At 31.7% G+C, this 72,089-nt stretch overlaps 6 protein-coding genes and 1 pseudogene across 15 annotated transcripts in view; 3 read left to right on the forward strand and 4 right to left on the reverse strand.

Annotated features, from left to right (window-relative positions):
- The window catches only part of LOC142548384 (putative pentatricopeptide repeat-containing protein At2g01510), a 5,339-nt pseudogene extending 3,416 nt beyond the window's left edge, over positions 1-1,923 (forward strand).
- Positions 1,924-11,802: 9,879 nt separating this feature from the next.
- LOC142548869 (wall-associated receptor kinase-like 21) lies at positions 11,803-15,193 on the forward strand. The gene is made up of 8 exons (XM_075657480.1): positions 11,803-12,273; positions 12,471-13,034; positions 13,231-13,257; positions 13,360-13,806; positions 13,893-14,008; positions 14,154-14,414; positions 14,724-14,924; positions 15,041-15,193. The coding sequence occupies exons 1-8, from the start codon at positions 12,177-12,179 to the stop codon at positions 15,107-15,109; spliced, it is 1,782 nt and encodes a 593-aa protein (XP_075513595.1). The 5' UTR covers positions 11,803-12,176; the 3' UTR covers positions 15,110-15,193.
- Positions 15,194-28,332: 13,139 nt separating this feature from the next.
- Positions 28,333-31,308, forward strand: LOC142548871 (putative UDP-arabinopyranose mutase 5). 2 transcript variants are annotated; one of them, XM_075657490.1, is made up of 3 exons: positions 28,333-28,548; positions 29,705-29,838; positions 30,054-31,308. In XM_075657490.1, the coding sequence occupies exons 1-3, from the start codon at positions 28,435-28,437 to the stop codon at positions 31,102-31,104; spliced, it is 1,299 nt and encodes a 432-aa protein (XP_075513605.1). In that variant the 5' UTR covers positions 28,333-28,434; the 3' UTR covers positions 31,105-31,308. The 2 variants fall into 2 exon arrangements, with proteins under 2 accessions (XP_075513605.1, XP_075513604.1); XM_075657489.1 differs by lacking the exon at positions 28,333-28,548 and having other exon boundaries at positions 29,705-29,834; positions 29,909-31,308.
- Positions 31,309-31,752: 444 nt separating this feature from the next.
- LOC142548870 (sterol 3-beta-glucosyltransferase UGT80A2-like) lies at positions 31,753-38,133 on the reverse strand. 7 transcript variants are annotated; one of them, XM_075657488.1, is made up of 15 exons: positions 37,871-38,133; positions 37,601-37,741; positions 36,008-36,183; positions 35,618-35,860; positions 35,281-35,392; positions 34,462-34,632; positions 34,319-34,382; positions 34,075-34,132; positions 33,797-33,974; positions 33,377-33,507; positions 33,055-33,099; positions 32,864-32,940; positions 32,614-32,661; positions 32,374-32,523; positions 31,753-32,104 (listed from the first exon to the last, which is right to left on the reverse strand). In XM_075657488.1, exons 1-15 carry the CDS (start codon positions 37,878-37,880, stop codon positions 32,101-32,103), a joined length of 1,608 nt encoding a protein of 535 aa, XP_075513603.1. In that variant the 5' UTR covers positions 37,881-38,133; the 3' UTR covers positions 31,753-32,100. The 7 variants fall into 7 exon arrangements, with proteins under 7 accessions (XP_075513603.1, XP_075513596.1, XP_075513598.1 ...); XM_075657481.1 differs by having other exon boundaries at positions 33,055-33,157; positions 37,871-38,132; XM_075657483.1 differs by having other exon boundaries at positions 33,055-33,157; positions 37,821-38,132.
- Positions 38,134-42,986: 4,853 nt separating this feature from the next.
- On the reverse strand, positions 42,987-47,145 carry LOC142548872 (beta-hexosaminidase 3-like). 2 transcript variants are annotated; one of them, XM_075657492.1, is made up of 15 exons: positions 46,797-47,145; positions 45,940-46,284; positions 45,763-45,837; positions 45,619-45,654; positions 45,395-45,506; positions 45,238-45,308; positions 44,807-44,937; positions 44,641-44,706; positions 44,452-44,552; positions 44,313-44,372; positions 44,188-44,221; positions 43,871-43,969; positions 43,734-43,793; positions 43,395-43,645; positions 42,987-43,296 (listed from the first exon to the last, which is right to left on the reverse strand). In XM_075657492.1, the coding sequence occupies exons 2-15, from the start codon at positions 46,273-46,275 to the stop codon at positions 43,130-43,132; spliced, it is 1,599 nt and encodes a 532-aa protein (XP_075513607.1). In that variant the 5' UTR covers positions 46,276-46,284; positions 46,797-47,145; the 3' UTR covers positions 42,987-43,129. The 2 variants fall into 2 exon arrangements, with proteins under 2 accessions (XP_075513607.1, XP_075513606.1); XM_075657491.1 differs by having other exon boundaries at positions 46,838-47,144.
- A 13,686-nt stretch (positions 47,146-60,831) lies between these two features.
- LOC142548874 (leucine-rich repeat receptor protein kinase HPCA1-like) lies at positions 60,832-66,321 on the reverse strand. 2 transcript variants are annotated; one of them, XM_075657494.1, is made up of 19 exons: positions 66,036-66,321; positions 65,405-65,525; positions 65,223-65,294; positions 65,018-65,092; positions 64,842-64,913; positions 64,588-64,749; positions 64,432-64,506; positions 64,285-64,356; positions 64,103-64,174; positions 63,938-64,006; positions 63,796-63,870; positions 63,611-63,682; positions 63,388-63,522; positions 62,827-63,296; positions 62,593-62,745; positions 62,262-62,386; positions 61,971-62,190; positions 61,649-61,884; positions 60,832-61,516 (listed from the first exon to the last, which is right to left on the reverse strand). In XM_075657494.1, the coding sequence occupies exons 1-19, from the start codon at positions 66,124-66,126 to the stop codon at positions 61,034-61,036; spliced, it is 2,850 nt and encodes a 949-aa protein (XP_075513609.1). In that variant the 5' UTR covers positions 66,127-66,321; the 3' UTR covers positions 60,832-61,033. The 2 variants fall into 2 exon arrangements, with proteins under 2 accessions (XP_075513609.1, XP_075513608.1); XM_075657493.1 differs by having other exon boundaries at positions 62,262-62,401.
- Positions 66,322-72,088: 5,767 nt separating this feature from the next.
- The window catches only part of LOC142548875 (stearoyl-[acyl-carrier-protein] 9-desaturase, chloroplastic-like), a 3,178-nt gene continuing 3,177 nt past the window's right edge, over position 72,089 (reverse strand). The window contains exon 3 of the mRNA XM_075657495.1: position 72,089. This exon is cut by the window's right edge and continues 812 nt beyond it. The gene's annotated coding sequence lies outside the window, so the exon portion shown is untranslated.

The raw sequence follows: 72,089 nt of genomic DNA on the forward strand, positions 1-72,089 counted from the left end.
ACCAGCTCTCTACGGATCGTTACAAAAGTTTTCATGGGTTCTGTTGTTTGTGTTTGTGTATATTTTTATACTATCCACTTGTGGTGTGATGGTTGAAATGAGAATGATGATTGTAATATTTATGATACTGTTTGCAGGATGTCGCAACTTGCAAGACATTTTTATCTTTTGATAAATATTGATAATTTCTATTTATTAATGTTCTATTATTTGTTCATGACTTCTATGATATTCTAGGATACAAGTAAATGCAAGAAAAGGGAGGAATTAGTAGCTGAGGAAAGAGATTACAAATGCAGAAGGACGTCTTATCGCAGCAAGAAATTGAAACGAAATACTGCAGAGGTTGAAGGTTTATGTTTTGTATTCTTTGTTACATATTAAATTGTACTCCTCTCCTCTTGTTCATTGTTCCTTTTTGATGTGGACAAACTTTTGTGTGAGAGTTGGGACAATGAATTTTTTGGGGTATCTGTGTTTTTGTCCTCGATATAGTGGTACCGTCATTATGTTAAAGGAGGTTACTTTTGGAAAAAAATTTCCTTCACAAATTGGCTAGGGTGAATTCTTTGTGGCCGTGCAATGCCAGAACTAAGTGAGATATTTGAATTACACCATGTATATATTATCACCTTTTTTCTGCACAGAGGTGGGAGTGGCATAGGCGCCTGCTGTTTCACCCCCGATTTTTTATGTCGGCAATTTATTTATTTATACTATGATTTCACCTGGTATTGTAGCTCGCTTGACATTATATTTCCTGTCAATTGATGTTCTGGTCAATAAATCACTGTACTTAGAAGTTAGAACTTGAACTAATATTTTATCATCCCTCCCTCATGTTGGCCTAAAGGTCATGAGGGATATTATAGGGGAATATATGGAGGAAATCAAGCAAGCTGGAGTGATTGGTAGCATGTCAAATACAGCTGAAGAGGCAGATGTATCTGCATCTGAATATTCATGTAATCAAGCAAGCTGGAGTGATTGGGTATCATGTCAAATACAGCTGAAGAGGCAGATGTATCTGCATCTGAATATTCATGTAGGCATGAGAGTGCTACTGTTGTTTCTGGATCAAGAAATTATCAGGCAACATTATATCATGAAGGCCAGTTACATGATAGCGGAAATGAGTTTCACTCTCGTTATGGTTCAGAGGAATTCATGGATGGGGTTCGGGCTCAAAAACGAGATTCAAGTTGGCATAACGGCTTACGAGATCCTAATATAAATACTGAGAGGGTTGAGTCGTTCACAAGAACAGATGGGTAGTGGAAAAAGGACTGATAATGTGGAAATCTTCGAAGAATGTTATTCCACACGATCACGCGAAAGTAGAACGCCACATGAACGACGAAACAGTCATAGAAAAGGGAGAGGCAAGGGTCACCAAATCAGTCGTAAAAGAGAGAGACATGAAGAAAATAATGAGTATAGGGATAGAGGGAAAAACAAAACAAGCAGGGATCGTAGAGACATAGAAGAAGACAGAGATGAGTATCGGAACAGAGGGAGAAGAAAGACAAACCGGGATCGTAGAGATAGAGAGGAAGAAAATAGCAGGCATTTGGACAGAGGGAGAGACAGGGATCTCAGAGATGGAAATGAAGACATTAGTGAGCCCAACGATAATAGATGGAGAAGCAGAACAGACAGGAATTTTGAGTTTGAGGACAAATACCATCCATCCTGTGCAGAATTATGATGACGCATGACCTTCGATGTATGTTATATTCAGTGAAACTGGTTGGTCAAGTTAGTGATGACATCTCCATCTATGAAAACTTTCATTTCTGGTTCGTGCATGAGGTAAATTTTCTTCTGATGTTGTACTGATTTCTCTACTTCTATGAGATCAATATTGACAAGTCTGCCTTTTATTTGTGCCTTCATCAAGTGTTCCAGCAAGCAGTAACGCAGGTGTCGCAATTTATCCGCCATCCTTATCCTTCTCTGTATCCTTCTTGAATTATTCTCTTCGAGTTGTTTACTTCCCATTCTATGCGGTCTTTGCTGTTTCACAAAAAGAACTACTTATACATAACTATTTGCATGTGCTTTTTATTGGTTATAATTATAATTAGTGTATCAGACACTCTCGAATGCTAAAGCATACACTTTAGGTGCAGAAATACTGAAGAAATGATGTATTGTAAATGATAAGCAATAATTGAATCTTTTTGGAATATAATAAAAACATAAATTAAAAGTAATTATTATGTTATTGTTAATTGTCCTACATCGGTTGGATAAATAATCTAGGAGTTGTATATATGGACTTGGACAATCCTCCCTCCTTTAGCTAGCTTTTGACCTTGAGTTAGGTCCAAGTTACAATCTTAACAGTTATTTTATATATGAAAATGAAAATTTTGTATTATAAATGGGACATATCTTTAATTTTGTTTATTGTTTATTCCAGAAAAATGGAAAGAACCCGTCAAAATGATGACCGACATTTCCACTCAAAACGGGGAATCGCATTGTTTATATTGGCGCAGTTATTCACAGCAGAATCAACCTGTTATTTGTGCAGTTTCGATATTTAACCAAATTTCAAATGTCGACTATTTATTTTGAGATTAATTTTCTCGGTTTCTCAGACAATTTTCGACAGCATTAAAGTTGAAGATGTAGTAAAATATGTCTTCTCTGAAAACAATAAAGGCAAAATGTTAATTTAAGTCTAGTATGTGTTGATGTGTTATATTTTTTGTCTCGTATGTTTCGTTGAAGTAATTATAATTTTGTGATTATGTTCTTTTGATCAATTTTAGTCTTTTTCATCAAAATAATGTAAATGTAAATAAATGATTTTAAAATTTATGATTACGTTTTCAAACACATGTTCATCTCGGGAAATTTTAACGTAGTTACAAAAAATTAACAATAAAATTGATCATTTAATTATATTATTTTGGAGAGAAAGATTAAAATTTATCAAAAAACATAGTTATATGACTAAAATTGATTCAAAGAAATATACCGAACTAAAAATATCTTGGGAAACCTAAAAATGAAGCGAAAATTTATTCTTGGGAAAATAAATAAAAATAAAACATTTTTTAGAAATATGATCAATCATGTTGTCAAGAACTTAATAGGCACATAAAAATGCAGTAACTTATTAACATGAGTTATGTAGAAATTTTCATTTAGTATTTTAGAAGATTAGCATGATACACGTGTGTTGCACATGATATCAATTATATTATAAAATTTTAAAAAATTTGATTTTTTAAAAAACAATTTGAATCATTTTGTTGTTTATCTGAGTTTAATTTCTTATCATATTAGACGATTTATAAGAACTTATATAACTTGCTTTAAAAATTGTTTCCCAAATTAAAATTCAAGCGGTTGATTTTATGTTATATAATAAATTGTAATGAATGAATTGAAACAAATTTTTTTAAAAAATTATACATTCAAACACCACGTATAAAGCATAATAACCTAAAAATCAATCAAATTATGGATTTTATCAATGTATAAATCATAATCTACAAAAGCAAAGCATACTAAAGACAAATAATTATTAATTTAAAATCACTGTGACTAACTCATAAAAACAATATTAAAACAAATGAAATAGTAATAGTGATAGTAAAATATAACTCATAATATTTAATTTAACCAAATAAAGAATTTTTTTTTACTTTTTATTTTTACAATTTTATATCATGGATAATAAATTCTATATATGGGTCTTTCGTAGACTAACATTGATGACTATTAATTTATTGTTATATAAGTTTTAAAATAATAAATAAATCAATATATGTAAAGAAATGCACATTCAAATAAAATTATATGATAAATATCAAATAAACTCATATAATAATTATTAAATATAGATTTTAAAATATTGGTATGATTTTCACCATTACAAATTGAAATATAACAAAAGAAATAAACTTTCATATATCTTTTTGTGATTCTATAATTTATTGCTTAATTAGAAATTACACTAAAAATATAATTACAAAATTACAATAAAATCATTGGGAAAAAAAATATAGAGAGAAAATTAAAAGGATAAAACATTTAAATATAGTATAAAGATGAGTTATTTGATAAAATTAATACATTATATTCTTAAAGTGTGTATAGAAGGTTAATTTTGTCATTCCACAATTGGAAAATAATGTCCTTTATCCATACTTTTATAGGTACTAGCATAAAAGCACGTGCACCCGCACGTAAACTCATATTCTAAATAACTAAAAAATAAATTAATAATAAAAATATTTTTAATCTTTGCATAACGTGATCCAATCCATCAAACAACATGTCGTTCGAAAAATATTGATTGATTTTCTATATATTTCTTTCTCATTTTAGCAACTGTACAACAATATTTTTCTAGTATCATATCATCTGATATATGTAGATGTATGATTCATTTATCCATATTTTATAGGTACTTTTGATTCAAATTTATTAAATTTTTTATTAATATTATTTAAATTCACAATTAAATTTAAGTTTATAATATATTATATTTATTCATGCATTTAGAAATTAATAATTTGACAAAATAAATTTAAAATTTGATTAAATATAAATTTAATTTTCAATTCAAATCTTTTTATTTAATTTAAAATTAATAATGATTATTTTAACTTTTATTTTTTCATTTGTCAATATTTAATTTAGAATTTATTTGAATGACTCTTCATTCAAAGTCCTCGAATACTTTATAATGGGTTCTTCATATATATAATTTTTTGAAGTTTTTTTTTAAAATCTAATTATATTAAAGTTTATTTTTAATAATTCATTGAATGCATTCAAATGATAGTGAAATAGAACAATAAATAACGTAATTAATTTAATTTAGAATGTAAATGAAAGTCCAAAAAAACTATTAAAATGGAAAAAATAATTGATATTAATATTAAGTAAATTTAATAGTATGTTTTTTACAAAGTCGCTCAAACATTTAAGAACATGGAGATGACTTATTTGCTACATATAATAAATTAAAATATAAATATAACTCAACTTTATTTCTCACGCTTATTTAAAACAATTAGAAAATTTTTCTATAATCCACACATTTCTATGTATATATATAATGAAATAATTTTTTTAAAATGAAATATGACTTAATTAAATATTATTAGAATCAAAGAAAGACAAGGGAAGAAAGTCAAAATCACAAAATCATAACAATAAAATATAATTAAATACTATTAATTATTAATTAATATACTAAATGTGAAATTACCATATATGTTACTTAATAATGAAAATAAGAAGCATGTAAATGATAATTATGTCCGTTCACAATCGGAAAAGAAGCTATTAACATAAAATTTGAATTTGTTTTCCCTATATATTTATATTTTAATGTTTTTCTTATTATCGTTTGAAAAATAAAATCATGTACACTACTCATGAATTCTATATATATTGGACATTAAAAAGTTACTAAATTTGAATTAGAATAAAATATAATTACTTAATTATAAAAATATTTTCTAATTCAATTGATTATTATTAAAAGGTTATTAATACATTATATTCATATTATGCTTAACTTTTTCAATTTTTTCCTCTTTTTTGTTAATTAAAAACAATAAAAGAAAAGACTAATGAAAAATTTGATTGATATTAATATTAAGTAAATTTAATAGTATGTTTTTTTTTAAAATTAGTTCAAACATTTAAGAACATGGATAAGAAAGTCAAAAGCACAAAATCATAACCATAAAATGTGGTTCATTATTAATTAATAGACTAAATGTGAAATTACCACATATGATACTTAATAATGAAAATAAGTAAACATGTGAAGGTAATAATGTCCGTTCACAATGAGAAAACTTTTCTATTATCCACACTTTTATAAGTACTAGCAAGAAAGCATGTGCGATGCACGTAAATATTAATTATTTAATAAAAATTAAAATTTGATTTTTTAAAAAATAATTTGAATCATTTTTTATTTATACTGGTTTAGTCTTTTGTCATATTAGATGAATAACTTAATTAAGAACTTATATACCTTACTTTCAAAAATTTTTCTCAAATTAAAATTTAAGCCGTTGATTTTATGTTATATAATAAATTATAATGAGCATAATATATAGAACGAATTGAACTGAAACAAATTTTGAAAAAATATATATCTAAGCACCATGTAAAAGGTATAATAACCTAAAAATCAACCAAATTTTGAATTTTATAAATGCATAAATCATAATTTATATAAGTGAAGTACACTAAGGACAAATAATTATCAATTTAAATATTTGTGACTAACTCATCAAAATATTATCAAAACTAATGAAATAATAATATTGATTTCAATTTAAATATTATTTAACCTCCTACATAACTTTTTTACATTTTGCTTTAGAATTATATATCATAGATAAATTAATTTTCATATACATTAGTTAATGAATAATTTTTTAAAATGCATATAATTTATATTTTTCATTAAGCCAGCAATTACGAATTATATATATATATATATATATATATATATATATATATATATTATGTATTGTATGTGTTTAGTAATAATATATTATTGGGATCAGAAAAAAATTTAGATGAGGTGAATAAACTCTTTAAAAAATATTTGCTTTTAAAATTTATTTGTTTTCAATCGTTTTTAGACGATTGAAAGATTTTTTCAAACGGTTAGAAATATGAACTACATGAAAAGTGTGGAAGACGGTTCAATATTAGTGATAATTCATTAGCATTTGTTAGACTATTAAATATATATTATGTGGAATAATTAGGCTACTAATTAATTATATATTAGGTAGAATAAATAAAAAATTTGATATTTCATTTTTATACTTACAACAATTAAAAATTTACGAATATATCATTATTAAATATTTGGATTTGTATTGATGAGGAAGTCATTTTTATCTTTTGACAACTTGAAAACATGACCAATTATCTACATTTTTGTAGGTACATGGATAAAAAAATATATTTTTATTATCAAACATATATTCATTTTTAATGCATAGATTTCTCATAAATTGTGTAGAAAATTTTCATACAATTAATCTAACAACACACAATTGAAGGGGATAGTAGAAAGTTTACAATGAAAAATTTTGTTATTCTTTTTACACTTTTATAAGTATATATAATAGATAAATATATATTCTTTTAATAATTTTAATGATTTTTTTTAAATTAAAAAATCTATTCTTTTAATATTTTTTCTAAGAATTATGTATCAAGAAAATGTTATTTCTCTAATATATTTTTATTATCAAATATCTATTCAATTTTTATGTAACATTATTTTCAAATTTTCTTATGTTGCAATTTTTTATTAAAATGTATTTAATGATTTTGTAGAAAATTTTATGCAATTAATCTAACAACACACAATTTATGGGAATAGTAGAAAATTTACAATGAAAAACTTTGTTATTCTTTTTACACTTTTATAAGTATAATAGTTAAATATATATTATTTTAATCTTTTTAATGAAAAATATATTTTTTATTAAAAAATCTATTCTTTCAATATTTTTTATAAGAATTATATATGAAGAAAATATTATTTTTCTAATGTATTTTTTATTATTGAATATCTATTCAATTTTTATGTAATATTATTTTCAAAATTTCTTATTTTACAATTTTTTATTAAAAAATAAAAAAAACTATGATCCTCATGTGTTTAATGAGTTCAAAAAATAAATGCATCAATTAAATAAATAATCAATATATTACAAATTCAATATCCCAAATTTGTCCCTAAATTTTATATAATTTTTCCACCAATGCCAATGCAATTAATACAAACAATGTATAGTTTTTGGGCAATGTAGTAAAAATCACAATGCAAAAACTTTGCTCATCATCCATACTTTTATATGTATATAAATTTTCCACCAATGCCGTGCAATTAATACAAACAATGCATAGTTTTTAGGCAATGTAGTAAAATCACAATGCAAAAAATTTGCCCATCATTTATACTTTTATAGGTATATAGATAGATATAGATTTCTATTAAAAAAATAAAAACACTATGATCCTCATGTGTTTATTGAGTTCAAAAAAATAAATGCATCAATTAAATAAATAATAAATATATTACAAATTCAATATCCCAAATTTGTCCCTAAATTTTATATACTTTTTCCACCAATGTCAATGCAATTAATACAAACAATGCATAGTTTTTGGGCAATGTAGTAAAATCACAATGCAATAACTTTGCCAATCATACATACTTTTATAGGTATATAGATATATAGATATAGATTTTCCACCAATGCACATGCAATTAATACAAACAATGCATAGTTTTTGGGCAATGTAGTAAAATCACAATGCAAAAAATTTGCGCATCATTTATACTTTTATAACTTTTATAGGTATATAGATATAGATTTCTATTAAAAAAATAAAAACACTATGATCCTCGTGTGTTTAATGAGTTTAAAAAAATAAATGCATCAATTAAATAAATAATCAATATATTACAAATTCAATATCCCAAATTTGTCCCTAAATTTTATATACTTTTTTCACCAATGCCAATGTAATTAATACAAACAATGCATAGTTTTTGGGCAATGTACTAAAATCACAATGCAATAACTTTGCCTATCATACATACTTTTCTAGGTATATATATATATATATATATATATATATATATATATATATATAGATATAGATATAGATTTTTCACCAATGCACATGCAATTAATACAAACAATGCATAGTTTTTGGGCAATGTAGTAAAATCACAATGCAAAAAATTTGCTCATCATTTATACTTTTATAGGTATATAGATATAGATTTCTATTAAAAAAATAAAAACACTATGATCCTCGTGTGTTTAATGAGTTTAAAAAAATAAATGAATCAATTAAATAAATAATCAATATATTACAAATTCAATATCCCAAATTTGTCCCTAAATTTTATATACTTTTTTCACCAATGCCAACGTAATTAATACAAACAATGCATAGTTTTTGGGCAATGTAGTAAAATCACAATGCAATAACTTTGCCTATCATACATACTTTTATAGGTATATAGATATATAGATATAGATTTTCCACCAATGCACATCCAATTAATACAAACAATGCATAGTTTTTGGGCAATGTAGTAAAATCACAATGCAAAAAATTTGCGCATCATTTATACTTTTATAACTTTTATAGGTATATAGATATAGATTTCTATTAAAAAAATAAAAACACTATGATCCTCGTGTGTTTAATGAGTTTAAAAAAATAAATGCATCAATTAAATAAATAATCAATTTATTACAAATTCAATATCCCAAATTTGTCCCTAAATTTTATATACTTTTTTCACCAATGCTAATGTAATTAATACAAACAATGCATAGTTTTTGGGCAATGTAGTAAAATCACAATGCAATAACTTTGCCTATCATACATACTTTTATATATATATATATATATATAGATTTTCCACCAATGCACATGTAATTAATACAAACAATGCATAGTTTTTGGGCAATGTAGTAAAATCACAATGCAAAAAATTTGCTCATTATTTATACTTTTATAGGTCTATAGATTTTTATTAAAAAAATAAAACACTATGATCCTCATGTGTTTGATGAGTTGAAAAAATAAATGAATCAATTAAATAAATAATCAATATATTACAAATTCAATATCTCAAATTTGTCCCTAAATTTTATATAATTTTTCCACCAATGTCAATGCAATTAATACAAACAATGCATAGTTTTTAGGCAATGTAGTAAAATCACAATGCAAAAACTTTGTCATCATCCATACTTTTATAGGTACGTACATCCGCACGTGAACCCATATTCTAAATAACTAAAAAATAAATTAATAGTAAAAATATTTTTAATCTTTGCATAACGTGATCAAATCCATCAAACAACATTTTGTTAGGAAAAAGATAGATCAAAACAAATTATAAGAATTTGGAATAATGATATATCAGATTAAGTACTAAATTGAACTAAAATAACAATACAAATACAATGATTTGAATTGATTAAGCAATATAAGAATGTAAATAGAATTATATGAATATATTTTATTTTCAATTCAAATTGTTTTATTTAATTTAAAATTAATAATGATTATTTTAATTTTTTAATTTTTCATTTGTCAATATTTAATTTAGAATTTATTTGAATGACTCTTCGTTCAAAGCACTCACATACTTTATCAATTTTTTGAAGTTTTTTTTAAATCTAATTATATTAAAATTTATTTTTAATAATTCATTGAATGAATTCAAATGATAGTGAAATATAACAATAACTAACATTTATTATCAAAATTAGTGGGAAAAAACTAATGAAAAAATTGATTTATTTTCTACATATTTCTTTCTAATTTTAGCAATTGTACAACAATATTTTTCTAGCATCATATCATCCAATGTATGTGGATGAACGATTCATTTGTCCACACTTTTATAGGTAATTCTTATTCAATTTATTAATTTTTTATTACTATTATTCAAATTCACAATTAAATTTAGATTTACAATATATTATATTTGTTCATGCATTTAGAAATTAATAGTTTGACAAAATAAATTTAAAATTTTGATTAAATATAATTTATTTTCAATTCAAATTGTTTTATTTAATTTAAAAGTAATAATGATTATTTTAATTTTTTAATTTTTCATTTGTCAATATTTAATTTAGAATTTATTTGAATGACTCTTTGTTCAAAGCACTCATATACTTTATCATGAGTCCTTCATATATATAATTTTTTGAAGTTTTTTTAAATCTAATTATATTAAAATTTATTTTTAATAATTCATTGAATGAATTCAAATGAGGGTGAAATAGAACAATAACTAACATAATTAATTTAATTTATAATTTAAATGAAAGTCCAAGAAAGTTATTAAAATGAAAAAAATAATTGATATTAATATTAAGTAAATTTAATAGTATTTTTTTAAAAAATAGCTCAAACATTTAAAAACGTGGAGATGACTTATTTGCTACATATAAATTAAAATATGAATATAATTAAAATGAAAAAAATAATTTATATTAATATTAAGTAAATTTATTTAAAGTACGTTTATTTAAAATTAGCATAAATATTTAAGAACATGGAGAAGAAAATCAAAAGCATAAAATAATAACCATAAAATATGGTTAATTAGTATTAATTATTAATTAATGAACTAAATGTGAAATTACCACATATGTTACCTAATAATGAAAATAAATAAACATGTGAAGGGTAATAATGTCCGTTCACAATGAGAAAACTTTTTTACTATCAACACTTTTATAGGTATATAGATATAGATTTTTCACCAATGCCCATGCAATTAATACAAACAATACATAGTTTTTGGGCAATGTAGTAAAATCATCATGCAAAAAATTTGTTCATCATTTATACTTTTATATGTATATAGATTTATAGGTATAAAGATAGATATAGATTTATAGGTTTATAGATACATTACAATAAGGCTCTAAATGTCAATTAATTATTAGTAAAGATGAGATATTTATGTCCTATTATTTTTATTTTTACATTACAATAATAATAAGTTTTATTTTGTTCAAGTTTGCACGAAGGGTATTTTTGTCAATGTACAATCGGAAAACAATGTCAATTATACACATTTTTATATAGATATAGATATAGATATAATATTATATATATATATATAAAATATAGATAGATTACTTGACCACTTCTTTTGGTCCCTCAACATAGACCAACCGCAGTGTACATTAAACTGAAAGACTAAAATTTTGCATTTGCACAAACTAAAATAATGATTAATTTTAAGAAGTTATTGGCTGTCAAAAATCCATCTTTGGGCACATCACTTGATGAATTTTCTTGAACTAAACACGCATATTTTCTCCATTCACATCAAGAAAGGCTTTGTGCCAAAATCGAGGACATCCCCATGAATGTAGTCGGGTTTTCATATATTGGTCATCATGGCCAAGAAAAGTTGGGGTGACTATTGCTAAGCAAGAAAACAATAGATAAGATTATCCAACTTCGATTTTAATGAGGAAAAGGTCTTGTATAAATGTGTATCACATTTTTGCTGCCAAAGAAAGATACTGTTTTTTTAAAAGACTGCCACATACATTGAAAATCTGTGACAAACTTCTGGTGTTAAATCGAATTAGTAAAGAAGGAAAATGAAAGAAAGATTTCTGAGATTTAATCTTCTTTATGTGATGCTCACATATCTCTTTTATGTCCAATGTTTTTCATTGCCCTCTACAGGAAATCCAGGTTTATAATGTTTTTGTTCTCCTTTTATGCTATCTTTTTCACTTTTTTTGGTGTCATTTTGTACTTCAAGCTAAAAGAGCTTCCTCAATTTTCTCATTGTCGAAATAGATTTTATAAATATCATAATGAAACATGTATATTCAAGAATCGAGAATTTACCTTCAATTTTCTTGATCATATGCACTTGTGGCATGCAGTTTGCGGATTAAATTTCTCTGCATTCCCTTACCAACCGATCGGAGGATGCACTCTAGTTGAAGAACAACTCAAAGACTGGAATGGGCTCTTTCCCAAATCAACCTGCTGTCAAAACGTCCTCCTTGTTTTTCTGCACGCCTTAGCCCTTCAAGCACTTGAAAGTCCAACAGGAGATATCTTCATAGCTAAAGATCACTGGAACGACTGCTCTGGACCGTTTACTCTACAGCCAAACTTGTCGGCTCACAACTGTGGATATGATCACTTCTATAGAGGAAGTGGCCGATGCTCTACGCTTCAGTTGTCGAATATTAAAACAATTTTTACAGGAAAATGTTCACTTTTCAGCTCTTCCATGTTTGATTATGCTTGTGGCAACTGCACCTCTGCAATATCGAGAGAAACCGATTCGTTGTTAGATCACTTGAAGATTGATAAAAGTGATCACGTAGAAAAGGCTACCTGTCTAGTGGCTGTTATTGCCTCGGTGATAGCTGAGAAGATGAATGGTTCCTCTGAGACGGGTGGTTTAAATAGATGCTTGCCTGCTTTAGTCATACCAGGTGAAATGAGCATCATGTTTCAGGACTCTTGAATCTTAACTGATAAATATTTGTTTTTTGATTTTGATAATCGAGCATATGTGCATTAAGCGAAAGAACTAGAATTTTAAATTCATGGCCGGTTTCTGTTTTCTTGAATGAGTATCCCTTAGGCCTTAGTTGCCGATCTGACATTTCCTCATTTGTTTATGTGCAGAACAAGTGAATTACATCAGACTCAACTGTAAGTCAAACTTCGTTTCATAGTCACCTCACTTGCTGTAGTAAAAGATATGCACACTTGAGTTCAAAAAACTAATCTCACCCTTCCTTAAAATGTCATCAGATAATCTGGCAGAAGCTCTCTTAGCAATAATATTAGCGATGGGTGGGCTATTGACCATTATCACACTAATAAAATACGTTATACAAAATCGGAAAAAAGAGGAAAAACATCTCAAAGACAATGGCCTCACTGCCTCTTGCACAGCCCTCTACAGATTCTCAAAAACGGAAATTGATAATGCGATTAACTTTCTCCCCGAAAAGAAGTACCTAGGAAGAGGCAGTGCAGGGGAAGTTTACAAGGGCAGGATCCCGAGCGGACAACCAGTGGCAATCAAGCAGTTATATCAAACAAACACCGCAGATACTTTCTTTAGAGAAATCGAAGGCCTTTCGAGAGTCAGGCATGCAAACCTAGTCTGTCTCTTTGGTTGCTGCTTTGAAGATGGGAAACAGTATCTAGTCTATGAATATTGCTCTAATGGAAATCTTGCTGAACATCTCTTGAGTATGCATTCTTGATAATTCTTAGAATATTTCATACGAAGTTCTGTGGAAAATACAGATGTCTGATCATTTCAATATGATTAGCAGGGAAAGATAGTGTACTAACATGGGAACTAAGAGTCAAAATCTTGAGAGATTGTGCATTTGCTCTTAAACATCTGCATCACCATGTAGATGGTTGCATCGTTCACAGAGACATCAAGGTAATACACAAAATATGTAGATATCTGAGTACGAGATGCCAAGTGTATCAAGAAAATGTATCTGAATTGTTCTCTTCTCCAATGGGCTTGGTTTTTCTTTACCTAATTCTACAAAATATTTTGCACTTCTCCTTGCCATCTGCAGCTAACAAACATTCTCCTGACTCAAAAAATGGAAGCAAAGCTTTCTGATTTTGGATTGGCAAGAATAATTGGAATGGAAGAAAGTAAAGTATTTACGGACGTTCGGGGAACCATTGGTTATATGGATCCTGAATACATGAGTAATGCCAAGCTGACCTGTGCTAGTGATATATATAGTTTTGGTATAGTCATGCTCCAACTTTTATCCGGGCAACGAGTCATAGAGCTAGACCTGAATGCAAGAGATCAACTGATTAGAAAGGTAGTTTTATAAACACTCAGCTAGTTGCACATCCGTGAACCTGCACACACAAGCCTTGATTTCTTGGTGATTCATCAAACGCCCCAGTGGAAAATGCAGGGCCTTGAGTCTCTCCCTTCTTCTGGCAAAAATTTAATTATGCATCCGTTGTTTCCCATAATGTTCTCCATCTGTCCTATTAGCACATTCCACAATCCTATTTGGGACACACACAAGAGAAAATTTTGCTTATATATAGTTCATGCATCTTTCACAATATGTGTTTACTAATAAGCTTAGAAACGCAATGATCCTCGAAACTTTTTCCAGGCAAAGGATGTGAACATGATGAGACGACCGTTGACAGATTTTCAGGATCCACACATGAATGTAGATGTTAACACCATAGATTTCGAATCCATACTGCAGATAGCAGTGCTCTGTGTAGCCAGTTCAGGCTCTGGCCGTCCCACGATCAGTGTGGTTTGTGACGAGTTGGACAAAGCTTACAAAAACACCATAGCTGAAAAGGTAGGTGCAATCCTAGTACACTGCATTTTCCGGTCTATATGCGTGTATACCCGCATGCATGTACGCACCTGCATTTCATAATAACTAAATTGTTAACATGTCTGATTCACTTGCAGGAAGCAAGAGAGGACAGGAAGTTATTAGAAGCCACAGCCTCAAAATCTCCCGAAGTGATGCAAGTGTAGTTGATTGCAAATATAGGAATCTATTGATTTTCTTTAAAAGATGGATCTTACAAATATGACTTTCCTGCAGAAAGTCCTGTAAATTTTGGAGTCTAAAGGATCTGATTATAAGGACGTAATGTTACTAGAAATTTCACAAGGATATTTATATCTCAAAAAATATTTTGAAATCTATATATATCTGTAAGGCCCGAGAATTTGATTACCGTAATCGGAAATGATTTGGGGTGTATTTACCGTAACCTGAGATTATTCTGGGATGATTTCTTGATTAATCAAGGTAATTATAGACGAAAAGTATTAGACCGGAAAAGGTGAGAAAAGACGCGAAATATATGTGTAAGGAGGTGTGCTCGCGCACATGCGCGACGTAATGCGCGAGCCATGCGCGGAGTGGACAGAAGACCCCGCGCATATGCGCGGCGTGAGGACGCGCATATGCGCGAGGTGTCCAGTAGCCAAGGAAATGCTCGGCGCATATGCGCGACGTGAACGGGCGCATATGCGCGAGCAGGGCAGTGAGTTCGGCGCACATGCGCAACGGAAGGCGCGCATATGCGCGAGAGATGCCGAGACACACGCGCTGAGAAATTGTGTCTCGCGCATATGCGCCGAAAGATGTCGCGCATATGCGCGAGACGTGTTACTCGAGGGAGCAGGCCACTTGCCTTGCTGCATGCGTGGTATATATATATATATATATATATATATATATATATATATATATATATATAAACATGCATATTTCTTCAGAAGAGAGAAAGAGGAAATCGAAGGAATCTTTAAGAAAATTCTCCGTGGCATTTTAATCGCGATTTTGCGAAATCCGTCCGTTAGATTTCTAATCTGAGGACAGTACCGTGTTCCTAGCGACGACAGCTACAACTGGACGTATGTTTTACTACGTTTTGATATGTTTTGAAATTATGATGTTGTCAGAATTGAATGGGATTCATATATGATGTTCTTGACATGTTAGACATCATAGAATCGAAGTCAGAATAAGAAACGAACTGATTATGTAATTGTTATGATTTTTGGAATTGATTAACTGAGATTCGATATCAGTTTGGTGTTGTTATTGAAATTATGAATTGCACCGATATCGATTATGAGTTCTGGTATTATATCTGTGGTGTTGAAATTGACGGGGTATCGAGACTGTATTGTTATGCCGTCGAAACATCAGTCGATTGATATTGAGCAGATTCGGTATTGGGTGAGATTGTATTGTGGTATCATATGTCGATTGACATTGATCAGATTATGTTTTGATTTGAGTATTAAGCAGAACAGGTTTTGAACTGAGTTATGTACTGATATTGTATCTATTCGATTGTCATTATCAGATTGGTTATGGACAGAGTTGACTTCGATACTTCGTCTTCGTCGGACCGAGAAGATAAATGTATAAATTAATGTTGAGTTGGGATTGCACAACTCGAGTGAGGTTTGGCTCGAGTTTCCCTAAATCACATACTTTACCTTATTGTATTGATTTGATTGATGTACTTGTTCTCTTGATTTATAGACAGCAGGTATTAGACGAGTAATCTTGTGACAGAAGTGCCTGATAGTGGTGGGATCGCCACGGGCACATTGCACGATGTCACAAGATAGTGTATTGGCGATTGTGCCAAAGTCTGTCACCGGATGTTTGGCTATCGATGTGGATAGAATCATAACTTCTTCTATTACTGATGATCGATATTATATCGATGTGGATAGAATTGGAGCTTCTTCTTCTATTACTGGTGATCGGTACCGTATCGATGTGGATAGAATCATAACTTCTTCTATTACTGGTGATCGATATTATATCGATGTGGATAGAATTGGAGTTCTTTCTAGTACTGGTGATCGATACTATACCGATGTGGATAGAATACGAGCTTCTTCTATTACTGGTGATCGATACCATATCGATGTGGATAGAATTGGTATTTCTTCTATTACTGGTGATCGATACCCTATCGACGTGGATAGAACTGGAGTCTTTTCTATTACTGCTGGTCGATATGGGAATGCTAACTTCTGGAAACCGGGATCCCTAAACTAGGATTGAGTCTAGTCTTAAATTTGGAGTCATGAGTCTAATTGACAGTTGATATTGATTCATGTTGATTATGTCCCTGAATATGATACATATTGATTTATATTCCGGATGATGGTACATGTTTAGAATAGGATTTATTTTTGATATGGATTTATATTCTGATTTGAATACATGTTAGACATATCTGTTATATGCTTTTATATTGTTTTTATGATTGCATGTATACATGATTTATACTGAGAATGTAATTCTCACCGGAGTTATCCAGCTGTTGTCTTGTCTGTATGTGTGCATAGCAACAGGTGGGATAGGATCAGGGTCAAGAAGAGAACGAGGCTGGACTAGATAGCGTGGAGATCCGGGCTTCGAAGCAACTTAGGATTCAGCACTGATATATAGTTGAACCTAGTTGAATTCTTGTAGATAATACAAGATTTATATGTTTATGTTTAGTATGTAATCTGAATTGAATTACATTACGTTTCCGCTTTGTATTTTTTAAAAAAAAATTTAGACCCTGTTTATTATAATTGTTTGAATTATTCCTAAAGATGATTAAGGAATGAATTAGCGTCCGGGTCCCCACAATATCTATCTATCTATGTACTTATAAAAATATGGATAAAAATAAGGATATGTTCTTCATTCTTCATAGTATTTACTGTTTAGATTTAATGTTGTATTGTATTTTTTATTTTGAATTAATGTTATCTTGTATTTATTGTGATGCATGTATCTTTTCTCTTGAGTTATAAATAAATACAATATACATGATTTACTAATTATTAAGGTTGAATAATAATCATACAAACTTAATAATTATATCAACCTAATTAATATTACTCACTTTTTATTAGCCATAATTATTTTTTCCTCCCCTCAATTAATCGTACATGAATAAATACATCATCTCCATCATTTATAAATCATCTTAAATATTTCGTTTTATTACTAACATTAAATATAATTTCTTAATTTATATTATTCATAATTTTATATATATTATTAATTTGTTTTAGTGATCATTATCATTATCTTGATATTTTATTTTGATGTAAAAAAAAGCTTATTATTTTCTACATAATATATACACAATTGCATGATTACAAATCAAGGAAATATTTTTGTAAATAAATCAAATTTGAAAAGAGAAAAACAAAAAAGCATCAACTAAAAAATTAGGAATAATTAGAATTTAAGTGATTAAAAAATCAATATACAATAAAGATTTTAATTCATAATTAAATATTTGTTCGAGAGTATTATTATTTGTTCATTGGTTTTGAGCTCTCGAACTTTTTTTAAATTAATTATGTTTGATTCAAATTTCGATAAATTATGTATTTTTTCTTATTTCAAAAATTTCACATGTATAAGTTACATGGTTTGTTTTCGATGGTTACGGTAGTTTTACTTAATTTTCCCTTACCAGCACAACATAGTAAACATAAAATTGTGAAACTAACTAGATCATAGACTTGTTGTTTTCACAAAATCATACAAGATCTAGTACAAAGTTAAAAAATAAAAAATAAAAAAAAAATAGCAATAATGGACACTAATTAGGTCAATTCTATATTAAGAAGATGTAATTGATACATAAAGAATAATTGTCTGGAGTCACATAGTAATTAATTAAGAGAAATCACTTATTGCATTATAATATATAATTATTGATCATAAGTACTTGATTTAAATTTTAGAATACTATAATTTTTTCTATTAAGCTAAATTCTTGTTTAATAATACTTCAATGAAGAGATCGACACTAAAGGATTCTCTGACATGAAAACTGATCTCTAATTGAAAATAGGCTTTATGAATTTCTTTGGATATCTCTTTTATTTCATTATCTATGTGACATGAAGATTGACATTAAAGATTTCCTGAAAAATAAGATTGAAATACCTAATAAATAACAAGAAATATACAAGTTTTTAAAAATTCATAAAAATAAAAAAAATTGCAATATATATTCATTGACTTAATTAACTATATTTGTTTCAACATATGTATTTCAAAATATTCAACACGAACATCATCTTTAATTCAATTGGATACCTTAAGGCTCCGTTTGGTACGTGTGATGAGATAAGTAAATGATTAGTAATTAGAGTGATTAAAAAATGAGATATATGGATTAATAGTATGGTGGGATAAATAACATGGTGTTTGGTATGATTTTAAAATGATGGATTAATTTTGTAAATTTTATTGCAATGACCAAAATGCCCCAAGTGTTAATTAAATATATACTTTTAAAATAATTGAATAGATAATTAAATATTTATAATTATAATTTACATTTATTAAAATTAATTTAAATATATTTATTAGAAATAAATTTGTAAATATGCATTTACTTTAATAATTAAAATAACAATAATATTTTGAATGTTAATGTTAAATAAAATTTAGTAATAATTACAATATTATTGTTTTTTAAAATAATTATAAATACTTTTAAAATAATTTGATAGATAATTAAATATTTATAATTATAATTTACATTTATTAAAATTAATTTAAATATATTTATTAGAAATATATTTGAAAATATTACGGTAATCATTAAACAAAATAAATTAGAATTCAATAAATATTTATTTTCATAAAAGAATTAATTAACAAGATTAAAAATTTATAAAAATTTAATTTAAGATAGATTTGCATTATAATTTATTTTCTTTAAATGATTGAAAATAATAAAAATATATGAAATTAATTTATAAAAAAATATAATTAAAATTTAAATATTATATTAATTTATCATTATCACTATTCAAGAATTATACATTATCACACCTTTGAGGAGGGATATTTAATCACACAAATAACATAAATAGTGAGGACTTTCAATCATAATCAAGGGCCTCCATGATAAATTAAAAATGAACCAAACATGAGATAAAGGATGATTATTTAATAATCATTCTGTTATCATGACTACCAAACATAGCCTAAATGTATGTATTTCAAAATTTTTAGTATAAACATCATCTTAGTTCAATTGAATAACTAATTGATTACAAATAAAATGTTCACACGCACTAAGCACGTATTTCTTACTAGTAACTATAAAAGTGTAAATAATGAAAAAAATTTCCAATTGTAGTGATAATAATAAAATTGAGTTTAATTTAGTTTGTATGCAGCAAAGTAAGTCATTTTCATGTTCTTAAATGTCTGAGCTAATTAAAAAATCACTATTAAATTTACTTACATTGGCTTTCTTTATTATTCTTATATTATTATTTATTATTATTATTAATGTTTTTGTTATAATCAAATTTCGAATATTTTAAATTTATTTATTAGTTTTATTGTAAGGCCCGAGATTTAATTACTGAAATCAGAAGTGATTAATTGACATGATTGAGGTTATACGAACTTGAATGAAGAAGCCGGGTGTCGTTGCATTGTGAGCCAAGATTTTGGACAGAACGTCTGCCGCCCGAGCGGTAGAAAATGACCGCCCGAGCGCCAGTGTTCAGTAACAGAACATGTGGCGCCCGAGCGGTAGTTTATAACCGCTCGAGCGCCAGTGGTTAGCAAGATAAGGACCGGACAGTATGTTCGGCGCCCGAGCGGTATATTGTGACCGCCCGAGCGCCGACTGAAGTTCATGGAAATGGGACACGTTTCTTCACATGCAACGTATATGTATATATATATATATATATACTATGCTTCAGAGATAAGAAAAGAAAAGAAACGAGAAAGCTACGGAAATCCTTACGCCTTTATATTTCGATCCGTCCGTCCGATTGTGAATCCGACTTCGGTACTGTGTTCCTATCGACGCAGACTTCAACTGGACGTAAGTTTTGTTACGTTTTGTCATGTCATGAAATTATGATGTTGTCAGAATCGAATATGATTCAAATATGGTGTTCTTGACATATTAGACATCATAGAATCGAAGTCAGATTAAGAAACAGACTGATTATGGAATTGTTATGATTTTCAGAGTTTAATTGATTGAGATTTGATATCAGAATTGAGTTATTACTGATCTTAAGTGTACCGATATAGAGATTAGGAATTGTATTGGTACTGATTATGAATTCTGGTAGTATCTCTGTGATGTTGAGATTGACGGGGTTATCGAGACTGTATCATTATGCCGTCGAAACATTAGTTGATTTAAATTGATCAGATTCAGTAATGATTTCGATTGTATCATGATATCATTGATATGAATTAGATTGTACCTTGTTCAGATATGGATCAGATATATCTACTGATTTGAGTATTGATCAGAACATGTTTTGAATTGAGTTATATACTGATATTGTAATTATACGATTGTCATTGCCAGATTGGGTATGGACAGATCAGAATACAAGACTTCGTCTTCGTCAGACCGGGAAGACAAAGGTATAAATAAATGTGGATTCGGGATTGCACAACTCGAGTTAGGTTTGACTTGAGTTTCCCAAAATCACATACTTTATTTTATTGCATTGATATTTGCAGATTATCAGATTGATATGTTTAGCCTATTGAATAATAGCAAAGCCAGAATTTGAGTCTAGGACAGATCAGCCTAGCTAGGGCAGAACCGCCGAGTCTTGGACAGAACTGCTAAGACCCTAGACTTGTGGTATATCGATGAGCTTAGATGTAGATCGACTTCTATTGTAGACATTCGATATAGCATGCCCAAGTCTAAGTATTTGTCAGAACTGCTAAGACTCTAGACTTACGGTGTATCGATGAGCTTAGATGTAGATCGACGTCTATTGTAGACATTCGATACAGCATACCAAAGTCTAATTAGATCGGGATCCCTAGATTAGAAATAATATAAGATTAGATAACAAGTCATTGATTCATGTAGTCAGACTAGATACATGTTTTGATGTTTGTTTATGCTTTTATATATGTTTTATATGATTGCATGTATACATTGTTTATACTGGGATATTTATATCTCACCGGAGTTATCCGGCTGTTGTCTTGTTTTGTATGTGTGCATGACAACAGGTGGGACAGGATCATGGTCAAGAAGATGATGAGAGATCGAGATTAGAGTGGTGATCACGGACTTGGATGTAGACTTGGTTTAGTACTTGAAATTTAGTAATTGAACCTTAGACTAGTTTGAATAATTATTGTACTTTATTGTACTTTTATACTGAGATGTATATTAGTTAAATTCCATTACGTTCCGCACTTACATTTTAAAAAGAAAAATTTTTAGACCCTGTTTATCTTAATTGATAATTAAACCCCAAGGATGATTAAGAAGATGATTAGCGTCCGGGTCCCCACAACAGGTGGTATCAGAGCGATAGATCCTTTAGACTGAGATCGAAGAGAATGAGCGGGGTAGATTGAGTTTTCTTTCTTGCATGTGATTGCTAGCATGAGAATTATTTTAATGTTGATTGACATTGCGTATGCTAGCATGAGATTATGTTTTACTGTTTTGAAATACATGGTTACCTGATTATCTGATTTGAGTTGGTATTATGTACTATTGAGTGTGAATCAGATCTGATTCATGATCAGCAGTAAGATGATCAGAGAAAGATTGGAACAGATTTGTAGTATTTGAGTACTAATATTTTGATAAGCAGATATACCTCCACGGAGAATTCCAGAAAGGGGTAATACTTCGACTGAACAAATAGATGTATCAGAAACTCAGATAAAAATACAGTTGAAAGAATTTCAAGTATTTCAGCCGCCGATTCTGAGTGGTACCGAGACGTCTGAAGATTGTGAGAACTGGTTTGATGACATAGAAATACTGTTTGATTTACTTGATTATTCAGATGAGCAGAGAATTAAACTGATTTTCCACCAGTTACGAGAGACTGCCAGGAGTTGGTGGATTACAAGTAAAAGAATGTTAGAACAGAGAGGTACAGTGATTTCGTGGGAAATATTCAGAACTGAATTTTATCGAAGATTTTTCTCAGTTTCGTACCGGGAGGACAAGAAAGCAGAGTTTGAGAATTTGAGACAAGGTCAACTGAATATTGAAGGATATGTTGCTAAATTCTCTACTCTACTGCGATTTGCTCCTCATGTAATTGGAAATGATGAAGCTGTAGCGGATCAGTTCATCAGAGGATTGAACTCGGAGATAGTTGCATTGATGAATATGCAGCGACCTTATCATTTTGCTGATGCCTTGAGTAAAGCGAAGATAGCGGAGGCGAGTCTGATTAGACAACTAAAAAGGGTGTGTGCGATGCAACCCCAGACACATCAATCCCCTCTCCGATTTGATCGCGGCAACACGAGTGGAAAGCAAGATTTGCAAAAGCTTGAAAGAAGCCATTTAAGAAGTTAGGGAGCGGACTGAGCGGTTCAACTAGCTCCAGTGGTTCCAGCCCAAGTTATACTAGAGTGTATTGCAGGATTTGCGCAGGGAAACATTCCACAGAGCAATGCCAGGGAGTGACTGGTAGTTGTCGTATCTGCCGACAGCCGGGACACTTCGCTAGAGTTTGTCCCCAGAGAGATTCCCGAAGATTTCAGGGACCAGGACCATCTGGTGGTAGTGACCGAGGAACAGACCCAAGAGACACTTGATGATATAGTGGCAGATTGTATTCAGAGTATGCAATATCTGAAGTTAGTATACCGATTGATTTTGACATAGTCGAGATCATGATCAGTGAATGATAACGATACCGACATTAGAAAGATCAGAAATATCAGAAATTTCAGAAATATCAGACTGGTCAGAAATTTATTTTTGGTCTGAATTGACAGATTATCTTATACGATTGTTCTGTTGTATCTGCTTGAGTATTGTTGTTGTTCTAAAACAGTATTTGAGATAGCTTGTATTGTTTGGGGCATATTAGATTTGCAGATAAGATATAGCAGTTGATCAGAACAACATGAAGACATGATCGATTAGTCAGAATTGACAATATTGCCAGAAATTGCCATTTTATGAGTTTATCGAACTCACTAGATCATTATAGATTATTGATATTGTGAATCTGATTTGATAGTACCGTTATTTTGAGTCAGTGTGTAATATAGATTATTGTGAACCGTTGAAATTATATATAGTTCAATCCGAATCAGAGTTGAATCCGAGAATTTCAGTAAATCAGAAATATAACCAGAATGTTCAGAACTTAATTTCGATAATCAGAGCAGAACATCGATCAGAGTAACAGATATGTGATTCTTACTGTATAAGAATGATTATCTTGTAATGTCAAATGTTTCAGAATTGTACAACAGAATTTGATATCGATAATCAGAACCGAATACCAGGTAGGTATTTTTCTTTAATTTATATTATTAACTGATTTTTTGTACCAAATAGTTCGAATCTGAAACGACAGATAGGGTCAGAAGCGCACAGAAATGGATTCAGTATTCGTTCAGGTAACAGAAAGTGTATGATAATTCGAACAGACAGTTTTGATATAGACAGATTAAATCAGTTATGATAGAATTATACTGAAATGCTGGCAGAAATTGTACTGAAATGTCTGAATTGCCATTAAATGAAGACAGAAAGATAGAAATCAGAAGATTTATTACAGAATTTGTATATTCTGACTAGACACGATAAGTATATTTCGATGAATTTCGTAATGAGATCACTGTAATACTTTCCAGATTGTGATATGATATGATTAAGATTGACAGATGGTTCAATCTATTTCTATTAGTTGTACAAGATGACGTACAAATAGGACTGGATGACAAAAATCGAGGTCATAGAAATGATCAGATTGAACAGAATGTTGAAATAGAATATATCAGATTGTGATTTCGCTTGATTTTGTACTTGTAGCAGAATATACCACAAACTCTTTTCTATACTATCCAGATCTGGAAAGTTATTTATAGAGCCGTAGTGCTGGATGTTAGCACTAGTAAAAACGAAGCATTGTCACTTTGTGCCTTCGGGTACAATGAAAAACATCAGATGAGTATTGGGATAGCTACAGACGACATATTGTACAGTGAGTACTGCAGATGCCTTTGGTACAAGAATAATATCTCGGAGATACCTGAGATAGGATCTGATATGGTCAGAAATATGACCAAAAAAAGATAGCTAATTCAGAAAAGAATGAAGATAGCTCAGACCAGACAGACATAATATGCCAACGTCGAATGATGACGATTGGTATTCGAGGCTGAAGATTTAACATATCCTTGAATGGAATAAACAGATTTGATAGCAGCTGATGGTAATGAATTGCTATGAGCTGTGGTTCGGTATATACGGATGTTGTATAGCCAGTATTGCGAGATTGACTTTATCAGAGCTATTTTTAGAAATAGAATTTGATATGAGATTGAGATTTCAGAACAGTTTCATTGAGATGAGTTTATTATTTAAACTCTATATACATTTCTTCTGATATCTCTGAACTGATTACTTGCGAGTTCGAGGACGAACTCAGATCTAAGAGGGGGAGAAATGTAAGGCCCGAGATTTAATTACTGAAATCAGAAGTGATTAATTGACATGATTGAGGTTATACGAACTTGAATGAAGAAGCCGGGCGTCGTTGCATTGTGAGCCAAGATTTTGGACAGAACGTCTGGCGCCCGAGCGGTAGAAAATGACCGCCCGAGCGCCAGTGTTCAGTAACAGAACATGTGGCGCCCGAGCGGTAGTTTATAACCGCTCGAGCGCCAGTGGTTAGCAAGATAAGGACCGGACAGTATGTTCGGCGCCCGAGCGGTATATTGTGACCGCCCGAGCGCCGACTGAAGTTCATGGAAATGGGACACGTTTCTTCACATGCAACGTATATGTATATATATATATATACTATGCTTCGGAGATAAGAAAAGAAAGGAAACGAGAAAGCTACGGAAATCCTTACGCCTTTATATTTCGATCCGTTCGTCCGATTGTGAATCCGACTTCGGTACTGTGTTCCTATCGACGCAGACTTCAACTGGACGTAAGTTTTGTTACGTTTTGTCATGTCTTGAAATTATGATGTTGTCAGAATCGAATATGATTCAAATATGGTGTTCTTGACATATTAGACATCATAGAATCGAAGTCAGATTAAGAAACAGATTGATTATGGAATTGTTATGATTTTCAGAGTTTAATTGATTGAGATTTGATATCAGAATTGAGTTATTACTGATCTTAAGTGTACCGATATAGAGATTAGGAATTGTATTGGTACTGATTATGAATTCTGGTAGTATCTCTGTGATGTTGAGATTGACGGGGTTATCGAGACTGTATCATTATGCCGTCGAAACATTAGTTGATTTAAATTGATCAGATTCAGTAATGATTTCGATTGTATCATGATATCATTGATATGAATTAGATTGTACCTTGTTCAGATATGGATCAGATATATCTACTGATTTGAGTATTGATCAGAACATGTTTTGAATTGAGTTATATACTGATATTGTAATTATACGATTGTCATTGCCATATTGGGTATGGATAGATCAGAATACAAGACTTCGTCTTCGTCAGACCGGGAAGACAAAGGTATAAATAAATGTGGATTCGGGATTGCACAACTCGAGTTAGGTTTGACTTGAGTTTCCCAAAATCACATACTTTATTTTATTGCATTGATATTTGCAGATTATCAGATTGATATGTTTAGCCTATTGAATAATAGCAAAGCCAGAATTTGAGTCTAGGACAGATCAGCCTAGCTAGGGCAGAACCGCCAAGTCTTGGACAGAACTGCTAAGACCCTAGACTTGTGGTATATCGATGAGCTTAGATGTAGATCGACTTCTATTGTAGACATTCGATATAGCATGCCCAAGTCTAAGTATTTGTCAGAACTGCTAAGACTCTAGACTTACGGTGTATCGATGAGCTTAGATGTAGATCTACGTCTATTGTAGACATTCGATACAGCATACCAAAGTCTAATTAGATCGGGATCCCTAGATTAGAAATAATATAAGATTAGATAACAAGTCATTGATTCATGTAGTCAGACTAGATACATGTTTTGATGTTTGTTTATGCTTTTATATATGTTTTATATGATTGCATGTATACATTGTTTATACTGGGATATTTATATCTCACCGGAGTTATCCGGCTGTTGTCTTGTTTTGTATGTGTGCATGACAACAGGTGGGGCATGATCAGGGTCAAGAAGATGATGAGAGATCGAGATTAGAGTGGTGATCACGGACTTGGATGTAGACTTGGTTTAGTACTTGAAATTTAGTAATTGAACCTTAGACTAGTTTGAATAATTATTGTACTTTATTGTACTTTTATACTGAGATGTATATTAGTTAAATTCCATTACGTTCCGCACTTACATTTTAAAAAGAAAAATTTTTAGACCCTGTTTATCTTAATTGATAATTAAACCCCAAAGATGATTAAGAAGATGATTAGCGTCCGGGTCCCCACATTTATTTTTTGTTTTTCGAAAAATTACTATTTTATTTATTTTTTTGGAAACATAAAAGAGTAATAGTTACAAAATTTCTAGCTCTTCCTTTGCCTTTAGTATTGTTAAATGTGATCTATTAGATTGGTAAATTTCATTTTCTTAATTGTAGAAATGTGATCTCATTAAGGATGATAATTTTTTTATAAGTAGAATCTGAAAAACCCGAAATATGACAGGTTTGGGGACTAATTTAGGTTCATGTTCAGAAATTTTTTGAATACCCGAAATAGCTTGGGACGAGTACGAGTATATTATTTTCATCATCAAACATATCCTGATATTATTATTATTATTATTATTAGTAATAATAATAATAAGTTCATGTTCGATGAAGGTTCAAACATTTTTCAAACCCGTCCTTGCCCTCTTTTATTACTATTTTTGAAACGAGGATAAAGATGAAGATTTGATTCATGCGAGTTTGGATTTGAGAATTCTCCGAACTCGAAAGAAGTGGAAACGAGGATGACAAAACTCGCCTACATCCTTTCTTGTTGTCATCCCTAATCGAGAACATTGTGAAGAATGAATTTGAATATAAAATTTGTAACTTAAAAAATAGTTTTTATAAGTTCAGTTTTTTTAAATTATTGATATTAAAAATATAGAAGCGGTTTTGACGTTTGAATAAATATTAAAAAGTGAAATTTTAAAAAGAATTAAAATAAAAGTAAAAAAAAACCATAAATTTTTAAAATGAAATTTTGTAATAAAATAGGAAAAGAGTTTTCTTTTTAAAAAATGAACTTCTTGGACCAAACAGGCTTTGAGCAGATAACGACCAATGTACAATAATATAATGTCCAGCAATGAATGATGATCGGAGACAAGAAGCAACAAGTGGAAAGAACGATTCATGAATGAGAACTCCGCCCACACTTCTCTCACTGACCATTGACTCTGCACTTAACAACTTCGCCCATATATCTGATATCTCTTTTCTGCCTCATCACATTCTTCTTGAGCTCTTCCTGGTATGAATCCTTAAACTCCGTCTCATTTTCTCTTTTGTTGGTTGTATTTGTGTGCAAGATTGTTTCTTGTTTAAACTTTTCCCTGCCCTTTGGACTGTATGAAACGGGTTTGTCTTGGTTTTTGCGATTGGCTTGTGTATTGATGTGATCCGCTGGTCTTCTGGATTTTAGGGCTTTTAGCCTTTTACTATAGTGGTCATTTTTTTCTCTATGATTTTGATAAGAGATTCGATTCTTGGCGGATCATCGCACTGTTATCGGACCAAGTTGTGTGAATTTACGGATCACTGTTCAGACTTAAATTTTATGAGTGCCCCGTTGGTCTGCCCATATCTATATTATGTATGTCTGTACTGAAGTGTTTGCTACAGTGGTTGTTGATGAACCAGTTATTCAAGTTTCATTCACCAGTTATTCAAGTTTCATTGGTTTATCGCTGAGGAGGTTCCTGATTTTGATTCATCTCATGATTTAGACTTTTAGAGTGTTTGTCGATTCTAAAGAATTTTCAAAAAAACTATTTCCTTTAGAATTAGTGGCTTTTTTCGAGCATTGAAATTGTCAGATTAATGGAGGAATAATGTTATTACTTCAGTTTATGCTGATTGTGGATAATCTTAGGTTGCGCTTGAATTTATTTATTTGATTTGGGAAAGGATTTGAGGAATGAATTAGCATAAGTGCTGTTGAAATTTCTCAACTTGATATATATTTGATTTGAAATTCACTTGAATTTTGTGGATCCAAATAAGTTAAGATCAATCAATCCAAGCACAAGCTTATTCGATTTGCCTTGCTTGTTGGATATCTGGTTTTGTCACTTGGTACATGCTGAGTTTTTCATCTCTTTGTTTAGTTCTATTGATTGAATGATAATCATCTCGTGTATTTAATTCTCCTCAACTTCCTTTGAACTTTGTTTTTGCTCGTCTTGTCACACACGTGCAAACTTTTTAAGTCATCAGTGATCAGTTGTACTATAGCCTCATTGTAGAAGAAATTTGACTTTTAAAAAAGCAAAAGATCGAAGGAAGCAGATTTTTTTTTTTCTGATCCCTGTTGCTATGGTTTGATGGCTGAAATAACTTATCCTCATTGTTGCTTATTTGCTATTATATTCTATGCACATTCATGCGCAAACTTCTTTGATTGTTAGAGAACACTGAAAGCTGGGAAACTGAATGAGAGGATACTGAAGTTGTTTGCGGCAACTGGCAAAGAAGAAATCCTTTCTGTCATTGATGCTTTTAATATTCAACATAATCTTGTCCCCGTTCTTCCTACCCGTAAGTCATCTTGCAATTATTGTTCTTTCTGAGTTTTAACTTGATCTCCTTTGTGACTTTCAAATTCATGTCAGGGTGCTCTGACAAATTTTGATACCGTCGGCATCGAGTCACTGTGCGGCAATAAGTGCAAGCTAGACACTAGCCCTTATTAGGAAGACAAATCTCCTCTCATTCGGATTTCTCTTGGTTAGAATTTGAAATAATGTCTCAGATTAGCATTAGAGACGAAGAGGTGGATATTGTGGTAGGTGCCCTTCAGCCAGATCTTACATCGTTCATGGAAGAGTGGAGACCAATTTTCTCCCGCTTCCACCTTATAATTGTCAAAGATCCTGAACTCAAAGAGGACCTTAAAATTCCAGATGGATTTAACATGGATCTCTATACAAAGCCCGATATAGATCGTGTTGTGGGCTCTTCATCAAGTGCAATTTCTTTTTCTGGATACTCTTGTCGGTATTTTGGCTATCTTATGTCTCGTAAAAGTTATGTAATCTGTATTGATGATGATTGTATCCCTGCTAGAGATAGCAATGGGTATATAATTGATGCTGTCTCCCAGCATATTACTAACCTTGCAGCCCCTGCTACTCCATTTTTCTTCAACACTCTCTATGACCCTTTCCGTGAGGGAACTGATTTTGTTCGAGGCTACCCCTTTAGCTTAAGAAATGGGGTGGACTGCGGCCTTTCTTGTGGATTGTGGCTCAATCTAGCAGACTATGATGCTCCCACTCAAGTCCTCAAGCCAGATCTGAGAAACTTGAGGTATGTCGATGCAGTTCTCACCGTACCATCAAGAACCATGATGCCCGTTAGTGGAATCAACATAGGTATCAATAGTCAGTTGCTGGGACCGGCTATGCTTCCAGCTTTTCGGTTGGCGAAGGAAGGAAAGCTGAGGTGGGAAACGGTGGAAGATATATGGAGTGGGATGTGTGTTAAGTTAGTTTGTGATCACTTGAGCCTCGGCGTGAAAAGTGGGCTTCCCTACGTGTGGAGAAAAGAACGAGGCGATGCTATCGAAAGTTTGAGAAAAGAGTGGGATGGAGTTAAGCTGATGGAAGATGTGGTTCCGTTCTTTCAATCAGTAAGATTGTCCCAAGAGGCCGTTACAGCGGAAGATTGTGTAACTGAGATTGCTGCATTTGTAAAAGAAAAACTGGGACCAGTTAATCCAGTATTTGCTCGTGCTGCTGATACTATGGTCGAGTGGATCAAGATTTGGACACGAGTGCGCGGACCCAGTAGAGTGCAAACTCAATAGGTTCAAGACACCACTGGTTGGTGTTGATGCATATTTTTTTCTTATTTGTCTTTGAAACCTCTGTTTCATGCGAGGTGTTTACTAACTCATTAAATACTTTAAAGTTTTCCTTTCTTTATTTGATTTCTCGACAAAGCATTATGTGACATTTAATCTTATGGAGTTTCAAGTTTCAAATGCCAATTTTATAGAATTTGAAGTGCATCGGCTTTCGTGTTGTTCGTTTAACCTTTTGATCTGCTTTCACTCTTTAAGCCTTGGTCGAGATAGAAGATTTCTTGAGGATTTCAGAAATCCATTATTTATTTGGAAATTTCATGAGTTTAAAGTTTTTGCCATTTCAATTGTGACTTGTTTGTGAAAATCTTATGTTCTAACTTCTTGATTTAGTAGACTTATCCCTTTCTAAATAAACGATTCTCCAACTGAACACCAATTTATTTTTTCATTAAAAAAAATACTTTTGATGAGGAAGTTTCCCGTACAAATGCACTCAGAATTAAATCTTCAGGAATCGGAAGTCTTGCTTACATTATGTTTAAACAACAGCAGACCAAAATCAAATGGATGTCCTCTAGTTGGTAGATTGGCACATGTATCCTTCCTTTTCTTCACAGGTTTAATATTTTTTCAGAAAAATAGCCTTCATGACTTTGAAATTCAAAAATCAGATAGTGTTATGTAAATTATTTCGTTACACATCAAACATATGAACTAGCAACTTGTATATTTTGTGACTACTACAGTTGTTTCTTTTCTCTAATGTAGACGCAAATACTTCAAAACTTGCATGAAAACGATGGAAGCAGCTTTAAGGTTAAAATCTCCAACAACCAAAGCAGCGTTTTATGGAAAACACACCAGAAGAAGGACGTGGCTTTTCAGGCTCTGATTTTTTAAGGCTACTCACTGGGAAATGCCTGTAGAAAGCTTGCACTGCCCCTGTAACCCCGTCCTCGGTTTCCATAGACTTGGCCAATTTTACTGCTTCTTGTTTCACCTGCGTTATGAAGCATGCAGGAATCAGTTATTTTCAAGTTGTGGACTCCATTCATTGATTACATTACAATCTCGAGGCGCTGCACCAAGAGTTAACCAAAGTCAGAAGCTCGAGAGACTGAGCCTATTTCATAATGATGGAAAGTTAGCCGAGAAGTAATTTTGAAAATCCTATGCCATGCAGTTGAAAACAATTGAGGAATTAAATCCATATTTCATAATCCAGCTTAGACAAGACTAGATTCTTAGAATAAAAGTTATGTTTCATACCTGAGCATCGAGCATGAACCGGATCGCATCGACCAATTTCTCGAGTGAAAATTCATTGACAGGAATTGGTGCCGGACCAACTCCCCGAGCATGCACCTGTGCTCCCCAAAAGGGTTGATCTCCAAAGAAAGGAACCACAGTTGTCGGGCACTAAGAAACAGCAAATTTGGAAAAAAGTCGGCAATAAATTACTTGAAACCATAAATTTTGAAATAATTTATAGGATAAGTCGCCACTTACTGCAGCTTTAAGACCAGCAGCAGTTGTTCCAGCACCTCCATGGTGTACCTAAAATGCAACAAAAGACACGTCAAAATTTCATGAACGAAAACATCAGCCAAGAACAGCCGATGGTAATGAAAGTGCAACTTCAATGGGGTTATGAAAAGTTACAACATATGAAATCGACCTACTGGATGATTTCCAGATCACGGTGGACGAAAACATGAATATAAGTACATTTGAACAAATAAAAAAGCAGGGAATTCACCACAGCTGCGCATCTTGTGAAAAGCCAATCATGGGGACAGTTTTCCAAAAGGTAGACAAAGTCCTTTGGCTCTGCCACTGAATGCACAAAATACAGATGATTTTTTATGTCTCAGTCTATTCAAATTGACAAAAGAAATCAACAACCAATAAATTAACAAACGTTGATAGCAGAAACATGAAGAAGCGTACAGTCTCCCAGGCCACCCCAGCCTTTGTTGATAATGCCCCGTTGTCCTGTAATTTCAAGAGCTCGAACAATTATTTCAGTCATCTTTTCTGGCTCCTCAACTGGCTGGAAAGATGCAGAACCAGAACGAAACAAAAAACATCAATTCTACAAAGATCCAAAAGCTGTGTTTTGATTGTTTCTCTCATCTTGACAAATCATTCTATGTGATCAGAGAATCGTTGAAAATTGCATATGTTAATGTCTTGATGATGATATGCAGATGCTCATTATTGTTCATTGTAAAAAAAAAATCTGATAAGTTACAAGACACCAGGAACTTACAAGACTTCCAAAACCAATGTAAATAGGCTTCTCTTTATCTTCAAGCCACTTCAAAAGCGATTCTGGAGGTTCGTAACTAGAGGCAAGTTCCAAAAAACAAAATCCCACTACATCAATTTTAGATCCCCAATCTGCAGGCAGATAAAAAAATCCGCTGCAACATTAACATAATGCGAGAGTCCATTATTCAAGGACTTGGTGTCTCTCATGGCATTGCAAACATTTTATTACAAGACTGGAGAGAGCAGAAACCAAAAAATGCAGAAGCAATTATATCTGAGTCTAAAAAATATTAATCCACAAGGATATTCATCAGTCAAAACAAAATCATGCATGAAACTTGAAACTTGGAATATGATCGTAGCTATAATTTAAGTCGCTTAATTTAATCCATCAAACTCAAAGGTCCAAAGAACTAACCTTTTGGTTTAGGAACAAGGTGGGGACTCCAAATATATCCATAAGGCACGGCTGAAGAAGAGTTATAGGAACCACTCAAATAGGTCATGGGCCTTAGTTTTAGTTTTTTCTTCCTGAATTCATTTATCATGTCGCGTATTCCCAGCCAGATAAGTGCATCAACAATTTGATATGATAACTGCGATAGACAGCCAACTTCTTAGAAATCAGATTCTAAAATGACATCTTTCCAAAATTTCAGTTAAACCACAGGCATATAAACATTATTGCATACTCACTCGATAACCAACTGGTTGCCTGACACGAGAAAGAGGATGTGGAAACTCACTGGTTGGCCTGCAAGTTGTACATCTCAAGATAATTTTATTTGAAGATCTCATGGTAAACAGGGATGTGGGAAATTTAGATCTTAATTTCATATTTTTATTACAAATTGATACGCATCAAGGAAGTGCTTGCAATATCCTCCAAACTACATTATTATGGTGGAAGAAATGCGATGGAATGAAGGGTAACACTAACGTCCAAGGCATCGTAAAAAATATGTGCAGTGGTACTTTGAGTGCCTCGGCGACATGCGTATGTCCTGAACAAGGAGTCCAAACAATAAGATGATATCACTGGCAAAAGCTTCAAAAATATTTCAAGCAAAATAAATATCTTACCATATGCAGGTGGATTGGCAATTATGGCATCTACCTTGAATGAGATATTTGTATCGGGATCAGGACTAGTACACGCAGGAAGTAGGGAAAAGATTATCTCTTTAATTTGGCTCCGTTGGAGATGTATTTCAGAAGGTTCAGATGGTAAGAATCCTTTGTTCTTAACCATATCTACAATAAGCATATATATGATGGTCTCAGCAATTCCTCGAATTAAAAAACTAACTCATATGATGTGTGCAAATGTGGACAAGTAAAAACACCATAAGCTTTAACAAATTTGACACTGCACTAGCGCGCATATATCAAAGCTATTTGGTGGAATTGGGAACGATTTTGTCACTCCACACTTCAGAAACGACGATCTCTTTAATTTTGTTTCGTGGGAGACATATGTCCATATCTACAAAAAAGTATGCACATGAAGGCCACAACCGTTCTTCGAATTAAAAAACTTACTCGTATGACATTGTACACAAAGTTGACAAGTACAATACCATATGCTTTAACAATTTTGTCAGTGTGTTAGAGCACATATATTGTATGTTATTCTGCAGACTTGGGAGTGATTATTGTAACACCCCACATCAGAAAATATGGGATGAGTAGAAATATGATTTTTGGCCATCTGATTTTATACAAATACATCACAACATGATTTGCACAAAAATACTCATCCAGTATCAAGTGCATTACTTGATGGCTTTTACTATAAGATAAGAAGCGTGCATAATGATTCATTCTAAAAATAAAGACTAACGGAGAACACACAAAGTTGAAAAGTTCCAAGAGAAATGGGAATTTTGATCCAGAACTCACAAGCAGCTAGTACTTTTGGGTCTCCACCTAGAGGGTAAAATTCCAATCCAGCGGCCATAACAAATTCTTTAAAATTTGAGTGAGTGGCTAGCCTCACCCTGTGGCCATCGTCCTGTCAGAAGGTTTCCAGCATGAATTAGTCAAGAATCAAGCAGTAGCAGCAAATTCCCTTCACAAATGTCAGTATCCTAGATATTAATCGAAGCAAAAATTTGACATTATTTCCAATCAATAGAGAAAATGGCCTAAGACCAAAGCAAAAATTGGGTAAAAGAATATTCAAAGATAAAGGGATGAATATGTGGGAACATGCTAAATAACACCAAACTCATCTTACTTGTAAGCGTTTTCCGATGGCTATAAATGGCTGTACGTCTCCCCTTGTTCCAACAATTAACATTACAATTTGAAGTGGAGGCAATAATTCTGTATCTTCAGTAATCTCAATATCTTTGATAATATCACCATCATCTATTACTTCAGTACCAGAATTAGAACTTTGTGGTTTAATATTTTCTCCAACATCAAGTTGTACAGTTCCATCATCTTGAATGGTGGCTAATCGCTTCACTAGTTTAAGCTGTCAAAAGCAGGCCAAACATATTAGCTTAGAGGGGCTGAGTTTTGTTCTTTAAAATTATTTTCCAAATAAACATTACACGGAAATACTAAAGAATATTAATTCAGAAAACAAACTAGCACACAAGCACGTCATCTCGCAGCTAACCTTCTTCTTCGGAGGTAAATTTTCGTTTAAAAACTTTCTTAGCAACACACTGAGAGAGTGATTTATTTTTTCCCTCTCAACCATAGTAACCTGACTGGAGGTAGGATCCGACAGGTCTTCTGGTGACTGCTCCATAAAATTGAAATTCTCTCCAGGACGGTTCCTGTCAACAGATTCTAAGCAGTGCAGATCAGGCTTAATGCAGCATAAAACATAGTTACATAACTGATATCCGAAACTAAAAGAGCATTTCCTCTCTAAAGAAAAAATGAAAAACGGTATCTTAATAACTCGATTATTAAACCATCAGAGGTTCCAGAAATTCAAAGAGCCATATTTTCTACAAATTTAGGCGTTAAACGATTGAGAATAAGGAAAATATAGATTGACTGAAAATTCCCTTTATGTTCCGGTCTTAATCACTATTTAAAGCGACTAATCAGCTAGTGAAAAAATCTAAGCATGTGTTAAATATAGATTTTGAAAATCAACAGTAACTTGGATAGTATGAAACCTTTTTATTCAAATTATATTACAAAAGTTACAGAGTCGTTATCAGTCATCAGGATTCTTGATCATGACGGATATTTAAACTTGTAAAGTCCGATGGCACGTATTGTCAAGGTGGCAATATTTAGTTTAACAGCATAAGGACATTGATCTCATCTATTTGTTTTATGAGTACTCATAAAATTTACCGACATCAACATGAGTGTACTCGACTCTTATACCATCCAACGCTCTTCTGGTATTTCCTGTGAACATTAAAATACCAGAAAGCTCATTCTTTGGTGCAATGGTAAATCAGACTCTAGGTGTATTCTCCTCTCACTACTATATTATCCCAAATGCTGGTGTATCAGGAGCTCCCATTATCTTCAATCTTGCTTTTCAGTCTTTGTCCAAATATAACACATTACATGACTAATGCACTAGAAGGTTAGAAACCACTTTGAGCTCATGGGATCTGAGACAATAATAAGTATAAGGTAGAATTTGTGAAATATCATGCTGAATATCCAAGTTGTACACATATATGTTGATCGGTTTTGGGTAACAAAAGCTCAAATAAAATTAATTTAATTCCATAAAATATGATGAGGATTGGGCTCCAAATCCCGGTATCTTATTGGAATTTACTTGTCACCGAAACTTGAACTCCTGGTAGCTGAACCCCCTGAACAATGTTATATTCAATGGTTTTCTTGAAAATACACTAAAACACATTCATCAGAAATGTCCTCGGGGCCACGCCAGTAAACTAGGAAAAGGTCGGTGATCAAATTGAAAAAAGAAAATTTTGTGGTGTCAGCACTGTAGAAATTTGTTACTCCCCCAAAACTGGAGTAAACCGGCCCTGCTTGTACCCTAGGCTTCAATAGTGTGTACCAGCCATACGAAAACCTGTTCTAAACTATACTCAAAAGACTACCACCCCTATGGTTCTCAACGAAGAGAGGAAGCACCAGTTACCGGTAGGGGCCTGCTCAAAAGAAAATAACAACAATTTCTAATTTTATTACATTAGAGTCTAATCTTTGTCCCCTAATTGTTGATTTTCGTGATATTAAACCAGTACTAGAAGATGATTACCTGCGGAGCCCGAACGGGGATCATAATGAGAAATCCCATTTACGCCCTCACTAGTTCTTGATTCTTCTACCCTACCCTTACCATCACCATTTTCTCCTTCAACCTCGACCACAAAATCTACAGGAAACTCTGCCATTACACCTATGGAATCAAAGAAAGAAACCCAAGTGAAAAGAATGATTTTTTCAACCATAACGGTTGATGGGCTCACCTTCCACACCTTAATTACAAGCTAAGAAATCCAGGAATCAAAGATGATTTAAAAATTACATTCATGCATGCAAGCCCGCCGCTTCTTCTGGAAGTAACCGGAAAAGGTGGGGCCAACAAGAAGAAGAATCGAGTTGTGTTCTCTCTGGTCTCAAGAAAATCAAAATATCGAAACACGGAGAATAATTTTAAGGTGTTCGATGGAGCAAGTTTGATTTTGATTCCGTTTGTCAATCCTTTTAGTTGGTTTCAGGGAAAAAGTGAAAGACGCGGAGGTGGAAAGTGCGCACGTTGTCAGGGGCATCTGTCATTACCAACTCTCATGCAACGTGGTTCGCTCTTGTGTTTCTGGCTATTTATTTTTGCGAGCCAAAGTCTAAACTAACGCGACAGCAGAGCTAGACCAGGCGATAAAAAAAATATTGAAAAAGAGAATCGAATTCATGTGAAAATTACGTTTTGATTATTATGATGAAAGGAACAAAATCAAGAATTCTGATTCAAAATCGCAGGTTGTCTAAAATAAACACAATAATGGTAGGATGAAGACGTAAAGCTACCGATCAAATATTTTGTTCTGCGTGGTAACTAATTGCATAATATCTTTATTTTCTCTCTTTTTTTAACTTCAGAAATAAAAATTAATAATCGATTCTATAAATCTAAGTCTCGAATGCAAGCCAAGCTGTTCGGAAGGGAATGATTGGACAAATAGACCAGTGGCGGAGCCAGGAATATGACTACTCAGTCTAGAATTTTAAACTCTAAAATCCTTTAATATTTTAAATTGATTTACCCGGACTAATATCAAACTTATCCAAAATTATACAAAAATTTACATATAATTTTTTTAAAAAAAATAAAACCACCTGGGCTAAAGCTCTGGTGGCAAGGACTATGGCTACGCCACTGAAATAGACTTTAGGTCTGTAGAGTTGGTTTAATCAGATGTCAAAAAATAGGGGTATAATATTCCAACATCCTTTGAGGAACAATACATTATTAATATTATTATATATATTTAATTTTTTTATCAACTCATTAACTATCTCATTCTAAATTAAAATCGCTAATACTTTCAATCCTTCAACCAGACATAAAATCAGTGACCTTAGCTACAATACGGATAGCCTAATTTGATTATTTATATACAAAAAATACATTTTAATTTCATTCACTATATATTAATATTTTTTATTTATATATAACAAATATATTGTTTTTTGGATTATGAGGCTCTACTCTTTCATTTTACTCTAATCTAGTAATAATCCTTTAACCATATTGATTAAAGCAAAAATTGTGTGTGAAACGGTTTCATGGGTCGTATTTTGTGAGACAAGTATCTTATTTGGGTCATTCATGAAAAAATATTACTTTTTGACAAAAACTTGTGCGAGACGGTCTCACGGGTCGTATTTTGTGAGACGGATCTCTTATTTTGGTCATCCATGAAAAAATATTACTTTTTATGCTAAGAGTATTATTTTTTATTGTGAATATCGGTAAGTTTGACTCGTCTCACAGATAAAGATTCATGAGAATGTCTCACAAGAGACCTACTCTTATTTTTTATGCTAAGAGTATTAGTTTTTATTGTGCATATCGGTAGGGTTGATCCGTCTCACAGATAAAGATTCGTGAGACCGTCTACAAGAGACCTACTCATTGATTAAATACTTTTTATGTTTAATTTAGGCACATATTTATTTTAGTTAACTTATTCAACAATAGAATACGTAGATTAGCAATATCGAGGTTGAATTGTGAGAATCAAGTGAAAAGACGAATAAAATAGGGACATAATTTTCAAAATTCTATGTCATATCCAACCAAAAATTCGAATCAAAATAAATTAATTTACACATTAAAAACATATTTATCTATTATTTATTTACTTTTACAGATTTACAAAAATTCTTATAAAAAAAATACATTTTATAAATTGTAATTATAACGATAAGAAAATATCAACAATGAACAACATATTGCCATAATTTATATAAATTAATTAAGTAATTTTATTTTAAATATATAAAAATGGCAAAGCCATTTTGGTGATATATGGGCCCACGATCCAATAAGTTTTGGGCTTGTGTGCTTGGGAGTAAACTGACGATGCTAGTGGTGTAAAACAAGGCCCAATCCGATGTAATACTTGTATGTCATTAATTAAACTTGAGTAATGTATAACGACCGCTTTGGTGCGTCAAGGTGACACCAAACTAAAGTTTCATATATGGTCATCATGCTTCAATTACATTGACGCACGCATTGTATGCTTGTAAATATTTTTTATAATTTATTTGATTTATATTTAAATGAAGATCAAAATATAATTATAAGAAATAGTGAATGACTACGCTGTAATTTTGATATATAAATTAAAAAATAAATTGAAAAATAAAAAAATACAAAAATGATCTCAATGAGAATTGAACCTATAATTATTAAGACAGACCATGACACCAAAGTTATTTACTCTAAGTGTCTCAAACTTAATAAAATAGTATAGATTAAGGAAAATATTAACAAAAAAAGATGGAAAAACTAAAGTGTAAAAACCTTAATTTTAGATCTGTCAACAACTTGTGCAATCTGAGTTTGGTTAATGGCTTGCCTGACTTAAAATTTGGCAATAATCATGTTTATCATGCATGTCAGTTAGGTAAACAGGCGAGATATGGTTTAAAAACAAAGTAAAGAACTAACAACTGGATGCTTAGAACTCTTGCGTATAGATTTATTTGGTCCTATTCTTATAAAAAGCTTAGAACAAATGAAATATACTCTTGTAATTATTGATGATTTTTCTCGATTTATTTGGATTATATTTTTAAGTGGTAAATATTGCACCAGTACCCAACCGATTAAATTTCTTAAGTGCATTCAAAATGAGAAATCAAGTAAAATAATCAACATCAAAAGTGATCGAGGAACTGAATTTACTAACAAAACTCTTGAGTCTTATATGTCAAAATAGTGAATTCATCATAATTAGTCAGCTGCTAGATCTCCTGAACAAAATGGAGTAACAGAAATAAAGAACATAACTTTGAAAGAAGCTGCTAGCTAAGAATATGCTTGCTGATTCAGGAATTTCACAAAGATTTTGGGTAGAATCCATCGATAATGCATATGAGATATGGAATGAAAGTAAACCTAATATGTCATATTTCATATTTTTGAATGTATATGTTACATTCGTAATAACTGTAAAAATAATTTGAATGTGTTTGATGCTAAATCAGATGTCAGTATTTTTCTAGGATATTTGACAGTGAGTAAGACTTTTCGAGTATTTAAAAAAAGACATTAAATGTTGAAGAATCAGTGCATGTTTTTGATGAAACAAAGGTGACAGACAAACAAACAAACCCAATTTATCTAAATAATTAGGTGGAAGATATCAATCTAGATGATGAAAATGAAGATGAGATCAATGTAAATAAGAAAAGTTTGTTAAACTGATGCAAGACAAATTCAAGATGAGCATGATGAGAGAACTGACATTCTTTTAGTTTGCAAGTCAGACAGTTAAATAATGGAATTTTCATCAGTTAGACTAAGCACCCCAAAGAGTTAATGAAACGATTTGGCATGAAAATGTGTTCTGCTGCAGCAATCCCCAAGGATTGAAGGTGCAGTCACTCAGTTTTTTTATGCAAATTGAAGAAGTTTTTAAAGCTCACCTGACTCTGCTCATTGAACAAGGACCATCCTCTAGTTCAAATCCAAATCTCTCCATGGTTGTATCTCAACCTATCTCAATCAAAGAAATTCCAATTGTTTCTCTGTCTCCAGAACTGAACATCTCTGCAGGCTATATTTTGGATAATATCACTGCTAGTCTGGCTTCCATCATCTCGAGTCTCATGAAGATTTCTCCTTAAAGATTGATATAGTGTCTACCCAACTGATCTTAGTTTTTGAAATTTTGAAGATCTCTTGTGTTGACAAAAAAAGGGGACGTTAGTTAGAAAGGGGAAATGAGTCAGAAGAAAGAGCCCATAAAAAAAAAAAACTCTTCAAGAGATCAACTGAGTCAAGCAAACACTCGAGTACAAAGAGATTTCATACAAGATAGTGCTAGCTTATCAGTTTATCCACAATTAGTTGTATATCATGATCTTTTAAGTTTTATAATTCAGATTTAAGTCTTATGGAAATCAGTTATTTACGCACATTTTGTCAAACACCAAAAGAGGAAAATTGTTAGATCAATTAAGTTTATGTTATTTAACAAAGCAAGCAAAACTGAACTGAAAATGAGCTAAACTGAAAGTATTGCAAAAAAATTCGATCGAGATTAACTGATATCAATGTCTACTGAACCGATAGCTGAAGATCAACCAGACTAAAAGATAGTTGAGTGAACAAGCATGAAGAATCAGCTAGACTAATCGGATTTTCAAAATTGTTGAATAAAATCTTTCGTACCAATAGCTTCTGATTTGTTAGAAATCCGTGCGTACTATCTACAATGTACGATTGTCAGAAATGACAATGACATTGAAAAAACGAGATTAAGTGCTACCATATTTGGAACCGATATAATATTTGATTTTCCTGACGGTTGAATCAAAGTCTATAAATAGATGAACTTATCAATCAGTTAGGCTCTCTGGAATTATCGCATAAGTTCAAGTGTTCAAGCTTTCAAGAGCCCAGCTGCTTTCAAGATTTCTTAGCACACACTTCAGTATTATATCAGATAATTGAGGATCAATTTGTATTTAGTATTTTTATTTCGAAATACTTGTAAACTGGCAATGTATTGTTCAGTGTTGTTTCAATAAGTAAACTAAACTAATAGTTTCAGTTAGACAGTGATAAAATCCTACTGAATTGGGTTGTTACAAAAATTGTAATCCTCAAAGCCTTCTAGTGAATATCATTCCTACAAGAAATAAAAGGTAACGTAGGAGTTATTCAAATATTCAAACATCAAGAAACATATTTGTGTTGCAGTCAGCTTATCATTGATAACTTAACTGTTTTTCTTACTTAGTCATTTTTTAGTGTTCAATCTATCAGTATAGCTTCTTTCCGCACAAAACTTATCTGATTAACCAACTGACATTGACTACAAAATCAAAGATAATTAACCCAACTGAATTTTTAGACAAGCTAGTGTGATTGTTTATTCAACCTCTATCTAACCAATCACCTGATATAACAAAACTATCGTTTTGATAATTATTGGTGTCATTATGATTTTTAATCATATAATAATAAATAACATATAAAACTGATATTTTATTCATAAATGAATCAATGGACAATGTTCAATTGATTTGCACCAAATACTCACTATTATTATTGCTTATAACAGGAACCGGGCTCTTCCGGTGCCACCCTACCCGGACCTGCCAACGGAGCTGCGGCCACTCCCCTCTGGTTCAGGAGACACCTGAAATGCGCCAACCGACCCACCACTTGCTTCGGATCCTTGGCTATCTTGTCGTAAGGTGTCCATAGCCTCTCTGTATTTATACCAAAATATACACGACATAAGCTTAAATGTTAATACGCTACCCTAAAATTCTGAATGCACAAGAAGAGCCAACGGCCATAGAAGTACCTGCAGCAGCAGCAGCGCGCGGCCATATGGTTTGCTCGATGTCGGATCCATCAATATGTTCCCCCCACATACACACCTCCCCTCCAAGAACCAAAGCTTGTTGCTTCGGATCAGTGATATTCGTCAGCGGCTCATTCATGTAGAAACCAGGCCAGAGGGCATCCAAATGATCCAGATACCACTTGTCTTGATTACTCACAATACATCGCAATCCAGTTTCAACCACCCTTCGAGCAACACCACTCCCTAGCCTGCATTAATAAAAGAACAGAACAATCACATGCTAGTTGGTTGTGTTGGTAATATGGCCGTTGAGTGAAATGATCAAAGGTTGTTTACCAATTATGAACAACTGTTTTCCGGCTTAGTTTACTGCCAAAGTTGTTAAACGTCTCCTCCCTACGCCATGTTAAAGAGTCACTTCCAAAAGGGACATATATCAGTTTTAAGAACTTGTTCAAGTAATGGGAACATACCAGTTTATGATTTCATATCCATGGGATAAAGCTATCTTCTGTGCTCTCAGCACGAAATACTGATACGCCTCGGAAGTGTTCAGATTGTTTTTCTTTAACCTGTGAAGCATTAAGGTGTAAATCTTTAGAATCTTATAAGAAATATGAATTTGTTTTATAAGATCGCAAATGGATTTCTCTGGCAATTTGTGTCTACTGCTACAGATTTGACACGGTGAAACACATTTGTTTCCGAAAAACTAATGAAATGCTGATGGAATAAATTTACCAACGACAACAATCAAAGTACAGTTATTAAGCAAATTTAGTATTCATACCAATTTCTCACATGAGGAGTTAACAGCCAGCAACCTACAATTGAAAGCTACCTTCCAATAGAACCGAATAAAGATGATAAAAAAGTAAGCAAGAAAATGAAAGTTTTTTGATGTATAAATCTTACTGGTATTCACTTCGTCACCTCCCAGATGAACAAATCTATACTTGAAGATCTTACTGAAATCTGGAAATAAAAAAAATGATGTATCCTGATTTTAACTTTCCGAACGACAATCCCCTTTCTTTATATAATATAATCATACCTGAAAGAATCCCATCTATCAACTTGAAGGTAAACTCATTGCTCACATCAAGGGGCTCTTTACAATCCGATGATGGCCACAGAGCTGGATAGCCAACCCCCCTACATTTATCGTTTTAGCACAAATATATCGATTAAAAAACGAAAATTAAATATTCTAAGTTTGTTATCAAACAAGCATGATAAGTACCAGGAGAGAGCGTGTCCTGGAACGTCTATTTCAGCCAATACATTAATTCCTCGTCTTTGAGCATAACTGCAGCAATGTTAGGACCACCAACTTAGAAAAACAAACCATAGGCTTTTTCTGATTTTATGTAAAAAATTTACATAAGGTATAATAATATGTCACCTACCTCACAATCTCTGCTGCATCATCAATTGTATACCTTTCTGAGATGGAATACGCGCCTTGCCACAGCTTTGGATAGGAAGGTATCTCGAGAGGAAAAGATTGTGAATCTACAATGTGCCAATGTAGCACATTCTGAATGAAACGAAAGCGAGTAAATTTAAGTACAAAATTGAATCTATCATCTTCAAAACCTTAAAAAACACAGAAACTATCTCCACTTGTCCTTGCTAAGGTTGATGTAAGTGTTATGTTGTAAATGTAATTAACAGCTATAATTTTCAATTTTCTGTCAAAGATATCATTTGTTTTAAATTTATTGCTGAATATCTCAAACTGATATCTTCGGCAGAAAAAGTGCTAATGCAGGAAAAAGAGCTTAATAGATAACTAGGCACTTGAGCTAAGTGAAATGTCAGATGTGAAATTTCATACCAACTTGGCGTAAGTCATGGAATCAATAACCTTCTTCATAGTTGGTAGCGTCAGATAATGCCTGGATGTATCTGCATTAATTAAATGTCAGATCTTTCATGCAGGAACCATGTATTTTGAATTCTAACTCAGCAGTGGGATTTGACAAAAATCTCACCGATCAAAAGTCCTCGATACGAGAACCTTGGCTCATCAATGATGTTCCATGGAACCTGATGGACTACGATTCCTCTAGACGTCAAGTTAAAATAGCAGACTTGGCTAAATGTCTGTCAAAATTTTATACAAAACTAGCATTACATTGTTTACCCATTCTCCCCCCACCCCTCGGAAAAAAAAAAATAGAAACACTTTGAGCTTTTATCAGAGAAAACATCAAACCTGAAGACCATGCAATGCTCCATACACGGTTTGTGCCTGCATGAAACCAAATCCTTTAAAATTTATCTTACGAAACACCAGTTTACAATTGCATTTCTCAGCCAATTGTAATTTTGATAGGTGACATTTTAGAGATGGGAATACCTCAATTCGTGCATAAAGTGGATTTCCCTTTGTTGGGATATTTAGCTTGTATGACTCATCAATACCATGTTGTAACTAGACAGGAAAAATCATGAGGTTCTGAAGCTAAAACGATCAATGAATCTAAGAATCTAAATGCATAAAAAGATACATTAATTAATTTATCCACAAGCATACCACGTCAGAAGACGAAAAGATAACCACATGAATCCCTTTCAGCACCAAAGAGGGATCATAATGGGAAACATTGGCTTCAATGACATGATCTAATTTTATGATATCAACTGTCCTTGTGAATGCATCCTTGAGAATCCCAGAAGCATCAGCATACTTTGTCCCTTCGGTCTTCAGCTCGAAATTGTTGCTGAAATAGAGAAGCCGATGTCCATAGCTCACCCATTTCGGCATTGGCCATATGTTCAGTCGGTTGATATCAGCAGCAATCAGGGCCGATTTTACAAGAAAATATACCAAAGACCAGACAAATACAATCTGTAGCCACTTTCTCTCCATCACAAGATCCTATTGAATCAGTTGAAATAAGAAAATATAAAAAACTTATCCCATAGATGAACATCTAATTAAATGGCCATTTTAAAACAATTCCAAACGCAATTCTTGTACACGTTACCTGTTATTGACAAATATGGTTGCGGTTTAAGCAATCCAACAAATTCGTGCAAAATGAAAATCAAAACCCAAAATGGAGTAGACTTGAAGAATCGTCAAGTCTGTTTTTATTTTGAAAAACAAGAACCCATCGTAATCCTACCATTAACGTGCTGCATCTACATCTTTTGGCCTTATTTTCAATGCTAAACAATCAAGAATCTTCCATTTAATGCACATCTTTTCTCATAATTGTGGATCAGTCGCCAAATTCCAATTTAAATTTTCATTTATCCAACAAACAAATAAGAATGCTAATACACGGACTCATATAAACAATATAAAAACAAATAAAAAAATGAGCAATAAAGCAAGCAAAGCATTACTTCAGGATAAAAGTGCAGGAAACAAAAACAACAGAATACCACAAGTTCCCCAAGAATTGCAAGAAAGCGGAGAGCTTTACCGGAGCCTCTGAATAAAGAATCTTGAGCTTCCCAGTAAATTACCCAAACGGAAAAAGATTTTTGGGTTAAGAATCAAGAAAAAGCAAACAATATAATCTGAATAATAGTACAAAATGAGAGGCAGAATAATGGCAACAAATTACGGTTCAACCACTGTATAGACTATATAGTGTTCATGTGGAGGTTACATTTATCCATAGCTGTCCGGATATCATACTCAGAAAATCCCAATTAAATAAATTTTAATATAGAATCTTGCATGTAATGCTCTATTTTATTAAGAAGAAAATGACGTATAATTAGCCGAGGGAGACGGCGAGGAATCTGTTTTTGATTCTTGCACACATTCACGTGAGAGTATGGCCACTTGAGTTGGCATTTGTCGGCAATGGACTGGTAGTTGAAAGTCATGTTAGAATCTGGGTTTTTTCGTGTCTTTAAAAAAAAAAAATTTTGACTTTCAAAATATTTGGATATTCACTTTATTTAAATTTAATAAACATACAAGGATACTTGGCTCCAATTATTTCGATATTAGCGGAATTAGTTTTTGTTGTAATTCTCTACGAACTCTTTTCAATGATTTCTTTTTTCGATCTTCTAATCCGATCCACGGCCGCAATATTTGTTCTTCTTATAATTTGCACCAAAAAGTATAGAAAATATTTTGTATTTGAAATCAAAAAAATAAAATTGATTCAAAACCTTTTGAGAGCTTAGATGGTCAATGGAGACTTCTCCTATTTCCTTTTTTTTTTTTTTTGCCTTCTCAAGCTTCGGTCATGCCTTTTCTCTAAAACAAAGTAATACATATTTTATTATTTTAACTTTTGGTTATTTCTTTAATTAATCACATTAATTAAGTAATTAGATTTCAATAAATCTTTGACTCTCGAAATTAGAAAACCTATAATCATGCAATTTTATTTTTCTTTGTGTGCAAGTTTTTAAATCATGATATCATGAATATTTTCATATTACATAAATCAATATCATATTTTATAAAACTTAATGGGCTATATTTTGATTTAATTAACATACAATTTAATAGCATTGTGAGCTTATACTCTTACAAACCCATGTTTCATGCTCTCATTATATTAATCTCATCATAATCCCGATCGACGATCAAATATCATCATGTGATAATTTCAACTTGTTTGTTATTATGATGCACATTTTATTTTCGAGATCACCAATGTATAAATAAGACAAGTGCACTCCCCCTCACTGTTTTAGCAATCATGCTCTCAAAATTTCTATAAGTTTTTATAGACTTTATTTATAAGCTTATCGATCGATTCTATCAAACTTATTTCTTATAAATTCAACTCATTGAATTTATTATCTCAATGGGAACAAGTAAACATGTATGTGTGTGACTCTCGATGGTTCATGGATACAGCTAACTGTGGATTCACAAGTCTTTGTGATTCAAGACAATTTCCTTTATTCGGGCTTATACTAATTTGCCCACATTTCATGCACCAACATTTGATCATGAGAATGTCGGAAACCATTTTCTGATTAAACATATCGAATCATGGTAAGAGCGTCTAGTAACATCGTCCCATGATTCCCTAGGTATCACTGATAGTGCCTGCAAGAACCAGCCAGTTACGATTAACGTACAGCACGATCCATTCATCTCATATATCACGATCGAATCTGCAACCATTGGTTTCACCGAGGGTTGCATATTAATTCGATAGTTATGTGATACAATCATGAAATATTCATAGTGTCATCGTATGTATAGCTAGAGAACTCTTTTCCTAAAGTACATCTCACACTATGGCCAGAGATTTCATGCACTATTATTTCGTTAGATCACATAGGATATCCACACTCGTAGGTAAGCGGTGAATTCCAGACTACAATGCACCGGCTCCTATATATGTCGCAATTGCACCCAACCTCAGTCACCTGGTGACCCTCGCGAAGTCGGTAAACGAGTCAAAGTACAATCTTAATATGTAGAACCTCAGTGTTGTCTCGAGTCGTAATGACTAATTATGTACAATCACAATCACATAATTTTCCTCTCGATGTGTAATTGGTAATACACATTAATGGTCCACCAATTTTATTTCACGATAATTATGATATTTTATTTAATGATTGTTTTAATTTTTAAAATAAAACTTATAAAATTTGTTAGTTCTTCAGCTCAATTTTTCAATTTTTTCATATTATTATAAACACATTATATTATTTTTTTATGAATTTTATAATTTTTATATATTTAATTTAAATTATTTTATAAATTAATATCTATAAATTTGTGAAACTCCTATTTGTTTTTTTATATTTATATAGATGCTAAAAAAGCTAAAAGTTGAAAAAATTTAATAAAATGTTAAATATTTCGGTAAATTTCCAAAAAATACCTCTGTCAATGTTTCAATTAAAATTCAGTACCTAGTCATAATTTTTTAGAAATCAGTACCTGACAAATCTATATATTTAGTTTTAACTACCCATAAAGCAAACTTTACATTTTTACTCTTTATTATTTAAATAAATATATTATTTTATCCACAAAAATTATATTATTTTTCTCCATTTAAAATATAATTTTAACAAAATATTGTTTCTCAATTATCATGGAATAAAAGTAAATACTTATTTTGACATACAAAGTGCCTATTATAAGGTTTCAGATACTTGATTTTGCTCTTTGAATACACCAAATATATAAGAAAATACTATATTTTCGAGCATTCACTATAAATTCAGTCATTGTTGGTCTTTTCATGAAAAATACATTAGGATGACTTATTCATGTCAATTTTATTTTTTAAAAAAAAACATAGGTCATCACTCATCATGAAATAAGATTAAGTATTTATTTTGACCAACAAAATGCTTATTTTGGAGTTCGAAATGCTTGATTTTACTCTTTGAATACTCCAAATGTGTAAGAAAATACTGGATTTTCGAGCTATCACAATAAATTCAATAATTGTTGGTATTTTCATTGAAAATACATTAAGATGACTTATATAGTCATCTAATTTTTGAAAAAACACAGTTTCTCACTCATTGTTGAATTAGAAAAATTACTTATTTTGATCGATAAAATACCTATTTTCGATTTCCAAATATTTGATTTGGCTATTTGAATACTTCAAATGTGTAAGAAAATACTTAAGTTTCAAGTAATATTAAGTGACTTTTGATTGTGTCATTTGTGAAGTTAAAATGTGATACTTAAATTGGTACAAAGACTATCTAATTAAAGTATATAAATACATGATTTTACCCCGTAAATACTCATATCCAATTATTTGAGGATGCCAAAATATAATTTGAAGTTAATATTAAGTGACACCGATGATGATATTCGTGAAGCAAAAATGTGATACAGTAATTAATACAAATAATACATAATTCGAGTTCACAAACACTTGATTTTACCTTTTAAATACTCAAATCCGATTGAGTATGTCTAAAATATATAATTTGAATATAATATTGAATATTTTTTGATGATGAGATTTGTGAATTAAAAACATGTTACCTAAATTGGTACAAATAGTATCTAATTTGATTTCACATATACTTGATTTTACCCTTTCAAGACTCAATTTTGATTATTTTGGGATATAAAAAAATATAGTTTCAAGTAATATTGAGTGACTTTTGATGTGTCATTTGTGAAGTTAAAATGTGATACCTAAATTAGTACAAAAAATATCTAATTCGAGTCTACCAATACTTAATATTTTAATTTGAGTTTGCAAATACTTGATTTCGTAAATGAGATACTCACAATATGTATTAAAATACTGGATATTCGAATAAGCAACGTAAGTTCATCAAGTGTTGGTATTTTTATAGAAGATACATTTAGATGACATATTCATCTCATTTAATAATTAAAAAAAACAAATTATCAACTAAGCATGAAAATTTTAAAATACTTAGTTTTACTTGAGAATTACCTAATTTGAGTTTGTAAATACTTGATTTCGTAAATCAGCTACCCACAATATGTATTAAAATACTAGATATTCGAATAGGCAACGTAAGTTCACCAACTATTGATATTTTCATTGAATAAGCATTTGGATGACATATTCATATCATTTAATATTTTTTCTGTAAAAGAAAAAAACAAATTTCCAACTAAGCATAAAAATTTTAAAGTATTTGTTTTTATTTGTGAAGTACCTAATTTGATATTGCAAATATTTAATTTGTTACATGAGATACTCATAATATGTAATAGAATATTGGATATTCGAATATGCATCGTAAGCTCACCAAGTGTTTATCTTTCCTTGGAAGATGCATTTAGATGACATATTCATCTAATTTAATATTTTTTTGTAAAAAAAAAAAACAAACTTCTCAACTAAGTATTGAATTTTAAAATACTTATTTTTACTTGAGAAGTATCTAATGTGATACCTAAATTAATACAAATAATCCCAATACAAGTTCACAAACACTTGATTTTACCATTTAAATACTCAAATTCGATTATTTGATGGTGTCAATATTGAGCTTTGAAGATGATAAGTAAGTCTGAGTGCTCAAATCGACGTTCGTATATAGGAGAATGTAAACTTTGTTTCGGTAACCTATAAACGTCGTTGATATTGTGTATTTATAGAAGTCTTGAATCCAACGTCTATAAATAAAACGGCTTATTTGACTTCTGATAGGATCAGCTTTATTACCTAAAAAGGTTCCTGCAAAAAGCTTCAGAACAATCAGTCTTGTTTTATACCACATTTGGTAAAACGTATTAAATGACTTTGTGTAGCATTAATGATGCATTTAATACTCGTACTTGGTAAAGTAACGGTAACATTTTATATATGACCGATATGTTTTTATTTAGTAAGAGTCAAGTTCTGCTTCTGTTTTTCTAAGCTAATAAGTACACGAAGAGTACTGTTTTGTTAAGGCGATACGAGAACTTCTGTTTTTTTACTATCTTCTGGATTACTAACAAGATTTACTGGTTTTGACTATCATCACCACAATTAAATTAAGTCCATCAGAGAATTTGTTTTTTCCTTTTATAAAAAAAATATTAAATGAGACGAATATGTCATCCAAATGTATCTTCCATAGAAAGACCAACACTTGGTGAACTTACGTTGCATATTCGAATATCCAGTATTCTATTACATATTATGAGTATCTCATGTACCAAATCAAGTATTTGCAATATGAAATTATGTACTTCTCAAGTAAAACTAAGTACTTTGAAATTTTCATACTTATTTAGGAATTTGTTTGTTTGGTTTTTTTTTTTTACAAAAAATATATTACATGAGATAAATATGTCGTCCAAACGAATCTTACATAGAAAGCCAATACTTGATGAACTTACGTTGCATATTCGAATATCCAGTATTCTATTACATATTATGAGTATTTGCAAACTCAAATTAAGTACTTCTCATCCAAATGCATATTCCATGGAAATACCAACACCTGGAGAATTTATGTTGCCTATTCGAATATCCAATATTTAATACATATTGTGATGATCTCATTTACGAAATCAAGTATTTTCCAACTCAAATTAGGTATTTCTCAAGTAAAATTAAGTACTTTAAAATTTTCATACTTATTTGGGAATTTTTATTCTTACAAAAAATATATTAAATGAGATGAATATGTCATTCAAATGCATCTTCCATGAAAAGCCAACACTTGGTGAACTTACGTTTCATATTTGAATATTCAGTATTCTATTACATATTATGAGTGTCTTCTATATCAAATTAGTATTTACAAATTCAAATTAGGTACTTATCATCCAGATGCTTATTCCATGGAAATACCAACACTTGGACTCTTGGAGAACTTACGTTGCCTATTCGAATATCCAATATTTTAATACATATTGTGAGTATCTCATTTACGACATCAAGTATTTGCCAACTCAAATTAGGTACTTCTCAAGTAAAACTAAGTACATTAAAATTTTCATGTTTATTTGAGATTTTTTTTTACAAAAAAAATATTAATTTAGATGAATATGTCATCCAAATGCATTTTTCATTTAAATACCAATACTTGGTGAATTTACGTTGTCTATTCGAATATCCAGTATTTTAATACATATTGTGAGTATCTCATTTACGAAATCAAGTATTTGCAAACTCAAAATAGATATTTCTCAAGTAAAATTAAGTACTTTAAAATTTACATGTTTAGTTTGGAATTTGAATTTTTTTTACAAAAAAATATTAAATGAGATGAATATGTCATTCAAATACACCTTTCATGAAAAGACAAATAATGAATGAATTTATGGTGATCGTTCAAAGATCCAGTATTTTATTACACATTTGGAGTATTTAAAGAGTCAAATCAAGTATCTAAAACTTCAAAATAGATACTTTATATGTCAAAATAAGTATTTAATCTTATTTCATGATGAGTGAAGAACTATATTTTTTAAAAAATAAAATGACATGAATAATTCATCATAATGAATTTTTAATGAAAAACCAATAATGATTGAATTTAAGGTGATTTTTCAAAAATATAGTATTTTTTTACACATTTGGAGTATTCAAATAACACAATCAAGTATTTGAAACCCCATAATAGTTACTAATACTTTGATAGATGGAAAACACACAATTGATTTGGTGGGTAAAATTATATCTTTATTTAAATAATAAAAGGGCAAAAATGTAAATTTATCTTTTTAGGGAGTTAAAACTAATTTATAGTGTGTGTCAGGTACTGATTTGTAAAAAAAATCATCTGGGTACTGAATCTTAAAGTAAATATGTACAGATGTATTTTTTTCAAATTTACCCTAAATATTTCAGATATAACTAATAAATTTTGTCAACTCTTCAACTTTATTATATGTTTCCAAGTTTCTTAGACTATTATAAATACATTAAATTATTATAAAATAATTTTTTTAAGAACTTAAGAATTTTTTATGTATTTAAATTATTTTATTATTTAATATAAAAAAATTTATGAAGCTCATATATATATGATAAGAAATATTAAATGTTGACAAATTCCAATAAATTGATTTAAGTAATAATTAATAAATAGTAGTTCAACAATTTAGTGATTTCGCTTATGATTCATTATGTGTTATTATAATATTTTATATAATAATGCTTTTAAAATTAAATTTCGTATATATATATATATATATATATATATTTGTTGTCTTGTTTGTTCTTTTCAACCTATTAATTATTTTTCATTATATATAATGAAAATATATACATAAAAAATTAATTTTTCCTCTTGTCTACATATTAATTAATTTATCATAATATATGATGGATTTATACATATAAAAAACTATTTTTCACATTTCAAAATAACAAAATTGTTATTTAATATTACTCATTTACTAAATTAACTAAATTATGTTTATCAATTAATTGTGTATCATTATTATTATTATTATTGCAACTTAAACAGAGCATAAGTGAGGGCATATGGTTGTCACCCTAACAATTAATATTTGTGTTTAAATTATTATTATTAACTAAAATTATTTTATGTTCGATGAAATTATTTGATTTAAAAAAATGATTTCTGGAATGTAAAATAACATCCATATCAGATTTTTTAGGTGGAATAATTGTTCATGCTTATATAACAATTGAAACGTTAAGTTTAAGCTGCTTTACGGTTTTAAAAGATATTAGTTAACGTTGCACTATTATCACCAGTGCAACGCTCTAGATTCGATGACTATTTTCACTGTACCAAGACAACTCTTTTTCACGTGCTTATGACATCACTCACACGTATCCTAGGAAATTTTCCATAGGGTCACCATCCCAAAATTGTTCCAAGTCAAGCACGCTTAACTTTGAAGTTCTAATGTGATGAGCTCCCAAACAGAAGATGCACCTTCTTAATATGAGTAGTACCTATCAAATCTTTTAAGCTATCCTCAACTGCACAGTCTCATACCTAAATAGTTTTGGAATCCCTCTCATTTCGGTGTAAGATCAGTTCATTCATGTTCCTTTCGCCTAGAAGCCTGTCAGGAGCCTCTCATTGTCCGTGCAACCTCATGGTGCCGGCGATTACCCCATCCCTCTTCGGCCGCAGGCCTCACATGCCCACCAGCTTCTGCTTGGTTCATCCCCAAACCACATCGTACTAGGAGAGATCGAGTCTGATACTAACTATAACGCTCCAGATTTAATGATTGTCCCCACTGTATTAAGACAAGTCTTTTCAGCGTACTTATGTCCTTACTCACACACACTCTAGGAAATTTCCCAGGGGATCACTCATCCAAAAGTGTCCCAAGTCAAGCACGCTTAACTTTGGAGTTCTTATGTGATGAGCTCCCGAACAGAAGATGCACCTTCTTGATATGAGTAGTATCTATCAAATCCTTTAAACTCTCCTCAACTGCACAGTCTCATACTTGAACAGTTTTGGAATCCCTCTCCTTATTGTGTAAGATCAGTTCATTCACGTTCCCTTCGCCTAGAAGCATGCCAGGAGCCGCTCATTGTCCGTGCAACCTCATGGCACCGACGATCACCCCCGCCCTCTTCGGCCCCGAGCCTCACAACCAGTTATAATTTTTTGTAAAGCGGCAAGTGCACGATCCCACAGTATATATCACAGACAAAGTTATGAGATATGTTCTCATAGATTGCAAGGAGTATAATTATTGAGAGTAAGATTGTTGGAGTGCAATAATTGTTTTTTCTAAATACATCGATCGAACCATAATGATTGAACTATTATACCATTTAAAATATTTGAGTTATACTGTTACCACCACTTATAGTTTTGGTAAAGCGACAGATGTCTGGTTCTACAACTGATATTAGAGCTAATCTCATGAATTCGATTCTCGTTCATTGCAAAAAATGCAATTGTTGAGGTACAATAACTGTCTCTGCTCGTTAGAACAATCGAAACATGGCATTTGAGCTACTGTATGATTTTAAAAGATTTGATAACATAAACATTATTACAACAAGTTATAAATTTTGGTAAATCGACAAATGTTCTATCTTACAAAATTTATTTCTATCATGACTTAATTAATATTACAATAATTTAAATAAATAATAAATTTTGAATTTGAATTTTTTCTTAAATACGTTAAGTCAAACAATTGATTGATATTATTCAAGAAAACTTTCATTGAAAAAACTGTTTCAATAAACAAAATAAATCATTTAATTTTATTTTATATTTTTTTCAAACCCTAAATCATAAATTTTAAATTATAAATGAAAATTTTAAAATCTCACGTCATTTTTCTCTATTAATTCTTAATTTTTTTTTATAATATTTGACATTATTCACTACTTTAAAAATATTTTTATATCTCTTAGGGTAATTTTAACTATTATATAGACTTATAAATGCAGCAAAATTAATTTAAAATGTAGTGACAGCAGCTTAATTGTTTTTGTAGTGACAACAACTTAATTGTTTTTGTAATATTTGACATTATTCAAAATATTGTTTTACTATATATTATTTTTTAACGATTGCATATATTTTGTTTGCGCGCACACACACAGACATATTTCTAAATTAGTTTTTGAATTATGTGAATATATGCATATTTTTCATATTTTTATGTTATAATGACTTAAAATCTTAAAAAAAATAATAACTTTTGAAATATTAATATTTTTACCTAAATATTAGGAAATGTCCTATTAATTTTTTTCAAAGGAAAAAAATATAATTATATTTTGGATTTTTCCAATTATGAATTTTTTTGATTCCCTAATAAAATATCTATCTACATCCCTTACTTCGAGAGATTTTTTTTTTTGTATTTTATCCTATTTTTTAATCAAGTAATTATGTCAATAATTTTAAAATTAATATATACATCACATCTATTTTAATCACTCCATTTTTTCTAATTTTTTTATTCATTACACTTCAAAATTCATACGTACATTCTTTCTCATTAACAATTAATTCATACATTTAATTATGTTTCTAATGCAAAATAGATGTAATATATATAATATGTAGAGAAACCGATTGAGATTTTAAAAAAACAAGAAAAATAAAATGGAATTAAATCGAAATGTGAATGAATCAAATAAATAAAATAAGAAGACCATAGGAAAAAAAACCCGCAAGCATCAAAGAGATTAATCAAAATCAAATCCGACAATTAAAAAAACATGTGTTGGGTGCAATAACTGGTGGTAATGATGCAACTCAAATCTTTTAAACAACATAGCAGCACAAACACCACGGTTTGATCACTCTATCAAGCAGAGACAATTATTGCGTCCAACAACATAGAAATTAGATATGATGATATGATTGCTGAATTTAATCGAAGAAAGTAAGAAAAATAAAATAAAAAGATGAAAAAGACACTGAAAGATTCGAAAATCATACAAAAAAAAGATTGAAGAAACCAAACATGGCTGTTTAAAATGATAGATAAACTGTGAAATAATATTTGTTATTGAATAATTTGTGAAAAAATTATGTGTCTACATAAATTTACAAATTTAAGATCAATATTCATAGTGTACTTAAGTTCATTATCCACGTACAACGCATGTGCTTTACTACTAGTTATAAATAAAATAGACGAGTTGGTCAATAATTTCTCAATCTGCTAAAAAAGTAGGATGTTTTGCTATCTCGTTTTGACATGCCTAATTTTGGCCTAATTTTGTCAAAGGCCTTAAAATAAGACCACGCCTCACCAAAGGTGAATAGCTAATTTAATTCAATGCAAGTCAAATAAGTAGTTCAACATCATCTTGAATGCCTCGGCTTGTTTGTTCACCAATCACCAACTCTCGCCAATCAGATTCAAAGCCCTTTATTTTCCCTCTTATCTTCCTCACGCATTAATTAAAATTTAAGCATATAAAAATTAATTCATGTATTTTTAAAAAGTTGTACAAACTTATAATTTTATTTTAATACGAAAGTACGTCTATATATATACACACACACACACACTTAACTTTACTATAATTTTATCATAATTGGAAAAATGAAGGGTGCTTTGCTTTATGCAATTTTACTTTTATGTTGCTATGTGCAACAAAACCATGCACAAGTGCAGCGACAAGAATGCATAAAACAGCTTCAACCTTGTTCAAACTACCTCAACAACAGCAAAAACCCGCCTGAAAGCTGCTGTAAATCGCTTGATTACGTGATAAAATCGATCCCAGAATGCTTGTGCAGTCTGATAAGCATCGAGGGGGCCGATCAAGCCGAGCAAGCAGGCATCAATGTCACACAAGCGCAAACCTTGCCAGGGAGATGTGGCCAACACATCAACCCATTGGGATGCATTACAGGTATGTTACATATATGATCATTATAACCTCCAAAAAAGTTTGACTACGTCTACGAATACACGTCTATATTTATATATATATTATTAATCGAGTTGTTAAGTTTGAATTCAGACTTGGAAAACTTGAATTATTCAAGTATTCGTCGGATCAAGTTACGCGAATTTGTTTTGGTGTTGCAGGGACACCCGATACACGATCTAAGGAATCAGTTCGAAATGCTGCTACTTCCTTCAAATCGACATCCATGGTTCATGTTACTGCTGTTGTTGCAACATTTATGATTTTGAGGGTATTTTAGTTAATCGAGGAGGATTGGTATCACATGTCAATATTGAAGAAGATTTTCTTCATATTTAATTTAAAAGATATATTTTTCATTTAATAATTATCGACTTATTTGTCAACCATATATCAATTTATAGATAATTATGTTTTTGATATATCAGCAAATTTATATATTCAACTTATACTTTCAATAAGTTATATAGAATCGCAAACAATATTTCTTTTGATGCTGTAACATGTAATTTTGCATGAAACAGAAATGTATAAAAAAATATGCACCAAATAGTATTCATCCATATGATCAGAAATTGTTTTGCATGGCTTTTAACTTCATTTGAATGTAGACATATATATATTTTGCTTGTTAGAGTAGATGTCCTGCAAGCCAACGGTTGGCTATGAAATTTATTGACTCAATTATAATAAACAATCTTTATTTTAATATAATTTAACTTTTTATGGTATTGTTATACTTTATCTGTATACCCATGCATACAACATAGATAAAGTCCTTGATTATGCTTTAATACAAATGAATCGTAATTCGATGTTGAAACTCATTTGTAAACACTGCATATTCTAAATTCGTTCCTAGTCGATTCAGCCGCCTAAAACAGGGATAAAGGCCGCTTGAGCTCGAGACTAGCATCTGTGATGTTGTGTACTGCGTTTTTTGGTAAGGGCATAGAGATGTCCAAACATGCAGATGGGTAGTCATATGATGATTATACCGAACAACCCTCCCTCGGACTTTCCAAGTGATTATCATTCATCGAGAGGATAAGTCTGTGGTTATGATTGTACACCATTAGTCCTTACGACCCGGGACAACACTGAGGCTCTATATGCTAGGGCTGTGCTTTGACTCGTTTACCGGCTCCAGGAGAGTCATCAGGTGGCGAGGTTGGGTACAGTTGCGACACATATAGGAGCCAGTGCATTGTAGTCGGGGATTCATCGCTCACCTACGGATGTGGATATCCTATGTGATCTAATGTAATAATAGTGCATGGAATCTCTGGCCAGAGTATGATATGTACGTCGGAGAAGGAGTTCTCCAATAGTACACGTGATGCCACTATTATAGTTATCACATAGTTATCGAATTAATATGCAACCCTCGATGAACCAATGGTTGCAGATTCGATCGGGATATATGAGATGAAGGGACCGTACTGTACGCTAATCATAATCGACTGGTTCTTGCAGGCACTATCAGTGATACCTAGGGGATCATGGGGCGATGCTACTAGACGCTCTTACCATGATCCGATGGGTGCAATCAGAAATAAGTTCTGACATTCTTGATCAAGGTGTTGATGAAAAGAATGGGGCTAAGTAGGGTAAGCCCGAATAAAGGATTATGTCCTGAATCACAAAGAGTTGTGAACCCACGGCTAGCTGTATCCCTGAACCATTGAGGGTCACACAAGTACTGGATTGTTTGTTCCCGTTGAGAGAATAAATTCAAGGAGTTGAATTTATGATAATTAGATTTTGAGAAAATAAATTCAAGGAGTTGAATTTATGATATAGTAAATTCAAGAAGTTGAATTTATGAAATTTGGAGAGAATAAATTCAAGGAGTTGAATTTATAAAAAAATTTGAGAATTTAATTTATTAAGCTCAAATGTTGGGTTTATTAAATATTAAATTTTGGAGGTGATAAAAATTCAAAGAGTTGAATTTATCATTTAAATAATAAATTCAAATGTTGAATTTATAATGTATTTAATTTATTAAGCTCAAGAGTTGAGTTGATTAATTAATAAATTAAATATGGTTTGTAATATGTTTAATAGGCTTGTAGGAGTACAAGTCCAACATATTAAATAATTAAAATTTTAATGGGCCTTGATTAATGGATTAAACTAGTGTGACTAGCTCAATTAATTAATCATGCCAATTAATGTTAATTAATGGGTCCAATTATTATATTATGGTAATTAGGCCACCTAGCCTCCAAAAAGATGTGCATCGAGATTGCATTTGATAAGTCATTATTTTTTAATCTTAAATTTACTTAATTAATTTGATTATTTAAGTAAATAAAGGATTAGAAAGATAATTAGAATATTTTATTCTAATGGCATGCATTTTGATAAGGTTGTTCGGTGATTTTGAAAGGGGATTGACAATTCTTTCGGCTCTTTCAATTTTCAAAGAAGCTCTCGAAAATTCTTCTCAAAAAGCAAGAAAACTCGGCCACTCTTATTTTGAGACAGTGTCGTTTTTGGTGTTATATCTCTACGCAAAAACATCTTCTAATTTTCTAGTGCAAATTAGAAGAGGAACAAATATTTCAGTCGTGGACCGGATTAGGAGATCGAAGAAAGTTCGTAGGGATTCATCAAGAGCTATCTCCGCTAAACCCGGAATACTTGGAGCCGTGTGATTTATTCACCAAAGGTATAAATTTTAACATCCTATGAATGTCTTTGTTAAAATCATACGAGCGCCCAGAGCAAAACATATTTTGATTGTCAAAATAAACAAAAATTTTTAAACTTCCGCTGCGTTTGGGCGTGTAGAAAACCGAGATCCAACATTGCTCTGGTAACTAAGTTGTCCAAGAACACAAAAAGTCTCATCGAAGATTAGTAAACATGGTGCTAGTATTACTTGGGTTCTACTTTGATCGGAAGCATGTATCCACCGCTATATTCGAAAGCACCCTTTCTAGCCAAAGATTCATTGTAAGGATGCTTACCGGATCCGGATTCTGTAGCAGATGATGATGCGGAGGATGAATTTGTGTTTAGGCCATCATTGTGTAGAATAGATTCCAGTGTTTTCGCTACTTCGTTCATTGTTGGACGATCTGAAGCTGATTCCTCCACGCATTGCATTGCTAATTCAACAAATTTTGAAAATCCAATAAGATTTGATGTGTTTCTGATGGCAGGATCCATTATTTCCCTCAATCCGTAGTGTGATTCGTCATCCTTATCCATCGCCATTCTTATTTCGCGTACGATGTACTTTCCCTTTACAATAGGCTGTTTTGCAGATATCAGTTCGAGCATCACCACACCGAAGCTGTAGACGTCGCTTTTCTCTGTTAATTGTTGTGTCATGTAGTATTCGGGATCTAGATATCCCTGCAAACAAGTGAAAAGAACCAAATTCTATCAATACTCTGTTAGCCATCGGAAGTATAATGTCCATTTCAGGAGGATTGTTGAGAATAGTGCATATAATTCTGAAGCAAAATTTAGTTGAAGAATGCTCACAAATGTGCCTTTAACTTGAGTGGAAACATGCCCATTTGAAGTCTCGGAGATCAATTTAGACAGTCCAAAATCTGCAACTTTTGCTGTTAGATTTTCATCCAGCAAAATATTGGTAGACTTGACATCCCGATGAATTATTGGAGGATGTGCAAGCTCGTGCAAATAAGCTAATCCTCTGGCCGAACCAAGCGCAACTCGTATCCTCCTCTTCCAATCTAGATGAGTTCCATTCCTCCCTGCATATTTGGCAAAAGAGTTCCTCATTTTCTGATCTCAAAATCAATCTTATGGAATTTGAAAATTTTCACCTCATTGGCCTCACCTGTAAGATTTTCTCGTAGTGTGCCATTCTCCATGAATTCATACACTAACATTTGTTCACCTTGTTCGAAACAAAATCCCACCAAGCCTACCAGGTTTTTGTGATGAACTCTTGAGAGCAACTCGATTTCGGTCTTGAATTCGAGTCCACCTTGCGTGGAACCTTGTTGAGCCTTTTTTATTGCAACCAGCTTTCGGTTGGAAAGCATTCCTCTGTATACCTGAAACCATAAACTAGTAAGTATGCGAGTTTATGCAACAGTTTTTTGGCTACAATTATCAAGAAATCTACCTTTCCATACCCTCCTGAGCCAATCTCATTGCTTTCGGAGAAGTTATTGGTGCATTTCCTGAGCTCGTCATAAGAGAACCATCTGGCTCCTTTTAGCTGTGGTGCGCCTCCGCTGTCTTCCCCCCCTGAAACCCAATTTGCTGGATTTTAAAAATAACAAGGTCTAGTCAAGAAAATGAAAGTTATCATGTCTTGTATCAGGGGATGGCAATGAATAATGACAAAAACAGCATAAAATTCGATATATGGGAGGGAGGATGCGCTGAAAAACTTTCATCTTTCAAAAATTGAGGGAGTTGAAATTGCAATGCTAGTGAACAATGAGAATTACCAAATGGTTTACTAAGAGAAATGGCTTGTTCAGCAAGCCTTTTCTGTCGAAGGGCATATATCCCTAACCCCGCTAGCACTAGCACCAGAAATGCTCCGGCAATGGATATCCCAGCAATCACAGTCAAGCTGAAGTGAGTTCTCCTGTGATCATCTGAAGTACCCGTGTTGTTTATGTAGATAAGCCATACATTCTAGTATTCTTGAACAGAAATCATGAGCTAATCAAATTTACCTCCGAAAATGTATGGAGATGCTATGAAAAAATAGGGTCCAAACTCTGAAGAAGGCTTGTATGTTTGGTTACTCAGAGCAAATCCAAGTCTCTGAACCTCTGACCTATTGAAGTACTTAGAGTTGGATGGAAAGAGTCCTAGCTGCACCTGGAGATAGTCATCGACATTGAAAAAGGGATTCTGCACAGAAACCGATCCCGGGGAAAGGCCTAGTTTTAACCAAATGCTCATTTCCAGGAAATGAAACAAACTGGCATTAGACAAGTCCCGGAATAGTGGTGCTCTAAAGTATAATGTTCCTTCGTAGGGATATGCACATTCACAGCTCTGTGGGTTGAGTTTTTGATCAGCTTCGCACAATTGTGTTCCACAGTTTGATAAGCTTGTAGTATAAGGTCTTGCCGATTGCTGAACCTGACAGTAAATTGTGCTTTCGAGAGAAGCTGAGCATACAGGGTTCCCCATCAGTCTGTAGCGTGGAAGAAAAATATGCTTTCAGTCGGATAATAAATGTTTATTTTTCGATGTTAAGATGAACACTAAGTATGAACAGTTCTTACTCCAATGTACTTTTGTATTCAGATCCAAGTGTTACTGATGATATGTCGTTGTTTTGCAAGTCAACGAGTTGCAGCTGCTCACTAACTTTCCCACTCATGTCTAATTTATCAGCAAAAGCATTGTTCCTCAGTTTCCTGTTGTAAACTTTTGTTACAACATTTTGGAAAAAATATTATCTTTTTATCGATTGACACATATTAAGCTCAGATTATTTAGACTCACACTTGCTCAATCAGAGGTAAGCTGAAAATTTCTGGGGGCACAGATCCTCGTAGAGGTCCGTATTCGATCACCCTGAGAAGCAGACAATAGAGGTAAAAAGAGACCTGATAGTATGGTTCTTGATTTTAAGGTAACAGGAATAAGTTTTCATGAATTTGACCAGTAAATAAATACTTGATACTCACAGTGTGTTTAGTGAATTTAAGGTTGAGAACCAATTCGGAGCTTCTGATCTCTTGAAAGAGTTGTTGCTTAAATCCCTGTCAAAATAGAGTTGTAAGGCATGTTTCTGACCAAAAACGTGAAGAAACTAGCGGTAGTTCTTACACATAATTCAGGGAGTTCATTCCTGTTAAATTGGGTAATACACCAGACAATATATTGTGAGCCAAATTTCTGCAATGAAATTCCGTTTATCCTCTGTCACTCTCTAGGAATATACTTAACGATGGAAAGAACAAGAATTTTATTCAATCGAAAAGAAATACTCACAACTCAGTGATTTTAGTGAGGTTGTTTAGATTTGAGGGGACACTTCCTTTCAGGGAATTGCGGTCAAGCCGACTGGGATACATTATTATCAAAACCAAAAAAACGTAAGTAAATGGTTCAGATTTAAAGACGCGGTTGTTAAATCAGAACAAGAAGATCTAGTAAGATTAGAGTTTACTCACAGAACCTCAAGTGACTGAACCAATCCTAGGGTGGATGGAATGTTCCCTTGGAATTTGTTTCCATCAAACAATCTGTCAATTTAAAACTATAAAGAATCCAAATCATAGGAGAAGATGAGAAGGTGAATACTTAGTTTCGTGACTTACAAGTGTATTAATGACATATCTGAGCTAAAAAGTTGTTCTGGGATTTGGCCCGAAAGCTGGTTTTTGTTAAAATGGCTGCAAAGCGATGTTGAATCAGAATTCTCGGAAGGAAGAGAAACAGATGAGACCGAGTTTCGTGACTTTAGCTTCACTTACAAGTGCTTTGCCTTTTTAAGGAGGTCAAGTCCCAGAGTTTTATTTGATGAGACAGGCAATGGTCCTTTCAACTGATTTTCAGCAAGATCCAGCCAATATAGCTTGGAGAGTTTACCCAAGGATGGCGGTATCTCTCCCGTTAAATTATTCGTATTAAGTGCCCTGAAAATGCAATTATTATACGCTCCAACAGAAAAACAAAGACAATGCCTTTATGAATTCATCTACAAATATGATCACTCAGACGTTCTTACAGAAAAGTGAGTTCGGAAAGATTTCCCAGTTCACTTGGTATGGTGTTTGTAAAGCTACATCCAGCAAGAATTCTGAAGAAAATATTTGCAAATAATGAAACCAATGTTGATTGCAACATTGCAAAAGATTGAAGAACTATTGTAGATCTTCAATGGTTTGAGCTATTTAATCTTACAATATGGTCAATTTTTGCAGATCTCCTAGCTGTGGAGAGAGAGGACCTGTGAGGCCAGGGTTGAATGACAAATCCCTGAAATCAATAACTTCAATTCTAAGGTTAAAGGTCGATATTTAGACTGAACGGCGCACCTCTAATCTCTTGGCTATTCGCCTGTCTAATGAAAAATTTCAGAGTTTTATGTGATAGGTGCAGAACTTACAAGGAAATGAGTTCAGTGAGGCCTCCTATGTCTCCGCTCATTTTACCAGTTAGTCCCATAGTTGATAAACCCCTGAAAATTTTGTTCACTTCATATTTAATGAACTAAAAAATCATTGAATCCAAGACATCAGGAAACAAATCTTGAGAAAATTGTGAGTTCTATGACATTATTATACTTACAGAGAAGTTACTCTTGAGTTGTTGCATGAAACTCCCTCCCAAGATACACAAGGATCATCTGACTTATCCCAACTCGGTGGTGTGTTCCCCCACTGATCTTTTAGCGATCGAAGTACGGCAGCTGCACATCCATTTTCAAATTACTAGGCACCAACATGAACTATAAATGTTTTACTGCAAACATTTCATCTTGTCCCTTTATGGATCTAACGTCAGCAAACTGAAATAGCGATTCCAAACACAAAAAGTATATGTTTCTTGGTAAACTCCTGCATGGTTACTATCTAATCTAACTCTCTAGTGGAATTCACTTTTTGTTTTCTATTCTCTTCTCTTGGACTTCTTAATTACACAGTTTTACAAAATAAACATTCCCTTCCTAATAGGTCCATAGTTACATAACAATAAATCTTCATGGATAGAACATGGAAGATCATGAAGCAAACAGGAAGTCGCACAACTACAAGGACCACTAAATTTGTTCATGTCGAAATTGTTTCCCTAACTTCCAAAGAGCTTCACCATCATAATTAGTCTGAGTTTCTAACAACAAACATGCACTCATGCAAGCATCTGTACGCACACAAGAATAAGCTAAAACAACATTTGGCAGAAAAGAATTTAATTTTACCATCTTGCGGATTTGTTGCGGAATAGATGGCACTAAGAAATGTTGAGAAAATCAGCAGATGATAGGAAAAGAGCAGCAGCATGGCCTCCATTACAGGAGCAATTAAACTTCCCCTTAAATTATATAGCAGTAATGTATTACGCTACCTTGAAACTCTATAACAGCATGCTCGTATAAACGGAGAAAGATTAATTAAAAGAACATTGAATATAGTTTAGAGTACGTGTGTTTGAGTAGAGTGCAGAAATCTTGAAATTGAAGTGAAATGAAAACAAAAGAAGGTGGGTAGGAGCGGTGAGAACAGATAAAAAAAGTTGAAACTAATTCTATTTGGTGTTTCAAATGATTGTACATTGTCTTAGAAGCCAAGCCATTTCCACTAATAGTGCTGCTGACAATAAAATCAACTATTTTACGCAAATATTCTTAAAATATTTGAGATATAAATAAATGAATGGATAAATAAAATATATCTATTTGAAAAGCTTTGTTTATTGTTTAGCCCAAATTAAGACAAAGATATAGGACGAACTGTGGTGTTTGGTAGGTTAATACAACATTGTTTGTCACTAACTTTGAATGAATATATTTTAATTTTGTTCTCTCTATTTATTTAGACAGAGGAAACCATTTTATTATTTAATTGTTTTTAAACCAAATACTTTTGGATATTTTTAAAATTAAAATCAATTTGTCTATATTTTCGCTTTTTTTTTTCACATATCAAATTTAACTCCGGTGAGTTCACACAAATATGCCCTTATATTAATTAATGAAATTTAGTTATATTTAAACTACTAATTAATAATTGTTGGGTTAAGAGTATATGAGTGAGAGTAATACTGAGATTGATGACTTTCTGAGAACTTCTTGTACATCAAGCTGCTGACGTTGCGCCACTTGATCTGTTTAGCTAGGTGGGTCGTAAAAGATTGACGTCAGATTTTACGGGTAATACTATCTCTGGTGGGGATAAGACTGACAGTATTAAAAAAGTAAGACTGATATCTAAGAGATATGAGACATCACCAACAGATAGGCATGTACATCTTCGAACTCATGAGCCTAACAGCCTGCACCTTGTGCTGCCACGAATATAAGGAAATAAAAGTTGCAACTTGGCTAACAGCTATAGCTTTTGATCTAGTGATAAGCGTTTGATCATAACAATTGGCATCAGATCGAGGTCATGAATGTTGGGTTAAACGTACATGAATGAGAGTTGAACTGGGACGAGTGACCTCCTGGGAAGTTCTCGTCTTCAAGTTGTTGACATTGTGCCGCTTGATTTGGTTGCTTAAGTGGGTCATAAAAGAGTGACGTCAAATCTTGACGGGTAATATTGTCTCTGTGAGGGACATGACCGGCGGTAAGAAAATGGTAAGACTGATTACTAAAGAATATGAGACATTACTAACATATAGACACGCGTATTGTCGGACTCATAAGCCTAACAGCCCGACCCATTAGCACCCAAGTAGGTGCACTATGCGCTACTACGACTCTAAAGAAATAGAAGTTGCACATTGACCAACTGTTACAACTTTTGACATAATGATAAGCGATAGATCCTGACAATATTATCAGACAATCTAAGATATTTGGTCTACATGCCATCCTAATTTCCTCATGTTTTTTCAATTTATTATTGTCATTATTTTCTGTTAGATAAATTTTACTTGTGGTTGGAAAATTGAAATTAATTAAAATTATATAATATGATATTAACTTTATTAATTAATTAAAGTAATGTTTATAAAATATATAGTTACAATAATCATCTTCTGTTGAGTTTTCAAAATTATACTGAAATAAAATTCAATAATAAATAATGACAATAACATGAGGAAATTAAGAAGATATACAGACCAAAAACTATTGATAATCTAATTTTTTTTTACGGTGAAAACTTTTGTAATTTATTGAATAAGATAAAGGTCTTTAATTACAAAATTAATCATCAAAAAAGGAAACTCGCCATACTTCCAAACAAAAGGGGAAAGGGAGGAGCAAGCAAAATAGGCAATGGAATGAGCAACAATATTTGTAGTCCGCCGCACATGCCTTAAAGATGGGGTTCACTGAAGAGACAAAAGACCTCGGAAATCAGAAGCTAAGGCCCCGGCATAACTGCGATTCTCTTCTCCACCTGTGACTACTTGCACAACGAGTAGAGAGCCTGAGGTGATAAGATGAATCCCAATGTTGTGTTCCCTAGAGATGTTGACTCCAAATTGAATAGCCAGAAGTTCAACAAACATGACCGATGTGGGTTTCTCAATCTTTTTTCCAAAAGCAAGAATTGGTTGTCCCTCGTGATTTCGGATTATCCCAGTAAGTGCATAGCTATTAGTACCTTCATTATAAGATGCGTCAACGTCTAAAAGTAGAGTATTCACAAGTGGAGCAATCCAGGATTCAAGAGAGCATAATGATTCATGGTCAGGAGCTATCCGCAGTCTGGCGTGCCGCTTGGAAGTCCTCCAGTAGGCTACCGCACCACTCCACATTTATCTCAAGAGGGTAGGCATTTCAGATGTGAGTAAGTCGAATTCTCTCACTCCAAATAGCCAACGAACGCATCACAAAGACTTCATAATCTTTCTTACTCAGATTGTCTTTCATCCATAGTGATATGTTTGTAACATCCCAATGTCGGGATTGTTTTAGGATCTGCCAAAAACTAGTTCCTTTCCAACAATGCTTTATGGCCGAGCAGGTAAATAGAGTGTGGGCTGTGGAATCGCATGCATGATGACAAAGGGGACACGACCCAATGACTGGAACATGGTGAACCAATAAATTATGCTTTGTGGGGATAATATTCTGGAGAACCCTCAACCAAAACACTCGGACCTTCGGAGGGATGTTAAGAGTCCATAGAAACCGCCATATTAATTAATTAAATTTAACTATATGTCCTGGAATATTTATGTTTAATGCTCTTGATATGATCTCATTGAGATACAATAATTCGTTTATTGAAATATTGAATACCAATGAATTAAATCGAATTTGATTTTCAAATCAAGCGGAAGACATTCAAAATAATTATTCGTAGAAAGAGATTAAATATTTTGGTAAAGATTTAAAAGATATGCAAGTTAAATGTAAAAACGGTTTGGTTGAAACATTTTATCAAACACTTGATATATAATAGTTTGGTATTTGCAGAACAAATAAAACGATTTAACATTGCATCTTAAATAAATAGCAAGAAATAAATGCAATAAATAAATAGAAACGAATTTGTTTATAGATGTTCGGAAATTAACCACTCTTACAACATCCATTTTTCCCATTGGGAAAAATTTACTAGAAGACTTTGATTTATACAAATCCTTGTACAAATCCATTTCGATTTATAACTTATCAATTGCCTAATCAAAACTTATAGCACACTCTCGATTGTAGGTCGCAACCTCACAATACATAACGTTTAACGTCTCTTATGCCAAGACTCAAACACAATCTTTGATGTTTTTGTATGAAATTTATTCATCTAAACTTTGAATCTCAACTCTCATGTATATTTTGGAGTGATTGTGTGTGAGGATTTTTACAGTGTAGGTATATATCAAATGTATCCTCACAATTAAGTTTGCTCTCGTTGTAACTAATTTTTTCATGTAGGTTGTCCATACTTCAAATATCCTTGCAAAACTCGTATTTGATCTTCAAGATATTGTATTTATATGCTCCAAGAATGATATATTCGTTAAACATAAGAATATGACTGTTTGAGAAGATTCTTGACAGTTCTGACATTAAAACAATCATTTCTATCTTGTTGAATGCTTTTCCCAAGCCTGACTGATTTTGAGGTCCACTGTCAGTTAGGCTCGTCAGCTATACTGATCATTTAGTTGGGCTCATCAACTAGACTGAACCAAGCTAATGAGGTCTGCTGAAATCAGCCTTCCTGATTTCGATCTGAATAGAACTAATAGTTTCATCGTCATTTATCGGTATTTTAAACTTCGATTCAGACTTTGATTTGTGAATATGATTTGTAGATCATTATCTTAGCTTCGTAACGCATACTGAATCATTCAAATTGGATAACCGATTTGGTCATGATGATCCAAATACCGCAATTGCTCATCTCAGTTGATTGTTGTTTTCGTTGCAATCAATTTGCTTATAAAAAATTCGATTTAGCCCAACTGACGTGAAATATGACTTATCTTCATTCATTCATTTTAGTGGCTAATCATTTACATCATCGATCTGTGAGATATCATCAAAACACCACAGCTAACCAGATTTTCAGTTTTGCTAAATTTGAGTTTCAGCTTCCATATTGAGTTCGCAACTTCACACTTGAATAAATATGTTAAAAACACAATAACAAATTTTATTATCATCAAAATCAAACTCGTTATAGTTTCTAAACCCAACCGTCCTCACATATTTATGCTTATTTATTAATTAATTGAAGTTAGCATATTAATTACGGTTAGTTCACATTTAAAATATATGACTAGCTGTGAATTTTTCAATATATCTTTATTTATTTTGTTAGCACATTAAGTTAATAATTTTCCAATAAGTTTATTTCTAATTCATTGTTCATTTTAAAAAACTTTATACATTAATATACATTGAATTCATCAATTTATCAATGATTTTTCTTTGCTGTTACTAAATTTTTTATTTAAACGAGTGGATTTCTTCATTTTTTGGTTGCTTCTGAATACTTAATATTTCTATCTTATCTTATCTTATCTTTTATGTATAAATACCTCACTTTTATATGTGATTCTTTTGTATACTTTTATCTATTTAAAGTAACAAGTTGATAAAAGTCCATCAACAGACGATTGCTTTTGATTTTTCTTTTTCCTTTTCCTTTTTTTTCTATATTTTATGCACAAATTATTATTTATTTATATTTATTAGTCAATTTTTTAACCCATTGATATATAAATATGAACAAAAAACATCATATAAGATTAAAATTTTGAAATATATTAAAATTATTTGAAAAATATTTTTTAACGTCAAATATTAATTGAATTATTACATGAATGCGGTTTTGCAATCATTTCCTCATATTAATTTTTTAATTATGATTTTGCTACTTTTATCTCTCGTTACGTCGAAATAGACAAACAACCAATTGTCATGTATGGATGTAAATCTCTATCTAATTTACTCAATTGTTTTTCCCCATGGATTTAAGACATTTCATGCTCTAATTAATATTTGGTAATTAATATACATTTATTATTGTTTGTTTCTCTTCTTATCTTTTATGTGTATGTATTATTTTTTATTTGTTGGAACTATTTTTTTATATGTATATTTTTTCATGTTTGTGGGTGCTTTTGTACTTAATGTTTTTATTTACCATAGTAGAAAATAATATATACGTAGATAAGTCTGTATCATAATATGTCACTGATAATACATATTAATGATATATCAATTTTATTTCACAATAAGTATAATATTTTTATTTAATGATTGCTTCAATTTTTAAAATGTAACTAATAAAATTTGTGAGCCTTTATACTCTTTTTTATTTTCAGTTTTTTATACTATTATAAATACTTTACATTATTTTTTTATGAATTGTATACTTTTTATATATTTAAATTATTTTTATTAAATAATATCTATAAATTTGTGAAACTCTTGATATTTTTATGCAAATGGCAAGAGAGATTAAAATTTGAAAAATTCTAATAAAATATTTAATATTTCATATATAACTAATAAATTTTGTGAAATCTTCAACTTATTATATGTTTTCAACTTTTTTAGACTATTATAAGTACATAAGATTATTATAAAATAATTGTTTTTAGGAACTTAAGAAGTTTTTATGTATTTAAATTATTTTTATTAGGTAATATCAAAAAATTTAAAAAAATCTTCATATTTTGACGTAGATGATAAAAAATGTTAAATGTGAACAAATTCTAATAAATTGATTTAAGTAATAATTAAATAAATAATAACTCTATATTTAGTGATATAACTTATGATTCGTTATATTCTGTTATGTGTTACGATAACATTTTACGTACTAATGTTTTTACCATAACA

The sequence above is a fragment of the Primulina tabacum genome, chromosome 6 (genome assembly GCF_025594145.1).
Source record: "Primulina tabacum isolate GXHZ01 chromosome 6, ASM2559414v2, whole genome shotgun sequence".
Taxonomy (NCBI): domain Eukaryota; kingdom Viridiplantae; phylum Streptophyta; class Magnoliopsida; order Lamiales; family Gesneriaceae; genus Primulina; species Primulina tabacum.

Coding starts and splice junctions, on each gene's coding strand:
- LOC142548869 (XM_075657480.1), top strand. CDS start 12,177: ATGAAAGAAAGATTTCTGAGATTTAATCTTCTTTATGTGATGCTCACA. Junction 13,807..13,892: donor TCTTGCTGAACATCTCTTGA/GTATGCATTCTT, acceptor TATGATTAGCAG/GGAAAGATAGTGTACTAACA. Junction 14,925..15,040: donor AAAACACCATAGCTGAAAAG/GTAGGTGCAATC, acceptor ATTCACTTGCAG/GAAGCAAGAGAGGACAGGAA.
- LOC142548871 (XM_075657490.1), top strand. CDS start 28,435: ATGAGAACTCCGCCCACACTTCTCTCACTGACCATTGACTCTGCACTT. Junction 28,549..29,704: donor TTCTTCTTGAGCTCTTCCTG/GTATGAATCCTT, acceptor TTTGATTGTTAG/AGAACACTGAAAGCTGGGAA. Junction 29,839..30,053: donor CCCGTTCTTCCTACCCGTAA/GTCATCTTGCAA, acceptor GTCTCAGATTAG/CATTAGAGACGAAGAGGTGG.
- LOC142548870 (XM_075657481.1), bottom strand. Junction 33,508..33,796: donor CCTTGTTCCTAAACCAAAAG/GTTAGTTCTTTG, acceptor ATCTGCCTGCAG/ATTGGGGATCTAAAATTGAT. Junction 32,524..32,613: donor CTGCTGGTCTTAAAGCTGCA/GTAAGTGGCGAC, acceptor GCTGTTTCTTAG/TGCCCGACAACTGTGGTTCC.
- LOC142548872 (XM_075657492.1), bottom strand. CDS start 46,275: ATGGAGAGAAAGTGGCTACAGATTGTATTTGTCTGGTCTTTGGTATAT. Junction 45,309..45,394: donor GTATCGAGGACTTTTGATCG/GTGAGATTTTTG, acceptor TAATTAATGCAG/ATACATCCAGGCATTATCTG. Junction 44,938..45,237: donor CCATGACTTACGCCAAGTTG/GTATGAAATTTC, acceptor CGTTTCATTCAG/AATGTGCTACATTGGCACAT.
- LOC142548874 (XM_075657493.1), bottom strand. CDS start 66,126: ATGGAGGCCATGCTGCTGCTCTTTTCCTATCATCTGCTGATTTTCTCA. Junction 65,526..66,035: donor CGCAACAAATCCGCAAGATG/GTAAAATTAAAT, acceptor ATGGATGTGCAG/CTGCCGTACTTCGATCGCTA. Junction 64,357..64,431: donor GATATGTCATTAATACACTT/GTAAGTCACGAA, acceptor TTAAATTGACAG/ATTGTTTGATGGAAACAAAT.